This window comes from Dermacentor albipictus, chromosome 9 (assembly GCF_038994185.2).
Source record: "Dermacentor albipictus isolate Rhodes 1998 colony chromosome 9, USDA_Dalb.pri_finalv2, whole genome shotgun sequence".
Taxonomy (NCBI): Eukaryota; Metazoa; Arthropoda; class Arachnida; order Ixodida; family Ixodidae; genus Dermacentor; species Dermacentor albipictus.
This window is the reverse complement of record NC_091829.1, coordinates 32,506,842-32,578,930: the sequence shown is the minus strand read 5'-3', so window position 1 is coordinate 32,578,930 and position 72,089 is coordinate 32,506,842. Positions and strand designations below refer to the sequence as shown.

At 44.8% G+C, this 72,089-nt stretch overlaps 2 long non-coding RNA genes across 2 annotated transcripts; one reads left to right on the top strand and one right to left on the bottom strand.

Moving 5' to 3' along the window:
- Positions 1 to 31,319: 31,319 nt before the first annotated feature.
- On the top strand, positions 31,320 to 70,075 carry LOC135912694 (uncharacterized). The gene is made up of 5 exons (XR_010567753.2): positions 31,320 to 31,674; positions 31,807 to 31,969; positions 33,838 to 34,089; positions 40,592 to 40,761; positions 69,775 to 70,075. It is a non-coding gene; the product is annotated as an uncharacterized lncRNA (long non-coding RNA).
- On the bottom strand, positions 62,051 to 65,765 carry LOC139049946 (uncharacterized). Its single transcript, XR_011508670.1, has 3 exons — positions 65,550 to 65,765; positions 62,670 to 62,744; positions 62,051 to 62,199 (listed from the first exon to the last, which is right to left on the bottom strand). It is a non-coding gene; the product is annotated as an uncharacterized lncRNA (long non-coding RNA).
- Positions 70,076 to 72,089: the final 2,014 nt, after the last annotated feature.

Genomic DNA, 72,089 nt, shown 5'->3' with positions numbered 1-72,089 from the left:
GGGCGGCAGCACGGCGGCCGAGTGTGCGATTCAGGAGAGCTAGGCGAGTAAATCGAAGACTTGACACCTTGCAGCATAATCTTTCCATTGCTTTTCGCTTTAGCAAGGAAATTGCCCACAAAACAAATTTTACACACACTAAACATGGGTACATGAATGGTTCCTGTAATTCAGATGAATGAAGTGTGAACAAGACGCTATGAAATCCTAATTCCACATTTTATATAAGATTAAAGCGAAGCCGCAATTCTACCTGACTAATTTTGTCACTACCGAAAGTATCAGAGAAGGGTGACCCACAGCGTATCCAACGAGGCAGCGCATGAAGAAAAGCCTACAAAGATAATAGCCTGACAAGTGAAAGTTCATCGAGAAATAGCATGAAAGCAGGTGCGTCGTCCACAGCATGTATGTGACTCTGCTCTCCACAGACTTACAGTTATCCGCAATCGAACGTTTTGTATTGCTCTTTAGTATGCGCTGCTTCAGTGGGAATATTTATGAATCTAAAATTCCAACAGGGAAATATGCCAAGCCTGCTCGTATCACTTTGTTATGTAATCTCTGGCAAAAAAAAAAAATGGGTCGCATCTACCCACTGCGGCGTGCCTCATAATCGTCCAGTTACTTTGGCATATTATACACTGATTTAACGCTGCGGCTAAATGAACCACGATACGGTTTTCCAGGCTACTTACTCATTGGAATTAACTGTGTCTGCCTGCGATGTAGTGCCCAGAGAGAAGTGATGTGCAGAGTGCTGGTCGAATTGAGTAATCGTCAATTCAATATTCAATAGAACAACTGAACTAAACGCTTCAGGTCAGCCCTCTCAAAGAACATTCGTGCTGAAGGCCTTACTAGCGTTACTATGGTTCTTTCAATCTACGGGGTTTCACGATAGACTCTAAGAACGCCGCCCTTTGTAGCTCCTAGCGTACGCAGTTGGCTCGTGCTCGCCTCTTTCTCTCTATCCCGCTTTCCACTTTGTCTCTTTTTATCCCGCTTAGCCCTTCCCCCCGTGCAGGGTAGCCAACCGGAACTACCTCTGGTTAACCTCCCTTTCTATGAATAATTTATCTTTCTCTCTAAAGCAAGCTAAATCGGCATAAGCTGTCACACGTGCTTGCCATTCGGCATTATATGAATTGAAACGATGGATTTTCAAACGAGAACGAATTGGATGTACATGAGTGTGATGAAGTGGGGCCCAGAGTCGTTTGCAGTTAGACACTCGGAATATATTGAGCCCGCCGACTGAATAATGATAGTATTCTAAAAGATAATGGCACAACTCAACGCCATAACTCGGCAATATTGTAGTTATGTGCACTACTGCGTGTTCAAATCGTACTTTTTAACTACTTCGGTTAACATTCCTCAGGAACTTCGGGCAGCTTGCGTTATGCTTGCATGTTTGTTGGTCTGTATATGCGTATCTAACCTGCTCCGCTGCAGCTGTAGTAACGGAGTATTCCGTGGTGTAATGGTTATAACATAGGGCTAGTGTGCTGAGGTAGAAGGGTTCGAAGCCAACCTTCAGAACAATTTGAGTCACTAGTTATGTGATGGTATGTGGCGCTCCTCAATGAACATTTTACGCTATTCTGGGTCACTTTGTCTGTTATGCTCATTTGTGAATCTATTTTATAGCATCTTTGGTCATGGTGGCCAAGGCGGTCAATGTAACCTGGCGGTGAAGTGCAAAAACGATTGCCTACGGAGCATTGGGTGCATGTTAAGCAACCACAGGTGGTCGAAATTATCCCGAGTGCCTCATAATCACAATGTGGATTTGATGCATAAGTGCACAGAATTAAATTTTTTTTTTACGTGCCATTGGGTGCGCTCACTTCCTTCCAGTCAATATCCTTCACGCCAACTTGGGTCCCTGGGCTGTTTTGTGGACCCGGTTCTTGCTGCCTGCCCTGTCGAGCTGGTGACCAGGCCTTCTAGAATGACGGTGTCATGCAGCCCACCCTGCGGACTTGGTCAGCTGTTCTAGCAGTCTGGAGTCTTGATGCCAACCATGTGAGTCTGGTGGCCAGCTGATGTAGCGACTTGATAACTTCGTGCCCACAAATTGGGCAGGTGGCCAGATGTTCTTGTGCTTTCCTTGGTTGCTGTTCAGAAGACAGCTCGTGCCTTATGTAATCGCAGGTGTCACTGTTTTTTTTCTACCACAATTTCTTTATGAAAAAGAGAAGTTGGGCGAGTTTTTGGTTATTATATGCATAATCAGTGCCTATGTTAACTTCGTTCATTTCACGTTGTTTGATCTTTGCCATGTCTTCGTATTTAAAAATTTTTCAATAGGACAGACTGGTGGGCTAGTTGGGATGACAATTTTTACACAGTAGAAGTAGTGCGCAGAAGCGCTGTTTCCCGCCATTTTTTTTTCGTGCATGTGCTCCTTCGCTACTATGTAAGTTAAAAATTGTCTTCCCTGCTAACGGGCGATATAGCCTGAATCGCTTTCGCTGTTTGCTTTTGCGTTGGCTCTCATTTTGCCATTGACGATGCAGCCGGTTCTCACCTGCTTTCGTGAATGCCTCTAGCTATAACGTCTCAACCCAACTCGAACCAATTTGTTCAAGACGCCACCAAGTAACTTGATTAATGCTGGCTGCCCGTTTATGTAGGATAACGGGATGGCTTCTGGTTCAGCCAACTCGGGGCGGACAGCTGGGCCAAGTTCTGCGTTCTTGCAGACGAGGTGAGCGCAATTATTTCGACAATTTTAAAGTAGTGACGCTCGACCAGCTTTCGGTGTAGCAGCCACGCGAAGTGCCGAAAGGTGAAGCACTGATTGCGATAGCAAATTAGTTGATAGCAATACGAACTAAGGCTAGTAGTTTTATTGACCATATAAACTTGTAGTAAACATTAGCGTACTACACAAATTAACAAGCATGATGTCGTGCGCACACAAGTGAACATGAGCGCATAGCGCTCGATGTCCGCGGAAAGTCGGTCAAGAAGCCGGAATGAGGAATCGCGGCAGCAGCAGCGAGCGAATTGACCTTCATGCATCTATCAATTCAACGCGATACAAACGTCCAAATCACAGCGCATACCAAGTTACCGGCACTACGCGCAATCTGCAAACATCGCCGATGAAGATGATGCCTGCGCAGGAGTGCACTTTGGCCACGTCACAGATTGCTCTCAAGATATGGAGCCCGCGCAGGCAAAACTGTACGCACAAGGCGCCGGAGAAATCCGCCCCCCCCCCCCCTTCCTCGCGTCGCTCCTCTGCCTCGCGCGGACAAGAGAGAGCAGTGTCAGACGTCTTTGTAGAGATGTCACGAGGGCGAAGGCGGTATGTGACGCCTGTCGAGGGAAGAAGGCTGATAGCAGACGTGGGCGCAGAAAGGTAAGGCACACTTGTTATGACATGTCTTTGGGAAATATTCAGGGTAATTGTTATCATTATAAAGCAATTTGGGGCAGCTCATCGTGTGTGGTTACAGGCGGCCATGTACCCTCGGCTGGGCCGACTACGTGCTTACCCGCCTGAGTTCCTCATGAGCGGTCGCATTAATGTGAGAAGGAACAATTTCTTCGGTGCTGGGTAGCCCACCAGGTTAAAATAAAAAAAACAAACGTGTTTCCTCTGCCCGTGCCGCATCATCAGTCAATTCAGTATATTGCAAAACGTTCTGTTTTACTCGTGGCCTGTTTGTATGCGCACTATCCTTCACAGTTTTCCTTGCGTGTAATATATGCCTTCTGTTTTTTGTTCGCTTCTCTTTGCTGCTTTCAGCAACTACAGTTTCACTTCTATTGTCCCGTCAAACGTTTAGACCTAATCTAAAAATATTACGAGACAATGATGTTAACATACCGACGTGATGATGATTGTGTTATCGGTGGCGTGACTACTTAACTGCTGTGGCATGATAAAGTTGAGCCTAATCACGGACAGCGCTTGCTTCGACAGTGACGATGATGCTTCAGAATAAGAGGCAGCGAAAGGAGCAGCGCGTGTGGTAGAATGCTCGATTGCAAACATCCAAGCATACAGAATTCTGCCTCTTACGCTGGTTTTCATGGTTGATCGGCGGTCGGACTCGCCAAGGAAACATTCGTGCGTTCATTCGATATTTCGTTCGTTGGTTCGTTCGTTGGTTCGTTCCTTGGTTCGTTCCTTGGTTCGTTCCTTGGTTCATTCATTGGTTCGTTCGTTGGTTCGTTCGTTGGTTCGCTCGCTCGCTGGTTAGTTGGTTGGTTGGTTCGTTCGTTCATTTGGTCCATCGTTCGCTTCTTTGTTAGTAAATTCTTCGTTAATTTGTGCTTTTCTTCGTTCGTTCGCTAGTTCAGTCGTTCGTTCAGGCAATGGTTGCTGCGTTTGTTCATTCGCTCTTTATTTTGTTCATTCAGTCGTTCATGTGTTCGCGCTTTTTTGGCAGTCATTGTCGATTGTTCCTGCCCAATGTTTTCCTGCGAAAGCACATAAGTAGTCATGCCAGAGACGTCACAGTCATCACCACATAGTAATCATATCGCGGTCATTTTGTAATGTTGTGGCTGTCGTTCTCCATATGTTGGTATCATAAGAAGCCAACAAACACTGACACCAAGGACAACATAGGGGAAATTACTTGTGCTTAATAAATGAAATAAAGAAACGATAAATTCATGGAAATTAAAGTGGATGAAAAAACAACTTGCCGCAGGTGGGAACCGAACCCACAACCTTCGCATTTCGCATGCGATGCACTACCAATTGAGCTACAGCGGCGCCGTTTCCCCATCCACTTTCTTGGGTATTAATGTGTGCTAGTAAAACCCTGGAAGTGTTGGCACTCTACCGTGGGTTCGGTTCCCACCTGCGGCAAGTTGATTTTTCATCCACTTTCATTTCCGTTATTCTATCGTTTCTTTATTTCATTTATTAGGCACAAGTAATTTCCCCTATGTCCTTGGCGTCAGTATTTGTTGGCTTCTTATGACATGACTAATAAAAATCGGGCCCCTCGGTTAACCCCCTATTTTCTCGTTTATTTCATGTGTTGGTGTCATCTTCATATACGCGTCCCTGTCGCCATGCGGCTGTCGTCGTCATTTCTGTACCTCATTGACCTCGCCATTGCACTGTCCTTGCCACACCAGTGTAGTGGTTATCTCATAGACCTTATATTGCCATCATATTAAAACTTTCTTGGTGTCATCACTGTTGCGGCCGTGTCCTCGTCTTGCCACTGTCGTCTTGTAACATCATCGCCGTGTGCATGCTTTCACTATATCAACGGCGTACTCACCATTTTTTGTCGTGCTTCAATGATATTGTCTTCCATTACAACCTGTGGTCGTGATTGAGCCTTTGTCTTCACAATTTGTGTTTCTCTCTCCTATGCAAGCCCACATATGCAAACATTATTCGCCTCACACTTACAGGGTAAATCCTGTGGGAACAAGGTCCGAAGCTTCCCCTTAGGGTGCGAGATAGGTGGGCCTGCATATCCACAGTGGAGGCTAGCGTAAACATCACGTTAACCACCTGTACAGTGTAGTAGGGGGCACTTTGATATGCGCAATCCACCGGTTGCGTAATTAAGACATATGTAATGAGACTTCCTTTGCCTGCCCTTCCGGATTCGGCATGGCTGCTGGTACAAGTGGTACTTCAATTATATATATGTGTGTGTGCGAAGGTTAAATGTGAGCCGACTGCAAGTACTACAAAAGGAGCTTATATAAACCCTGTACGCTTAACCTCAAGTTAGTGCAAGTGCGTGTCTGTGCTCGGCGCAATAGAAAAATAAGTTCCCACAAAATCCTAACACATAATATCTGCGCATACCTATCTCTAAAGCACACTGACCTCCCAATGTATCAGTGCAATATTATCAGTTATTTGTATAGAATTTTTTTTTTGGTCTAGCCATTAAGTGTCTGCCCGTCGGCGGGTTTCATTTCTTTGTCTATGCTTCAGAATAGATATGGGCCACTGGGGAACATGTACTTGTTTCTTTTTCCGGTCACTATTTCTCACTGGCTAACGTATGTTAAACGTTATCGCTCGACGCAGGACAGGCCTGCATGTACCAGGACATTCTCTATTCTTGTAGCCGATTCTTTCGGTGTTATGCGTTGTAGCCGAGCCTGTGTGATTAGATTGCAAGCGTGAGGCGAAGTGTGCATTCTAGAGCTTTTGCAGGCACCAGTGATTACGCTGGAACCGTATATGAGACAAGTATAAGTGGACCACGCGTGTTATTCTCAAGACCAATTTCGACGATCGCCGACTGTGCTTGCTGCTGTCATTGTGCTCCTAGTGCCACTTGCTTTTTTTGGGCATTTGTTTGCCGACTAAGGAGTATTTCGTGAAGGACAGTTTTGCAACTATATTCACAGTTCCTACAACCTGACGTTATGGTAATTGATTGTCTTTGAGTTAGTCACTAGGTTTGTCTCAGTGGGTGTGCGCAATTTCTCGGCTAATCGTCCAGAATGAGTATGTGCCAATCAGGTACAAGCGGCAGAGAACCCTTAATATATCTAGACGTATGACGTACTTCTCTATGCATACACCTGCCATCACCATTCTTCCCGCGAGAAGCATCATAAGTCTCCTTTGTCCTGATGTAGTCACTCAGTAGACGTTTGACACTGCGTAGCCGCATGACTTGGTGCACGAATTTCGGCTTAGCTTGTGGTCGGTGTATTCTTTAAACATGAAAAACTATGGCAGAACTCATCTTATGATCAGCAATGTGGAAAGTTGGGCTAGTTGGTGATTGATCATCATACCTTGCTGGTGAAGCAGCGCACTGACACGCACACAGAGAAGACACACAAGACGACACTCGCTGCACTCGCAACTATTTTATTTCAGAACACACACTTCATATTTATATGCCTGCGCACCCTCAGGCGTCTCAGGTATATAAATATGAAGTGTGTGTTCTGAAATAAAATAGCTGCGAGCGCAGCGAGTGTCGTCTTGTGTGTCTTCTCTGTGTCCGTGTCAGTGCGCTGCTTCACCAGCAAGGTATGATCATCTTATGATGAATGTCGATGGTAATGTGATTAGCATCAGAGCAGTGCGACCACCCACCGTATTTCTTAAGCCATCTCTAACATCTGTAGTTGTGAGCATCAGACTTCCGTTGATTTGGTTACATGTGGTATGACCCGGTATCCTTCTATGTAGCTACGGGACTCACTTGCCATAGTAACGCTTAACCATTGCGGCATGACGGCTACCGTATGACGTCGATGCAATAACGACTATTCAGTGTCACAGAAGGAATGGCGTCAATGAAACGACACAAAGAGGTACGACAAAAGAGGTATGACCACAACGGGATGATGACAATGAGATGACAATTCATAAATCATGACGTTGGTAGAGCGCTGACAGCGTGATGACGCCGACATGAGGACAATTGGAGGACACGAATGTAGGAGCACGATTGCATGAAGACGACGGTATGGCCACAACCATATGACGAAGTTGGAAAAACGATGATGCCATGAAGAGGATGGAGTGACAACGGCATCCTAATCAGTATTGATTGATGGCAGGATAATGACGATATAATGATGGATTGACTTCGACGGAACGACGGAGGCAGTATGACCACGACAGCATGACCTCAGTGAGATGACGTTGCTTACGTGATGGCAGTGGTAAACACAGTGGGACGACAATGGCATGCGACAATGAGGTGAAGACGACTATGCGAGGACGACGGAATAACGAGATTGGGGTGACGAAATCGGATCGGCGATGCAGTGACCGCAACTAAATCCCGACCACGGTATGGCGACTAATCTGTGACGACGGCGCAATGACGACGATGATATGGCAAAATTATGAGGACAATCAGACGACGACGAGTGTACAATGGCGTAACGACTTGATCACGAAGCCTCTATGTCAACGCTAGCCAGAAGATAGTGAGGATGATGGCATGACTGGAAGCGACTGACGATGCTCGAATGACGATTCAACCACAAGGACATCACCACGACCAGGACCTACCTAAGGCCCAAGCTAATAGGCAAGTTGGCCGACTGGGTCGACCCTACAAGGCTTGACGACGACGGCAGGATGAGAGGGATGTGAAGAACTGGAACTACGATGGAATGACCATTATGGCATGATGACCATGAGCACAGATCTATTGGCCCATGCTGGTAGATAACTTGGGCCACTGGGTCGGCTTCGGAGGCTACTAACCACATTAAAGAAAGGTTGCACCTCGCAATAGTATACACATAATTCCAGCACCAAAAATTTGCCGTGTTTATAACGAAGACTTGGTCCTTCAAACAAAACTCCTGTCAAGCACCACAGTCCTTCCGTGGCATAGGCGGAAGAAGCAATCGATGACATATGACATCAGACATCACGTGGGCAAAACTGCATGCTGGGTTCAGCAGAGGTAGAATGATGATGGGCCAAATATAAGAATATGCTGTAGACGTCCAGTTTGCAGACTTGCAGCTATCACTAAGCGATAAAAGAAGCTCAAGTTGTGCATAATCAGAATAATAAACTAATGCCAGAACCGTGAGGTAAAAAACATAAGGCGGTTGGGTCTGTTGTGCGTTATTCGCGAATGGACCGCTTGTGCTGTAACGTAGGGAATTACGGCATCATGGAGTGGGGGGATGGCCTAGGCCTTCCTGCACAAACTCATGTCATCATCCTAATTCTGTAAAGCCAGAAAGCACTCCGGCCCTTGCCTTTGCGTTTCAACTGGCGTTGATGTATATGGGACTAGGTAGGTGAACAACGGCCATCGCGGCGTCGATGGCCTATGGTTAGGGAGCAACATTTTCGGAGATCACATCTCGGGCAATTAATTGGGAGGCGATCACACTTGCCCTTTACTGGAATACGACCGAAATAGTTGCTGGCTCTGTGCCAAGCTTGCTACCTGACGGTTTACAGAATAGATCAATGTTCCGTCTCCTTATATTTTTCATGATTACAACGAAGCCTCCAAATAAAACAACGGATGAAGGAAGGAGACATGAGAGAACCACGTAAGCGCACTAACAACTGAGCGTTTTATGTCTTGACACAGCAATAAATAGCTGCTGTCAAAGATCAAAACAACAATAGACCAGAGCTGATGATCAACTGACGAGTGAGATATTGGAAGCGCTTGGAGATCAAGACGCGTGGTGATGATCATATCAGTGAAGCCTCAGTTGCTCTTTCGACAAAAGAACTGGCGTACCTTGGGAGAGGCACATAGAAGTTGTTCTGTATCGTGGTTTCCTTGTGCGATTCAGATGACGGCCCTATTTCTTGTTGTTTTGATCCTTGACAGCAGCTATTTATTCCTGTGTCAAGAAATAAAACGCTCAGTTGTTAGTACGCCTACGTGGTTGTCTCGTGTCTCCTTCCTTCGTCAGTTGTTTTATTTGGCGGCTTCGTTGTAATCCCGTATAACCACCTCGGCCCCCCCCCCCCCCCCCCCAGCTCGTGCTCAGTGACTTCATATTTTTCACCGTGTTTCTTATATACACGTGTAATGCCTTTCTTTTTTCATGGGTGCCGAGAACGAACTGCATAAGATCGACATGGCTGCTTCGTGTCGAACACCTGTCTGTCGGGCAAAGACCAATCCGGTCTTTAGTGCGTGATTTCCAGGAAGCATGGGAGGTAGCACAGCGTCCGAATGTACGATTAAGGAGTTCAAGGTGAGTGAACCGAATACGTGACTTCCTGTGTCCTAATCTTTCCATTGCCTATCGCTCTGTCAATATGTCTATAAAACACTTTTATGCACCCTAAGCACAAATACGCCAATTGTTCTTGTAATTTTTGGCACGAAGCCACGAATATTTAATTTATCATTTTAAAATAATGTTTAATCAAATATTTATAAATAGTGCAGCAACGGTTATTCTACCTGACACATGTTATCATTAGCGAGAAACTTAAACTGGGAAAACTGTAACGTATCCCATGAAGCAGCGAATCAACAGGGTATGAAGATAATGGCAGTCGTGCGCTGCTTGTCAAGCGAAAGTTCCGTGGTAAACAGCATGAAACCATCTGCGTTCTTCACAGCATGTTGCGCTGCTGTACACTAATTCAGTTGTCAGCAAAAGTTCGCCTTGCCTTGCTGTTTTGCGTGCGTTACCCCAATGGCTACCTTTATCACTCCACAATCCCAACAGTGAATTGCCCTTAATCCCATAAAAAAAATATGTCCCTACAGACTGCGGCGTCCTTCATAATCCCCAGTTACTTCGGTAAATTATACACCAATTTAAAGCTGCAGCAAAAAGTAACATAACACGGTTTTCAGGTTTCCTTCGGAACTAATGCGACACTAAAGGCATTCATGGCAGCCGCAGAGTCACCGTCGCTCGAACGCCATCATTGGTTTCTCGGTGTGTACACTAAGTTAGAAATGGCAGACGCGTACAAAGTTTGCGCAAACGCCGGTTCCTTGAATTGATCCTCCTTCGGTTATCTGAAACAAGCACGGTGGTTTATTTAATATAATCAATAAGAAGAGGCGAGTGCATACTGCAACATAGAAAAGGGGCCAGTCGTTCGTTCTGCTGATGATCACAAGGTCACGCGCACTCTTAAGCATCGCAGGTGGCAACCAACTGCTTCTATTTCATTATCACAATAGCTTTATCGAAACCGTAAACTGGGCGAATTGTGAGGCTAACACACTCCAGATCAGTCTCTTAGTTCCTTTCACTCTGTTTGATTTTGGCAACTACTTTGTACTTTTAGTAAAGCAATGAACGGAGCTAGTTGGCGGACGTTTATGATTATATTGCGCTTAGTGTTAAACTGACGAACGTGAAGGACAGGGCGCGGACGTACGTAGCGCGACTTACGTCCGCGTCCTGTCCTTCACGTTCGTCAGTTTGACACTAAGCGCAATATAATCATAAAATCACTTGTTTTTCGGCTTGGCTACCATTTTGCCCTATGTTGGTGCATGTGATCGCGTGCAAGTGTGCCCAACTACTTGCGCGAATACCTTTAACTCCTGCCGTCAGGCCACAGCTTTTTCGAAGATGCCACAGGGTGGATGAAAGAATGTTTGCTTGCTCTTTCATGTAGGACTTTCCCGTGGCTCATGATTCGAACAACGCGGGGCTGGACAGCTGGGCCTAGTTCCGCTTCACCGCAGAGGAGGAGAGCAGCATCCTAGCTGCAGCATTCGAAGTAGTTACGCTCAACGAACTCTTCGTGTAGTCTCCTTGTGACGTCTGCCTTCGGCTGATTGTTGCTCTAAAGCGCATTCCTTTGCAGCTCGCCATGTGTGTCAGTGGTTCGACAAATACGTTAAAGCTGCTAGTTCAATTAAGCGCACCACTAAATATGATGTCAGCGTGTTGAAAATATAACTTTCTTTCCTTATTCCGAAACGTAATTCAAAACTTGTTGAAAGGCTGTACACGGACTACTGCAGTCAGCTATACGTATTCCGAAGTTTTGACCTAGTTTTGACCTTTTTTGGCCTGGCACCATAGGTGGATAAAATGATAAATCAGGGATACGTCAATAACAAATCGTGCAGAACGAAAAATCCTGTGGAAATGCAACACACATGTGGGAAGTAATTTGAAGTGATATTTTATAATTAAATGTACACATGACGCTTAGCTGTATCGCTTCTAATTTAAAGTTTCGCTCAAGCTACCAAATGGGTCCAATGCAACGAGTAAATTCTCGAATTCATTGCATGACAAAAGTAATGCTTTCACCTCATAAGTGTTTGTACTTGTTGACTGCATCATTCAGAAGCCGTTCCGAAACACTCACGAAATGAGTCGGATGCACAGCGTGAGACGTCTTAGTGGCGATATCACGAGAGTGAAGGCGATGTTTCTCGAGGGGAAAGAGAGAGAGAAAGAGAGAGAGGAGACATAAAAAGGGCAGGGAAGTTAACCAGAGGTAGTTATGGTTTTGTAACCATCATGGGGAGAAGGAGCAGGGAGATAAAAAAGAAAGTGGGAGAGAGAGATAGAGAGATAGAGAGAGAGAGAGAGAGAGACGAGCGCAAGCGAACCGCGTACACTGTACATCGGTAGGGAGGCGGCGTTCTTACGGTCTATCGCGAAGGATGCTGATGACAGCTGTGCGCACAGAAAAGTAGGACCCATTTGTAGTAGCAGGTCTTCGGGGCGTATTCGAGGCAACTAGTTGTCCTCTCGAGAAAGCGTGGTTCGGCAGCTTTGCATAGGCGGTCACACGCGGCCATTAGCACCTTCTGGTGTTGCAGCATCGAGCTCGTGCCCATAGGCGTATTTGAAGAGTGGTCTTATCTTTTAGAGAAATAAGCATGTTTCCCCTAGCCATGCTACGATATTAGTGAGGCCAGTGTATACGCGACATATTCGGATCAATTGAAAGAAAGCGCCATTCGACGGTCACAGAGGGCCGTGAACCTTTTGCTGCTGTTGCAGCGACACGCTTTTGTTTTAGTATTATTTCAGAGTGATCTTATCGTTATACTAGAGAATTTCTTCGATCTTCATCTGCGCATTAGGTTCAAATTAAGAACAATCGAGTTTACGTTATCCATGTTGCATTATAAGCGAGACCGGTGTATGACATACAACCTTTCTTTCTGCCCGTGCCTGTTTTCATTGTGGATGATCCTTGGAAATGTTTTCTGTATGCATCACGGACGTTCTGCCTTGTGTTCACTTATGTTTGTAACTTTCGGAAGCTGTTTGCACTTCTCCTGTGACGTCATACTTTAGGAGTTGATTGTGGACCTCAGGAATTTTGTTCGATTCAATTAACATATACTACGTCTACTACTACTACTACTACTACTACTACTACTACGTCTACTACTACTACTATTACTATTACTACTACTACTACTAATAATAATAATAATAATAAACATTCAGTGATATGCTGAGCTCGACAGCAAGTTTACCACACAATTGCCTTGACAAATTCGTTGACTATGTCGTCGGAGGTTGCAGAAAAGATTGTAGCAGGCGTTGTCGAATGTTTGTGGTTGCTATGCTTAAGCCAATAGCATTTTTGCCTCTTTCGTCCGTTTCCATGGATGTTCGGTGGTTGAACTGGGCACGGAATAAATAGGCTTGGTTAGTTGCTGGCTTGGTTTGTTGGTGTGTAGGTTCTTTGGTTCCTTCGTTCGTTCGTTAGATAGATAGTCCGCTTGTTCAGTCGTCCATGAAGTTGGCACATCCAGTTACTTGTTCGTTGGTTCGTTCAGGCTACTCGCTTACACCGGCCATCGTCATCGGTGTTGTCAAAACAGTTTCTTCCATTCATAGCACTGTAAGTACTTCTGCCACCGACGACATGGTCAGCATCACTTAGTCGTGAAATCACCGCCGTTTTGTAATCTCGAGGTCGTCGTGCTGAGCATGTCATTGTCATCTGTTGCCGCAATGACACTGTCGTATACGTGTTTTATTGTCGGTGCTATTGTGCTGTCGTCGCCACACCACTGTTGTCTTTGTCATCGCCGTCATAATCATGTTGGTATCCTAGGCAACCTTCGTCGCAGTCGTCACCACCACTGCGGCCGCATCGTCATCTGATTACAATCGTCTTCGTCACATCGTCGCAGTGCTCGGACTACCACGCTCATCACAGCGCCCTTGGAATTCTTGTCGTACTTCAACGCCGTTGTGTGGTCGAGGTTCTGCCTCTGTCTCCTCGTTTTGTGTTTCTCTCCCTTTTTCCATCTCACGCGCATGCACACTCACACACAGAGAGAAATGATTCGCCATAGGCGATGGGGTTGAATCGTCGGGTACCAGGGCGCGGAGGTTCGCTTTCGGGTGCGAGATGCATATGGGCATTCAGACACGCACAGTGTAGGATAGCTCAAGCGTCACATACAGCCGAGCACTGTAATATGATTAGCTTTGATAGGCGCAATGCAAAGGTTGAGTAACGGTTTAGATACGTGTACATTTTAAAGCGAATCTTTCTTAAGCATAACTGCGAGTCGGCCTAGTTGGAACATATTCATATTGATACTTTTTGTGCGCAAACAAACAGGGACGAAGAATAGGGGCAACACAAGGACGAGCGCTTTCTAACAACTGGTTTATTTTTGAAGAACTACTTACTTAAATACCCACAGAACTGCGCGATCTAGTCAACAGAGCACCCTACAGCGCATATGATACCCGCTGATCTGCGCCATCAAGTCAAAAGAGCAACGTCAATATTACATATAACACTTGTGATAAAAACGACGTGGACAAAAGCCACCTGGTCATACTAAAAACAGCAAAGTGCATAAAAACAACCACTTACAATAAAATGCGTTAAAGATGTGATGATAGAAGCGAATTTTCTTTATCTAACAATGAAACAGAAGGATGGCTGATGCATTTATCTTTTTGTTTTTCTATCCAGTATGCTTCCACGATTTCCCTAGCGGTTTGATTCCTATGCCTGTATAAAATGTCTGTGCTAGTAAGACAAGGCGAGCAACCATGTTCTTGGCAATGCATTGCCAAATGCGTACTAGGGCGACCTTTAAGGCTAGACAAGTGCTCCCTTAACCTAGTGTTAATGCATCTCCCAGTCTGCCCTACGTACACATGACCACACGTCATAGGAATCCGGTAAACAACGTTCTTCGCGCAATCAACAAATTGGGTCTTGCGCGGATGTTTAACAGTGCATTCTTTCTGTACATCACCCTTACTTTCAAACTTCTTTTTAACCTTGGAACACACACTACCTATTTTGTTTCTTGCCGAAAATACTACTTTTACTTCATAACAACCAGCCACTTTTTTAAGTCTGTGTGAAAGGCCGTGCACATACGGAATCACTGAAACATTGGAACCTCCATCCTTCTGCCTTTGATTCTTTGTGCATTGTGCTTTATCCTTGTTTAGTTCTTTCATTAGTCTAGCACACGTCGCCAGCAACACAGCGAGCGGGTACCCAGCCTTTCTCAACCTGTCAACTTGCTCAAAGAATGCAATCTTTACAGTGTGGTGGCATGACTTCAACAACGCTGACCGGAAACACGAAATGACTATTCCATTCTTCACAAGCCTGGAATGGTTTGAGGCATAGTTCATTAGCGGTTTTCCAGCTCGGGGTGAGAAAGACCAACACACATGTTCCGGTAGGAATGTTAACTTGACATCAAGAAACTGTAGCCTCTTATCTACCGGTACTTCCGAAGTAAATGTTAAGCCCTTTCCCAGAGAATTGAAGGCTTCTACAACCCTATTTCTGAAAGCACCCTTGTCTACAGGACAACCTAAAATCAAGTAGGCAATCAAGTGCGGCATGGCCGTTGAATCCTTTCTTGAACTTCTGCATTTTTATTTAGCGAATACACATGTAGGGTTCTGTGGTGAAACTTATATACAGGCAAGGGGTGTGTGCATCGGGTCAAAGGTAGCTCCCATCCTAAGTAGCATTTTTTTGGGAAGCATAGACAGAGAGCTGGCAAAAGATTTAGTAAGTAAGATATACAGGTATGTCGATGACTACTTGATTTTAGGTTGTCCTGTAGACAAGGGTGCTTTCAGAAATAGGGTTGTAGAAGCCTGCAATTCTCTGGGAAAGGGCTTAACATTTACTTCGGAAGTACCGGTAGATAAGAGGCTACAGTTTCTTGATGTCAAGTTAACATTCCTACCGGAACATGTGTGTTGGTCTTTCTCACCCCGAGCTGGAAAACCGCTAATGAACTATGCCTCAAACCATTCCAGGCTTGTGAAGAATGGAATAGTCATTTCGTGTTTCCGGTCAGCGTTGTTGAAGTCATGCCACCACACTGTAAAGATTGCATTCTTTGAGCAAGTTGACAGGTTGAGAAAGGCTGGGTACCCGCTCGCTGTGTTGCTGGCGACGTGTGCTAGACTAATGAAAGAACTAAACAAGGATAAAGCACAATGCACAAAGAATCAAAGGCAGAAGGATGGAGGTTCCAATGTTTCAGTGATTCCGTATGTGCACGGCCTTTCACACAGACTTAAAAAAGTGGCTGGTTGTTATGAAGTAAAAGTAGTATTTTCGGCAAGAAACAAAATAGGTAGTGTGTGTTCCAAGGTTAAAAAGAAGTTTGAAAGTAAGGGTGATGTACAGAAAGAATGCACTGTTAAACATCCGCGCAAGACCCAATTTGTTGATTGCGCGAAGAACGTTGTTTACCGGATTCCTATGACGTGTGGTCATGTGTACGTAGGGCAGACTGGGAGATGCATTAACACTAGGTTAAGGGAGCACTTGTCTAGCCTTAAAGGTCGCCCTAGTACGCATTTGGCAATGCATTGCCAAGAACATGGTTGCTCGCCTTGTCTTACTAGCACAGACATTTTATACAGGCATAGGAATCAAACCGCTAGGGAAATCGTGGAAGCATACTGGATAGAAAAACAAAAAGATAAATGCATCAGCCATCCTTCTGTTTCATTGTTAGATAAAGAAAATTCGCTTCTATCATCACATATTTAACGCATTTTATTGTAAGTGGTTGTTTTTATGCACTTTGCTGTTTTTAGTATGACCAGGTGGCTTTTGTCCACGTCGTTTTTATCACAAGTGTTATATGTAATATTGACGTTGCTCTTTTGACTTGATGGCGCAGATCAGCGGGTATCATATGCGCTGTAGGGTGCTCTGTTGACTAGATCGCGCAGTTCTGTGGGTATTTAAGTAAGTAGTTCTTCAAAAATAAACCAGTTGTTATAAAGCGCTCGTCCTTGTGTTGCCCCTATTCTTCGTCCCTGTTTGTTTGCGCACAAAAAGTATCAATATGAATCTTTCTTTTCCTACATTTGCGTTTGTAGCGTAGCTGAAGCTGCTGGGGTGGCAGGCATCTGGGAAGGTATATATATATGTATATATATATATATATACATATATAGACAGGGTCTCCCAGCTAGCTTTAGCCATAGTTTAAAACTACGCAAATGCCATATAGCTGGACAGAACCAAGGTAACATGCCGGTCAAACTGTTTTTCTAATAAAGAGCCTCTCTCTCTCTCTCTCTCTCTCTCTCTCTCTCTCCACGAAGGTGTGTCATAGGGAATTTTAGTGAAGCGTTCACCTAAATGCAGAGCAGTCAATATCACTGAAGAATTCAGCGAAAAGCATGCGCAGCACTAAGGCGGCTGCAACTGTCGAAATGAAATATTTGTGAGGCGTGTATCAACAGTGATGGAGTATGTGGCAGGAAGGCAAAGTGGATTAGCCTATTCTTTATCCAGGGAGTTTTAATGCATTGGCAATTAAAATGAAATAGTTTGCAGGACTGTTGCGGAGCAGGCAGGAACCTTTCTGTCATGCTGAAATGAACCAGTTGACGTATTTGTTGCGCACTGAGATCTCCGTGACAGACACAAAGGTAAGATACACGCAAACCATTGCCTGTCGACTTTTAACGTAGCACCCTGATTGGTATAATGTAGTATATGGACCCTGCTATTATGGGTGTGCGAATATCCGAAAAGTTCGAGTAAAAATTGAAGATTTTCCTATGCATTTGAGTATGCTAAAAAAATTTTCCCTCTTTCTAAGTTTCAATATTTTTCGAATATTTCTTGAGCATTTTAAATTGGCAACTGTGTGATAAACTATAATAGTGAAGCAACAGTACAGTAGGGTTTGTTCCCACAGCTATATTAGGCATACAAGTGAAGTTATGCAAAGGAGCAAGCTGCGTAGCTTGAGCCAGTTTATAAAACCTTTGACAAATTAATAATGTCAAATCTGATAAACTGATATTTTGCTTTGCATATCATGTATGCAGTGCTAGCGTACAACCTGTCGTTGATATCGCGTGAGACGTACCATTTTATCGCAGTTGTAGGTGATGGACATGCCAGTCAGTTTTTTAAGCTTGTATAAGAATTGTGCGACAGTATTGTAAATGGAGTTGTTACAACATATAATTTGTTATATTTCCCATCACGATGCTTCTCTCTAGGAGCCATATATAGCACCGTAGTAATCGTGCTAATATGTTTTAATGTAACTAGGTTCATTAATGATCGCCCTTGGTGGATATTGCAAATCTGTCACATCGGCTGTTACTTTAAGAGGTACGCACTACTTGCAAAACAAATTGCAAAGTGGTATTAGCTGACGAACTGACATAACCAAAGTTAAATATTTATGTTAGAGTACATGTCCTAATTGTGGAATTGAATCAGTGGAAGTTAGGAAGTAACCTTAATTTAGCGAGAACTCCCGTGGTTTGCACTAGTTTAGGAAATATCTGCGATGAATTGCATTGATTATCTGGTTAAAATTCGTAAGCATTCCGTTTTGTTCAGTGTTTACATTGTGAACTGGAGCGCCAATGCATTTCATCAGATTGCTAAGCAAATAACTTTTTGCTCAAATATTGCTTTGTTCCTGTTCAGCTTCAATTTTAGTTTCAAACTTGTGCACTAAAGTTCACTAACCTCACTAATTACAAGACTAACATTACCAACCTAACTTGACTAATTGTGAAATTAACAAGTGGTGTTTTGTTAATGAATTAACATCACTCTGTAAATTGTATTGCAAGTATTGTCCACCGGTACAACAATATGGCTGATGTGCTAGAATTAAGATATTTACCACAGGGGACCTTTAAGTCTGCTTCTATCAAAATAGGTAATCCTGCATGACCAAACATGTTTCTAGGATACGTTTAATCCTACAAAATTAAGTCCAAGGTATCAGTACGGGTATACACCTGCTGCCGTGTTCAACATCTAAATGAATTTTCTACTAAATGGAGGCTCAGTAGGAGTTATAAACTGATGAAGAAATGCTTCATGATAATACCCCACTTGTTACATTGCATGGCGATAGGTGACTTGAGCACTGTCTTCGTAGCGTCTGCGATATAGCCATGGAGATGTGGCCAGAGACCGTGGAGTGCATAGTGAAAGCCGAGCCGACCCAAGACGTGCGCCTGGTTGAGCTCTTCCCTTACATTCGAGAAGATGGCTCCCAGAAGCATGGAGATGAAGACGACAAGCAACAGACGACAAAATAAGGGTACCACGTTGTATGGGAAAGTTTAGATCAGTGTCCGTCTGTGCAAAGACGAAGAATCAACGGAGAACACCGGAGGCTATAACATGTAATGATTGTTTGCCTTCAATTCTATTTACAATTTATCAGCATCACCCGCTGTAGTAAGTAGATTGTGATTATGGCTACTGACTACGGTAATGCGGATAGACAGGTAATGCTGTAATGTATTTCGAGGTTACGGGCAGATACCAGCGGCAGTGACCACATTTCGATAGAGGTTAAATGCAAAAACGCTCATTTACTTAGTTTAATGTGTACGATAGAAAACCCCAGGTGGACAAAATGAATCCGAAGTCTCCCCACAACGGTGTGCCTCATAATCAGATTGTAGTCTTAACACAAAATACCACAATTTAATTTTTTCTCAGAAATTAGCCGATACTACTAATAACAGAGGCTTTGTGCCATGCCACCCAATGATGGACCGAAAGAACGAAAAGTGAGGATTGTTACATATGACCAAATAATGCAAATGTCAGTGTTATATTTGCGACTGCACAGTGTATCAATCCTAGAAAGTGTCAGAGCAAAGGTTACACCATGCAAATTACTAGGAAAAACATATACGAAGAAAGTATTGAACAAAATGAAGTGTCCTTTCCTTGAATATCCTGTTTTTCTTGGTGACAGATATAGCAAAACCTTCAAGCTTATAAAGATAACCAGCACGTTTACAAGCTATGTTAACCTAGTTGGTACATAAAGGGATATGACCCCATACAGGTGATTTCAATATGAAAGGGAACACCTACTTAGGTTTAAAGAACCCGTTGTTCCAGAAGTGTTGAGCTTGAACAGAACTTTCTGACGAGCACTAAGCTATCACAGGGAAGAAGGATAGGTGAGGTGAAATTTAATTTCAACGTGATAACAAAATGCCCACCAATTCCATTTGAAAATAAATCTGTTCTAATAGGCAGATCATGTGTGAGCAAAAGTGAGCGCTCCACTATATATGGTTGGCTTCCAAATGGCTATACGAGACTCCGGTGGGCCGCAGGCTTCGGTAGCTTCTGCAGTCCATTTCGTAAATCTTGCAGGTCTAAAAACTCCCTTGATCTATCCGCGACAGATGGGTTCTGTTAATCGGGGTAGGTAACACAGTGTCGAGTTATTTCTAAACCGTTCTGACGACGCAGTTCCGGAATCTCACGTACGCAGGCGGCCGTGAACTCGGCTAGGTATACGAGGCGTTGACGACCTCGTACAAAACTTAGAGAGCTGAGGGCCAAATAATGGTGTAACTTGTCGTTTCTCTCACTCGAAAGTCGACGAGAGATGGGGTGCATCTATCTTCGTCCTACAGTGGAATCAAAACAGGCTAATGATGATGATAATAACAGCGTGGCATTTCTGTACTGCACGCGAAACCTTTCGTTAGGATAGCTTGATCTGTGCCTTGCATTCAGAGCATATAAGCACTCGTTTCTGTATCAGAATTCATGTACTGTGCCGATTCGTAACCTGGACTCGTGCTTTTGGCAAACTTTCGCAGTCTTCTCAAAGGAGCAGTATGTAATTCACAGGTGAATATTGGAAATATTCAGGGTTGTTTGCTAACTATAAGAGGAGCCATGAAATGGCTTACTTTTCCCGCCTAGAGTTGTCCCGCATGGAGCATGTGGGTTGAGCTGCGTTTTGTCGCCGAGCGCCAGCTAGACGCACATGCTGCAGTGCGAGGACGTTGTGGCGTTCGATAATTTCGACACTATCTTGTTGTTTAGTTTATATGAACTATAGGACTTGTATACTTGCTTGACGATGCGCATTCTGATTGTAATAATTTTTCGTAGAAAGCTTAAGGCGTGTTATTTACTTCTCGAGTGTTACGAAGTGTTTTATTTTGACTGCCACTTTGCATGACCCGGGTCCGTTAATTTCGTCTTCGCGTTTCCCGTAGCACCGCCTTTCTATCGAACAGTATGCCAATTCCTGAAAACTGAGTAAAACACGCGACGCGCATATCTTTCTGCTTGAAGGAGTTGCCCTGCTACTCAAATGTCTTTTTTTTTTAACACTTCCTGAGCGGCGTGCTCACCGGAAGTGGCGATGATGCAGAGGATGTCACCACCACGGACGTCGAATGGCAGTCCCTCGTCAAGGAGCCACTTAGCGCGCGGACCACCGAACAGCCGCTGACGACCCAGGCTGGAGAGATTCAGCTCGAACGTCAGGTCTCGAACCTGCCTCAGAGTGGCCATACTTATCGTCGCGAAGACGTGGTCATTGGCTCCATTGCCGAGTATTCCGACAAACGCGTGGTTACGCACAAACAAAAATAAAGACTCACAACACCGCTGGCCAAAAGGCTAGAAGACAACGACGATGGCTACATGTGACGCCCATGACGTGCAAGACGACTCATACTTAGTGTACCACGAGTCGAACTGACAAGTGTTTGCGAGGTAGGTCCTTAGTAGCCGAAATGGAGTACCGATAACATGGGGGCCTACCGAGTGATCGAGTTCGTAAAAGCAGAGGAAAGAAGAGTGAAATTTATAAGCACGGTTCCTTGGACTAGTTGGTTATATACATGGATTGGGGTCATAGCGATCGTCCTGTTTCGCTCTTATCAGTGTTTTCCAGCTCGAACTTGTAACTGAGCGTTCATTTCCAGAAAACCACCGCGTATGTAGGCCCGCGCACCGAAATAGTCCCAATCACCACGTATGGAAGGATGAAAGGTGCGGGAGCAGCATTAATTTCATTCTAAGCTAGTGAAGAGAGCAATGGCTAACCTGTCTTCAAAACGCGCTCCGCAAATCACATTCCCATAAAATTTCTGGAAGCTTTGACAGAAAGAGCGTCTATGGAACTGGTTGCCCTGACCATGTACTTGTATCAGTAGCAGGAAGCGCGTTAAACAGCATGCACATGAGCAGTATAGTGACAATACGAAAAAGGTCGTTGTGCCGTATTTGCATAACTTATCACGCGCACTAAAGGAACTTGTACGAAAGGTTAATGTAGATGCAGTAATTTCTCTTCCAGAGAAATTGCTCAGCTTATACAGTGCCACTGATCTGTCTGTAAAACAAAAAAACAAAAAAAAACGCAGATTGCAAAAATGATCTTCTACCCCCTCTGGTACCATGCGTAAAGAATGTCTATCGCCTTCCATTATGTAGGAAGTTTTACATTGGACAGCCTGAATGATAGGTTAAGAGAACGTAACCGGACATTGAATCGATGCTACGATGGTTATGTGTCTGTGCAGTCCGGTCATTTCGGGTCTAAACTCGCGCTTACGAAGTGCTCCGTTTTATTTGGACGCCAAGTTAAGCGAGAAGTTGACGATGCTTTGATAGCGAGGGCCTCTGATAGCTGCATTCGTTCCCCTTCACTTGCCCTGACTGCAAGTGAATTTGCGTTCCTGCAAGCGGTCGGTTTTTCGTGGGTGGTGGTTGGGACCTTTTCGGTGTGCGGACCTACGACTACGTTGCTTTTCTGGAAATAAACTCTATTGAAAGTTGGCACTCGTAGGGTCTTGCTCTTGTCCGTGTGTTCCAGTGCCGTGACCCCCCCCCCCCCCCCCCCCCCATTGCTGAAGGAGTGGAATGTGTGTGCGGATGGAATGAATAGCTAGAAGAACGGAAAAGTATGCGTCGCGCATGACTGCAAAATTTGGCTGGGATGTTTACAGCTAGCCGCCAATGTAGTTCTGGACCATTTTAACAATGTTATGCGTAACGCATCTTCTGTATACTGCGCCGTTTGGACGTCGAAATAGAAAATTGTGCACGTAAAACAAAGTAGCCACATTCCATATTGCTAAAGAAAAAAAAACGCTAAATATAGACGTCGGACAAAAAGGGACACACGCGGCGCTGTGCGTTTCAAACGGCACCGTTTTTTGAGCATGGGAAACTACCAACTCACCCAATCTGCCGCTCTTTAGCCATATTCGCCCGAGCCGAGTGTCAGTGTTGAATAGCTTAGGAAGCCAACTACTAGCGACAGCAATGATTCCCGCTGGTCATAGACCATTCTTTAGCACAAATATGCCATGGATGGCGAGAAATAATGCTGAGGAAATTCGGCGAGTTTTTTGATGTAGAACAGTATGCATTGCAACGTTAAATACTCCCCAGTTCTGTCGGTGCCAATGTTTTTGGATGCCTTCGACGGCAAGGTAAGTGTTCACTTCAATAACCAGTGGCTTTGTAAGTGGGCAACGAAGCCCGAGACTACTACTACTGCAATATCCACAGTGCGCCTTTGAGACGCACAACAGGTTGAGTAGATATCAAAATATCGGATTAACTTATGACGCGCGCTTCAATTCGCGCCTGTGTATAGATTGTGTAGCCAGAAAGCCTACACGTGTCATTTCCATTTTACGTAGGCTAAGCAGTCTCCTTATAAGAGCCACTTCAATATCGCATGTACTTTCGTGCAGTTTCGTAGTTTGCCATGAGAAGGAAAGCGCAGTCGAGGACGGCAGAAGACTAGGTGGGGCAATGAAATGAGGAAATTCGTAGGCGCTAGTTGGAATCTGCTGGCGCAGGACAGGGGCGATTGGAAAGCGCAGGAAGAGGCTTTCGTCCTGCAGTGGACATAAAAGGGTGGTGATTATGTGTTGTAGCGTACTTCTTACGTGTGCTCCACCTTATTTTTCGAATGAATGGTTGCGTACTTGTGTTTAGCCCAATGCTTTCTTAAAGCTGTTCCAAACATTGTCTCTGTAGAATCGATTTCCTTCAGAAGCTACTGACTTCGGGCTCTTGCAAACGTGCTTGAATATTTGCGAGTAACTGCTATGGCGTTATGAAACGTTCCTCTGTCACGTTAATTTTGACTTGCGTACTTGTAATGTACTTCCGTTCCCCGGTAGCTCATGTTCTTTCTTTTTTTGATACTGCAAAATTACTTCAACGTATTTTCATCGTCCCTGAGACGTATGTGCACATTCGTACTACATGAACTAAAAGCTGAGGATGAGCAAATGGGCAGAGCCGCCTCTTCATTTTACTTGTACGCGTGTTCCTTGACACGCCCAGAGTAATGCTTTGTTTCATGTATGTTTAAGTGCTTCGAAATAAAGTTGCATTGAATTAATGCCGTGCGAGTCCAGTCTCGCGCAACTACCTACGCGGCAGAATAGGGCACGGAGCGCTCCGCATACTGCGACCACATAACACAACGACAAACAAAAGAAGAACCAATTAGGCATGCGATAGTATGGACACCGGAACACACGGGAGTGGCAGGGGACCAAGAGGCGGACAGGATAGCTCGAGGGTACACTTATTACCGAGCATCCAACGTAGGCGACCTCGAGGAGACCGAACCTGTACCTTAAGACCACCGCACAACTCCCTTAGCAGAGAGGACTCTGTCGCATGGAGGCAGCTACAAACGGGCTCGTACCCGAACCTAAACGTACTCAGCAAAATTTATCCCATACAATACAATGACTAATGCCCCTGGTGCCACGAAACACCCACGCTGTATCACTTAACGTGGGCATGCTAGAAGATAGACGTGGTACCCGTTATACCAACCCCGAGTGCGGAGCAATGGGAGGGAGGGCTCTCCAGTGATCGCCAGGTCGACCAAGAAGGTCTGATTCGGCGAGCACAACTGGCAGCACCATCCAGCGGAGCCCTGGACTAAGGGCAACCGACCGTTGTGCTAGAAGATGGACCATTCCATCTGAAGACCGCAGAAGACCAGCGAATCTAGAGCTGATAAAGTTTTTCACTCACTCACACTCACTTCGTTTTCCTCATGAATTTTCCTACGAATAATAAAATCGTACATACGTTACCGTGTAGATGACTTTGAGCGTGGAGGAGCACCACAATGTCAACAATGTCAACCGGAAACGAACGAAAAAAATTAAATGATGGGGTTTTACGCGCCAAAACCACTTTCTGATTATGAGGCACGCCGTAGTTGAGGGCTCCAGAAATTTTGACCATCTGGGGTTCCTAAACGTGCTGCTAAATCGAAGTACACGGTGTTTTGGCATTTCGCCCCCATCGAAATGCGGCAGTCGTGGCCGGTATTCGATCCCGCGACCGCGTGCTCAGCAGCCCAACACCATAGCCACTGAGCAACCAGGGAGGGTAACCGCAAACTGAATGAATTTTCCTGTTAAAGGGAAACGTGGGGCTCCTCATAAAAGCAAATGAAGACTGCCTTATAACCGCACGTCACAGCGCTACCACACCGGGTCAAGGACTGAAACGTAATTGAAACGTCTTAAAAATTAAATTATGGGAGTTTACGTGCCAAAACCGCTCTCTGATTACGAGGCACGCCGCAATCGGGGACTCCGAAAATTTGGACCACCTGGGGTTTTTTAATGTGCACCGGAATCTCGGTACACGGGTGTTTTCACCCCCATCAAAATGCGGCCACCGTGGCCGGGATGCAGACGTGGCCGGCCACCGTGGCCGGCCACCGTGCTTAGCATCCCAACACCATAGCCACGAAGCTACCACTAGGGTCTGGGGCGTGTTCAATGACTCCGTGGCATTACAGTCCCGACGCAGTTACGCTACGCCGCGGCAAAGTGGACGCAGAGTCTGGCGTCGCAGCGCAGCCAGCGTGACTGGCGGCGTGTGAGCGCATGAGCGCGTGAATGGACCACGTCTTATCTCGCCGGCAAAACGAACTGTCAGAGGCGCTAACGGCGTAGATGGCCAAGCTAGTGGTCGACAAATAGACTTTGGTCGATGTGCCGTTCCGGTAGCCGAGTGGCTTGAGTGTTCAACTCGTATCCTCGAGTACGGTGGTTCGATTCCCGCTGCCTGCATCGCTGTGGAAAAAAAAAAACACAGCGATACGGGTGTCGAGGCTCGAACTGTCGTGAGGACGGTGGTTCGAATCCCGGTCGCTGCATCGCTGGAAAAAAAAAGACAACGATGTGGATACCGGCGCTGGAAGCGTCGTCCCTCAAGGGTCGGGGTGGACGCGACGCTGGGTCCCGGACCACAGACGGCCATCCGCATCCTAGTACCGGCGTAGCATGATCAATGCGCGTATTGTAGGCGGTGCGCATGTCGGCACAAGGACGCAGATGGCCTCTGGCCGTTCCGGCACCCAGCTGTACGCCCTGCACACCCAGCTGTACCGGAATGTGGCGGATAAGAGGGAGTTTTGTGTCATGGTGCACATCATTTCCTCTCGCTATCCCCCGGGTATCCTAAGAGGGTGGATACCTGTTGCTTTTGTGGGAAGTGCGGAGGGCACCCCACGGAGAAGCGTGACCCCAGGCGAGAGACGTCACGCCACACGAACCCGCAAAAAACTTCAGACCCCCCCCTACAGAACGCCGCGCCCCCGGTGGACCCCCCCCCCCCCCGCTCTTTTGCCGCGCGACCTCTTGGAGGGCCGACCTCTATAGAGGTCGCGCGGCGAAAAAGCTGGACGGGGGGGGGGGGGGTCCGCCGGGAGTGCGGCGAGGATTTGTGTGTGGGGGGGCTCACGTCTTTGGCGGGTCGGTTTTGTGTGGGGTCACGCTTCTCCGTGGGGTGCCCTCCGCACTTCCCACAAAAGCAACAGGTATCCACCCTCTTAGGATACCCGGGGGATAGCGAGAGGAAATGATGTGCACCATGACACAAAACTCCCTCTTATCCGCCACATTCCGGTACAGCTGGGTGTGCAGGGCGTACAGCTGGGTGCCGGAACGGCCAGAGGCCATCTGCGTCCTTGTGCCGACATGCGCACCGCCTGCAATCCGCGCATTGACCATGCTACGCCGGTACTAGGATGCGGGTGGCCGTCTGTGGTCCGGGACCCAGCGTCGCGTCCACCCCGACCCTTGAGGGACGACGCTTGAAGCGCCGGTATCCACATCGCTGTCTTTTTTTTTTCCAGCGATGCAGCGACCGGGATTCGAACCACCGTCCTCACGACAGTTCGAGCCTCGAAACCCGTACCACTGTGTTTTTTTTTTCCACAGCGATGCAGGCAGCGGGAATCGAACCACCGTACTCGAGGATACGAGTTGAACACTCAAGCCACTCGGCTACCGGAACGGCACATCGACCAAAGTCTATTTGTCGACCACTAGCTTGGCCATCTACGCCGTTAGCGCCTCTGACAGTTCGTTTTGCCGGCGAGATAAGACGTCGTCCATTCGCGGGCTCATGCGCCCAGCACGCCGCCAGTCACGCTGGCTGCGCTGCGACGCCAGACTCTGCTCCCACTTTGCCGCGGCGTAGCGTAACTGCGTCGGGACTGTAATGCCGCGGAGTCATCGAACACGCTCGAATTACATTCCAATCCTCGACAACGTTTCGTAGCGCTGTCACGTGCAGTTATAGGGCGCCGTACAGTTGCTTTTATGAGCAGACATACGTCTCCCTTTGACAGAACAATCGATGTAGTTGTCGGTTGACATTCCGACGCTTGTCCACGCTCAAAGAACTCGCATCTAGACGGCAACGTAAGTACGGATGTTTTGTTTTGTAGGTAGTGAACGCACCGTTTGCGACACTCTTCATGAGGAAAAGGAAGTGAGACTACACACGCACGGCGTTAATTCGAGGCAAGTTTATTTCGAAGCTCGTAAACGTTCTTACACGAAGCAAAGCATCTCTCTGGGCTTGTAAAACACACACGCACACATATACGAATTGAAGAGACTCAACTAATCCTCTCACCTTTTAGTTTGTGCAGTCTACATGGGCGCACATGTCGTAATGACGACGTCAGTACGACGCAGTAATTTTTCACGAGAAGAAAAAAATGACATCGAACGCATCAGTAGAATAACTACTGTCGGGAATCTAAAGTATACTATGAGCGCGCACGTCATAACGCTTGCAGGGAAATGAAAACGGTTTCGGACCGTCTTAGCGGCGACTCCTGAATGCTCAACATCACCTATAAGAGCGGAAACTCTGTAGCTGCATGAGAGAGAAGGAAATCTCGATTCCAGAGGCAGAATATTTAAAACCGCTTTACGGAAGCTTTGTGTTAAGCACTGCGCACAGCTGTTCCTTCAAAGAGAGAGGTTGGAGCGTCTGAGAAAAGTACGCGGGAAAGCTACAGAACAGCGCGAAAGTGCTTGCGACATTCAAGAGTCTCGTCATTTATACGGCTATTGCTTAGCATACGAAGAATGCTAATGGCATGCGCACCTCTTCCTGCTACACAGGCGCCAATTCAGAGCGGCGCGTGATGAATCGGATTTTTTTTTTTCAACGTGCTCAACCTATCGTATGTCTTCGATATGCACTGCGAATAGTGCAGTAGTAGTAACGTGGTCACTTTAGGTTCCGTTGTTCATTGCGGCAGTACTAAAATACTTACTGTGACGAGTTCGCTGTGGAAAGCATGCAAGGCTAACACAAGCAGTATTGGGGAGTACTTAAACCCGTAATGCCTAAACCCGGTTCCACATAATTCTACGAATTTTCTTCCTTTCTAACCGTGGTGCTAACTTGCTTTGAAAATAGAATTTGCGTAAACGTAATTACCACAATTAGTTACTCGTTTCCTATATTCTAGCACTTCCCTCCAGCCAATCAGTACCGCTACTTCAGTTTCCCGTGCACAAATTTCACTTGTGTCCAGTGTGCGTTATGCTTTAGAAGGTTTAAAGGATCGTGGACCACCTTGGTGGCTTGGTGAAAAACACAATAGACGAATAGCTTGCGCTGCTGCGAACATTTCACCAAACTTTGCCGTCGTACGTGGTTCCCCTGGTGGAAAATGGAACTGCTCTACGTATCTACCAGGTTCCACTGCACAAACCGAAGAACGGCGTTGACGTTAGGGTCACCTGTGCAGGTGGAAGTCCGAGTGGAGGGGGGGGGGGGGGGGTCAACGAGGTGGTGCACGGTCTTGCCACCTCACAATCTGGAGTTCCACCTTATCGTCTCCAAGCTTTCTTACGCGGGTCTCGCAGTCTTGGAGACCACACCTACGCGGTTTTACCGCCTAACTCACACTTCGAAATGGCGCGATTACGCTTCTTCAGTTACACGAACAGGGAGAGAAACATCTCGCTCCTCACATGTTTAAAGAGCTCGCCCTCAGCCGATCCCAGGAAATATCGGTAATGTACTTACCAAGACAGCCGCTGCCCTTGATGTGATTCACAAATGGCAGACGTTGGGTGATCTAAAGAAGGGCATTGACGCCTCTAACCCTGATTGTGCGCTTTCTGCAACTCGGTATGCGACGCCAACTTGCAGCGGCTCATTTTACACCGTCCCGCGTTCAATAATTATCCAGACGACGGCAATATTTTTCTACATTCCCACATTGGAAGCTCTACAGAACGACAGTCTCGAAACCCCCTCCCCCCCCCCCCCCCCCATCACCTAGTAAGGTTACCCACTTCGGCGTTGCCAGTGGTGCCCGGCTCGCACGATTTAGTGGGTGTCTACCTCTCCTTCGTATGCCCATCCACTCCAACAAGCAACCTTCGGTCCTGACTTTCCTTATTAGAAAATAGATTATTCACTCCGTCCTTTAAGCTATTGATGCCATCCACCAACATTTCACGTCCTTGCTCGGCCTTTGCCAACTGGATAACTAGGAAATGAACCGTGCTATCGGTGCTCTATTTCGATGACCTGCCCTACAATCTCCTTAGGCTACCCAGGATCTACCCCGCAAACACTTATACTTAGTTCGACTCGCGGTAAATGACGTGCGAATTGTCTTCCACGTCCTGGGCGTTGCACGTCGTCGTCTTCTGGCCTTATGGCCCGCGCTGTTATCGGTCTTTTTATTTTTGTGTGTGCGCGTAACCACGCGTTTGTCGTAATTTTCAGCAACGGTGCGAATGGCCAGGTCGTCGTTGCGTGACGCAGGTTCGAGACCCGATGTTCGAGGTGAACCTCTCCAGCCTGGGTCCGCGGCTGTTCGGTAGTCTCCCACCAAGTTGCTCCCGATCTTGTACTGTCGTTCCAAGTCCGGTGAGGGGGGGAGATCCTCGCCATCATCGTCACTTCTGGTGAGCACGTTGCTCTGGAAGCATATATACAAAAAGAAAAATTGAGAATGCTGGCAACTCCTTTTGGCAGAAACAATAGCTTGTCGCGTGTTTTGCTCAGGTTTCGGGAATTTGAATACTGTTAGATAGACAGTCGATGCTACGGACTGCTGCAAGGCGAAATTTCCGGAACCTGGTTCCTAGCGTCGCTTACGTGCTAGGAAGCCCACGCGCTAAGAGCCGCGCAGTGCAGCATCGAAACTAACTATAGTACAATTTATTTATTTATTTACAGTACGTTACAGGTTCCTCGTCGAAACAATGTATAAGGGGGCTTTACGTTGTTAATTACAACATATAGTGATGATACACAATGTGCGGTAAAAAGCGAAGTTACACTCAAAATACAACGCATCGGAACGTGGGAAACATTACAACATGCCCTAAGCTGTCTACGAAAAAATACCTGTAATCACAATGCGCATCGTCACGCGAGGATACAAGTACTACAGTTCATATAAGCTAAACTACAAGATATTATCTTAATGTTCAAACGCCGCAATGTTCTCACGCGGGAGCGCGTACGTCTAGCTGGCGTTCGGTGACAAAAGCGCAGCGCAACCAACGTGCTCCATGCGGGAGGATTCTAGCCAGAAAGAGCAACCTATATTATGGCCTGTGTTCTTAATTGCACAGAACCCTGAAGGTTTCAAATATTGACCTTTGAGTTGCATACTACTACTTCGTTAAGGCAATGAATGTTTGCAAATAGCATTAGTACAAGGAAGGAATCGACACAGTATGCGAATTTTGATACAGACACGATTGCGCATCTGCTCCGATTACAAGGTACACATCAAGCTAGCCTAACGAAACGGTTCGTATGGACTACCGAAATTTAAATAATGTGAGAATGAATGCCTATTTATTGAAAATCGGCTATATTTCACATTGGAATCCCTGCACCATAAGCATAGCTAGAAGCGTGACCAGAGAATAACCGATTAGGGTGGCTGGTAACGTAATTGCATGGAATCTATTTGCTATGTAGGCAGCGTTTAAGCGTGGAGTAGTAGTCACCAGTGTTCGTATTGAAGTCTTCATTAGAAGCACATCTGCAAATGCAGGTGAACTTGGAAAGTGAACAATCTGTTCGAATAGTTTCAGAGCTGTTCACGTTTGCATTTAAGCTGATGTTGCCACCGATTGTGCTTTGTGAAGTTCGGTACTAGCAAATCATTGCGAAACTCAGAATTAGGCCGGAAATGTCCAGCTCACAAAAGAAAAATAGTTTACAGTTTACAGCATGCTACCGTTACTAGTCTGCCCTTTTCATTTTGCTGTGGTACCCTGCGTCGCAGGCCACTGGCAACGCTTTGAAAGTGAGCCGGGGCTTTCGCGCGTTCTGTAACATCGTCCATGTTGAGTGTGCGTCGGTAATGCGCTTCGTGCCTCGTGGTTGGCTTCTCCGGGGACACATGTCGTACCTGGAAGCCATGTCGCACTAACCGACCTCTGGATGAGCAAGCCAAAACGCGCTGTTGCGTCCCAGTGCGGCCGTGAGAGGCGCGCCGAGTTCCGCCTGCAGACCGCGGCTGCCTTGGAGTTTGTTTGTTGGAGATTTCAGCACTTGGAACTCACCTTTTCTATTCTTTTACAAATTCTTTAGAGATTCAATGCGCCTTAGAGCGCAGCCTTGCGCGTCCGAGTAACCAAAGCGGTTCACTTCTTTACGTCGACATCTACAGTGAGAGATCGCCAATTGTGAGTTTCAAATATTGTGGAAACGTCGCGTCACTGACGTAAGATAATGTCAAAACGTAGCAAAACAAACATATCTTCCCCTATGAGTGGCCGAGCCACTTAAACAATATGTTTTTGCACTTCAAAATGCAGAGCAAGAAGGTGACACCCTGCTGGCCAGGAGATATCCGAAGTGGAGCAGCCGGCTGCGTGGAGACATCACAGACTGTTGTCCATGTTGCTCGCATTTGGCACCTGTGGCCTGACAAGAGCGTGCGGCAGTGGATTCTGTTCACCTCTCTGCTCCAGTAGCCAGGTAAACCTTGGAGTGATACCATGGCCAGAGGGAGAATCGCAGCCTTCGCGCCTTGAAGAACTTATAAATTCTAAGCGGTAAACAGTTACATCCACCTTGCAGTGCAGTCAGCAATAATTCCGTGCCCTTCATTCCTCCATTTATTTATTCAGTTCATCACCATTATTACCCCCATCACCACCACCACCACCACCACCACAATCATGTGGTAAGGGAATACATCTACTTGTGACGGCGGATCCGGATCATGAGACGGAAATAATCAGAAGAATAAGAATGGGCTGGGGTGCGTTTGGCAGGCATTCTCAGATCATGAACAGCAGGTTGCCATTATCCCTCAAGAGAAAAGTGTATAATAGCTGTGTCTTACCAGTAATCACCTACGGGGCAGAAACCTGAAGGCTTACGAAAAGAGTTCTACTTAAATTGAGGACGACGCAGCGAGCTATGGAAAGAAGAATGATGGGTGTAACGTTAAGGGAAAGGAAAAGAGCAGATTGGGTGAGGGAACAAACGCGAGGAAATGACATCTTAGTTGAAATCAAGAAAAAGAAATGGGCATGGGCAGGACATGTAATGAGGAGGGAGATAACCGATGGTCATTAAGGGTTACGGACTGGATTTCAAGGATAAGGGAAGCGTAGCAGGGGGTGGCAGAAAGATAGGTGGGCGGATGAGATAAAGAATGTTTAAGGCTAATAGCGCAGCTCAGGATGAGCAAAAAAGGAAGGAGGTAGGGGTTATCAATTAAACAGTTATGCCATACCAACTCGCCCAAACTGCCACGCTTTTGAGATAAAGAAGTTTGCAGGGACGACATGGCCACAACTAGTACATGACCGGCGTTGTTGGAGAAGTATGGGAGAGGACTTTGCACTGCAGTGGGCGTAACCAGGCTGATGATGATAATGATGATGATGCGTTTTCTGGAACCCTTGATATCGCGAGACTTCTCGAGTAAAGGGCCAGCAGCTTCTCAAGCATGATGTCACCTTTATCTTTCATTAAACCAACTGTTATTGCAGCTTCTCCTGCCGCTTTTCCCCGTTTCATGTTTTGCAAGCCCCTTCTAACTTCATCGCTAGTTATAAAAGGATCCTCTGCAACCTGTTAATTACTGATTAGAATGGATGTATCGTGGCTCCTCTGGGTATTGTACAGGTCAGTATAGTGTTCTTCCGCTGCGTGTACTATAGCTTCGGAATTGCTGATGATAATTGCCTGCTTATCTTGCAGTGCATACATCTTAGCTTTTCCTATGCCAAATTTTTTTCTCACTGATTTTATGCTGCGTCCATATTTTACTGGTTACTCAGTCTTTCTTACGTTTATTGTCTCCTTATTGTCTCTTTGTTGATCAGTTTTGAAAGGTCCGCTAATTCCATCTCATCTCTTTAGTTGGACACTTTCATTCTTTGTCTTTTCCTTATTAGGTCCTTCCTTACTTGGGAGTGCTTACCTACTGGTTGCCTTGGTGACTTACCTCCTACTTCATTTGCTGCTTCTGAAGCTAGCCTAGTTACAATTTCATTCATTTGCTATAGGCCATAATCTGTCTTTTCTAAGGATACATATTTGTTTGAAAATACCAGCCTGAATTGGTCTGCTTTTACCTTTACCCATACTATTTTCTTCGTACCGTGTTCTAGCAGTGATAGGATTTGTCATGCAAGATAATAATGTGATCGCTAGTTATAATTACTTTTCGGTTAGTTTTTATTAAACAATTATTAAACAATAGCGTGTTAAACAATAGCGTGTTAAACAACAGCGTGTTAGTCACAATTTATTGCTAAGAATAACGAAAAGCATTTGCGTACTCGGGTTAAGTGGTCATGAAATCGTTTTATATGTGATTACTTTGGCAGAGCGGAAGGCAATGGAAAGATTACAATGGTGCACGTCACATCTTCGATGCGCTCACCTTGCTGGTTTGAATCGTGTAGTGGACTCCCTGCTGCCTCCCCCGCTTGACCTGGTGGCGACGCACGGAAGGTCAGCATCATCTTTGCCCGAAAGATCGGCGCACGACAGGAACACGTCGATCTCGTGCCGTTTGTTCCCAGTGCCATTGAAAGAGAAAGACAACGCACACATATGTGCGAAGCACGGTGAAAGAGGTGAGGACACCAATCCTTGACCTGTTCTGTACACCATCAGGGAGCCAGCTTAGCACAGAGCCAGAAGGGCTTTTAGCAGTACACTCGCACAGATCCGGTGTGATCACTTCTGAAAGTAATCGCACGAGAAGTGATTGCCCCAGATGTTGCTCCGACACTCTCCCCCACCGTCCACGCCTGGATGATGGTTATTCACCTACGTAGTCCAATATACAACAACGCCAGATGAAGCGCAAAGGTACGGGGCGTGGTGTTTTGTGGCAGGACATTAATCGGCTAATGGGCAATAAATGAAGGACAGTAAAAGAAAAAAAAACTGGGCAAATTGAACGAAGCATGGGGACATAGCGTCAATTCCCAATTACTTAATAATTCTGGAATAGACGAGGATAAATACTATGTCTCACCAAATGTGAAAATCAAAACGAAAGAACCACAATGGTAGGTTGTGCAGAAGTGCCTATGTCATGCAATCCCCGAACCCGTAATTCCCCAAGTGACAGCGCCGGCGGTGCCATGCGCTACGCATGCAAAGCAACCCCCATATGTTTTTTAGCTCATTTCTGCAGTGTGATTTTTTTACGGTGAATACGGAATCTTTTATTACTTCAGCCTTTCGGTCAATGCTGTGAGCCTGAAAAGAACACCTTGCCCATGGTCATTCTACCTTTCCGTTACGCAGCATGCAGTTTTTCCTACGCTATCTACGATGACTGATTGGGGAATGTCGTAGATTACCCCTAAGCCCGTGCCATGCAAGCTGTGCGGTGTTTCAGATTAGTTTTTGCTGGAAGTATCAATTCCTCGTTATCGCCCTACCACAATTTTGGTACCGGAATTACCCCATGTATATCAGTGCACTGTGCTACCTTTCTTTATTTTGAGATTTACTGTTAAACGTAAGGGGGGGGGGGATCTCCCTTGTAAGACCAAGTCGACAGAATAAGAGAGAAAGGTGGACTAATAACAAGCAGAAGACTAAGGTAACGTTCAATTACCTAGCAACATAGTGAAAATTCGCTATTGTTAGTCAGCCTCAAAAATCAGTATAAGAATACCCATATCGAGATCAATAAGTCAATGGATACAGTGATCGTGCCAAACAAATTTACAGAAAAAATTAATATAGGCTGGAACGCATACGCCACGAATTACGAAATCATGAGACGCAGATTACCGGAATCTTTGAAGTATATGCAATCATTGCTTCCTGCGGGTGCTGAAATACTGAGCAGAAACTGGCATCAACAAAGAACATTCAGAAGAAAACCATCGCACCTCTCGTTCAGGGAAAGCAAGACAGCAAAGTGCATTGTTAGACTAAACTCTAATTCTAGTTGACATTAAGAGCGATAGATGGAGCTGGGCGGGCCATGTAATGGGTAGTCTAGTTAACCGCTGGTTTGGAAGTGCTTCCGAAGACGGCCGGCAATTAGGTATGGTATGGAATGAAAATTAAGAAGTTCGCAGGTGTAAGATAGAATCCGCTCATGCAAGACAAAAGTTTATTGGAAATTGCTTGGAGATGAGATTAACAGGCTGCTGGTGATGATGATGATGGCTTTATTTTCCTCTTGAGGTTAGCTTTGTTTTTCATTGCTTAACTTTGTACGATCACGCTCGCTGATAGACGCAATGAAATGCAATAGGCAAGCAGATGAACAAGGGGGTAAGTTTGTGCATTAACCAACAAAATTAAGCTCCTAATACTCGAGACGATAGGGAATTGGAGACGGCGGAGTGGTTTGTTAGAGGTAGCCATTATTCTGATTGATATTAAGAGGAAAAGATGAGCTGGGTAGGCTGTGTGACACCAAGGGCAGTTAACCGCTGGTTTAGAAGTGCTTCCGAGGACGGAAGGCAATTAGGTATAGTATGGTATGGTATGGAACTTAGGAAATTGGCAGGCGTAAGATAGAATCAGCTGGTGCAAGACAAAAGGTCATTGCAAATTGCTGGGAGATGACATATAGAGGCTGCTGGTGATAATAGCAATAGTTTCTTTTTTCTTTTGAGGTCAGCTTTCTTTCTATTACTTAAATTTTTAAGGTCAGGCTTGCTTATAGACGCAATGAAATGCAACAGGGAAACAGACAAACACATGCGGTAAGATGGGGCAATAACCTAGAAATTTAAGCTACAAATACTCGAGACGATAGGAAATAGGACACAGCGAAGTGGTTTGTTAGAGGTAGCCATTATACTGTTTGATATTAAGAGGGAAAGATGCGCTGGGCAGGCTATGTAACGCGAAGGGCAGTTAACCGATGGTTTGGAAGTGCTTCCGAGGATGGCAGGCAATTAGGTATGCTATGGTATGGAAATTAGGAAATTGGCAGGTGTAAGATGGAATCCGCTGGTGCAAGACAAAAGGTTATTGGAAATTGCTGGGAGAAGACATAAACAGGTTGCTGGTGATAATGATGACGGCTTTAGTTTTCCCTTGAGGTCAGCTTTGTTTTCCATTACTTAATATTTCACGATCACGCTTGTTGAAAGACGCAGTGAAGTGCAACAGGCAAGCAGACAAACAAAGGCGGTAAGTTGGGGCAATAACCTATATACTTAAGCTATATATATTCGAGACGATAGGAAATTGGAGACAGTGGAGTGGTTTGTTAGAGGTAGCCATAATTCTGTTTGATATTAAGAGGGAAAGATGAAGTGCGCAGGCTATGTAACGCGAAGGGCAGTTAACCGATGGTTTGGAAGTGCTTGCGAGGATTGCAGGCAATTAGGTATGGTATGACATGGAAATTAGGAAATTGGCAGGCGTAAGATAGAATGAGCTGGTGCAGGACAAAAGGTTACTGGAAATTGCTGGGAGATGACATAAACAGGATTCTGGTGATGATGATGACTGCTTTAGTTTTCCCTTGAGGTCAACTTTGTTTTCCATTACTTAAATTTTCACGGTCATGCTTTTGATAGACGCAGTGAAATGCAACATGCAAGCAGACAAACAAAGGTGGTAAGTTGGGGCAATAACCTAGAAATTTAGGCTACAAATACTCGAGAGGATAGGAAATAGGAGACAGCGGAGTGGTTTGTTATAGGTAGCTATTATTCTGTTTGATATTAAGAGGGAAAGATGCGCTGGGCAGGCTATGTAACGCGAAGGGCAGTTAACCGATGGTTTGGAAGTGCTTCCGACGACGGCAGGTAAAATTAGGTATGGTATGGTATGGAAATTAGGCAATTGGCAGGTGTAAGATAGAATCAGCTGGTGCCAGACAAAAGGTTATTGGAAATTGCTGGGAGATGACATAAACAGGCTGCTGGTGATGATGATGACGGCTTTAGTTTTCCCTTGAGGTCAGCTTTGTTTTCCATTACTTAAATTTTCACGGTCACGCTTGTTGATAGGCGCAGTGAAATGCAACAGGCAAGCAAACAAACAAAGGCGGTAAGTTGTGGCAATAACCTAGAAATTTAAGCTATAAATACTCTACAAGATAGGAAATATGAGACAGCGGAGTGGTTTGTTTGAGGTAGCCATTGTTCTGTTTGATATTAAGAGGGAAAGATGAACAGCGCAGGCTATGTAACGCGAAAGGCAGTTAACCGATGGTTTGGAAGTGCTTCCGAAGACGGCAGGCAATTAGATATGGTATGGTAGGGAAATTAGGAAATTGGCAGGTGTAAGATAGAATCAGCTGGTGCAAGACAAAAGATTATCGGAAATTGCTGGGAGATGACATTAACAGGCTGCTGGTGATGATGTGCACGGCTTTAGTTTTCCCTTGAGGTCAGCTTTGTTTTCCATTACTTAAATTTTCACGGTCACGCTTGTTGATAGGCGCAGTGAAATGCAACAGGCAAGCAGACAAACAAAGGCGGTAAGTCGTGGCAATAACCTAGAAATTTAAGCTATAAATACTCGACAAGATAGGAAATAGGAGACTGCGGCGAAGTTTATTAGAGGTAGCCATTATTCTGTATAATAATAAGAGGGAAAGATGAACAGCGCAGGCTATGTAACGCGAAAGGCAGTTAACCGATGGTTTGGAAGTGCTTCCGAAGACGGCAGGCAATTAGATATGGTATGGTAGGGAAATTAGGAAATTGGCAGGAGTAAGATAGAATCAGCTGGTGCAAGACAAAAGATTATCAGAAATTGCTGGGAGATGACATTAACAGGCTGCTGGTGATGATGATGACGGCTTTAGTTTTCCCTTGAGGTCAGCTTTGTTGTCCATTACTTAAATTTTCACGGTCACGCTTGTTGATAGGCGCAGTGAAATGCAACAGGCAAGCAGACAAACAAAGGCGGTAAGTTGTGGCAATAACCTAGAAATTTAAGCTATAAATACTCGACAAGATAGGAAATAGGAGACAGCGGAGTGGTTTGTTAGAAGTAGCCATTATTATGTTTGATATTAGGAGGGAAAGACGAACTGCGGCGGCTAAGTAACGCGAAGGGCAGTTAATCGATGGTTTGGAAGTGCTTCCGACGACGGCAGGCAATTAGGCGTGGTATCGTATGGAAATTAGGAAATTAACAGGTGTAAGATAGAATCAGCTGGTGCAAAACAAAAGGTTATTGCAAATTGCTGGGAGATGACATAAACAGGCTGCTGCTGATGATGATGACGGCTTTAGTTTTCCTTTGAGGTCAGCTTTGTTTTCCATTACTTAAATTTTCACGGTCACGCTTGTTGATAGGCGCAGTGAAATGCAACAGGCAAGCAGACAAACAAAGGCGGTAAGCTGTGGCAATAACCTAGAAATTTAAGCTATAAATACTCGACAAGATAGGAAATAGGAGACAGCGGAGTGGTTTGTTAGAAGTAGCCATTATTATGTTTGATATAAGGAGGGAAAGACGAACTGCGCAGGCTAAGTAACGCGAAGGGCAGTTAATCGATGGTTTGGAAGTGCTTCCGACGACGGCAGGCAATTAGGTATGGTATGATATGGAAATTAGGAAATTAACAGGTGTAAGATAGAATCAGCTGGTGCAAAACAAAAGGTTATTGCAAATTGCTGGGAGATGACATAAACAGGCTGCTGCTGATGATGATGACGGCTTTAGTTTTCCCTTGAGGTCAGCTTTGTTGTCCATTACTTAAATTTTCACGGTCACGCTTGTTGATAGGCGCAGTGAAATGCAACAGGCAAGCAGACAAACAAAGGCGGTAAGTTGTGGCAATAACCTAGAAATTTAAGCTATAAATACTCGACAAGATAGGAAATATAGGAGACTGCGGCGCAGTTTGTTAGTGGTAGCCATTATTCTATATGATATTAAGAGGTAAAGATGAACAGCGCAGGCTATGTAACACGAAAGGCAGTTAACCGATGGTTTGGAAGTGCTTCCGAAGACGGCAGGCAATTAGATATGGTATGGTAGGGAAATTAGGAAATTGGCAGGTGTAAGATAGAATCAGCTGGTGCAAGACAAAAGATTATCGGAAATTGCTGGGAGATGACATTAACAGGCTGCTGGTGATGATGTGCACGGCTTTAGTTTTCCCTTGAGGTCAGCTTTGTTTTCCATTACTTAAATTTTCACGCTCACGCTTGTTGATAGGCGCAGTGAAATGCAACAGGCAAGCAGACAAACAAAGACGGTAAGTTGTGGCAATAACCTAGAAATTTAAGCTATAAATACTCGACAAGATAGGAAATAGGAGACTGCGGCGCAGTTTGTTAGAGGTAGCCATTATTCTATATGATATTAAGAGGGAAAGATGAACAGCGCAGGCTATGTAACGCGAAAGGCAGTTAACCGATGGTTTGGAAGTGCTTCCGAAGACGGCAGGCAATTAGATATGGTATGGTAGGGAAATTAGGAAATTGGCAGGTGTAAGATAGAATCAGCTGGTGCAAGACAAATGGATATTGGAAATTGCTGGGAGATGACATAAAAAGGCTGCTGGTTATGATGATGACAGCTTTAGTTTTTCTTTGAGGTCAGCTTTGTTTTCCATTACTTAAATTTTCATGGTCACGCTTGTTGATTGACGCAGTGAAATGCAACAAATGGAAAATCAGACATCCACCCGTTCGTAGCAATTGCTACGAAAGGGTGGATGTCTGATTTTCCCTTTATTCATTACTTCTCTCCACCTTGCGGGTTTCCGGAGAACTACTACGACGAAGCAGATGCTTTCAAGCTATTTTTCGATTTCGCCTGTCAGGAAGCGCACAACTGCGATTTTCTTCCTTCCCTGTTCTTATGGAGTGCTCCACCGGAAAAGTTCCAGTTGGCCTTGTTTGAAATTTCTGGTAGCCACAATATTATTCAGTTGGAATTGCGGGTGGAAGTAGCAAATTTTTTTCTGATTATTCCTTAATATAAGAAAACACTGAAATAATGTTTTGTAGCGTGTTGTTCCCACACCATTGCTAAGAATTACAAGCGTTGGCGTACTCGAGTTTGAAGTGCGTGAAATCGTTTCATAGGCGAATAATTTGTCAGCGCGAAAGGCAGGGGAAATGTTACGACGTAACAATTCACTTCTTCGATGCGCTCACCTTGCTTGATTAACTCGTGCAGCCGGACCCCGTGCTGCCTCCTCCGCTTTGACCTTTGATGACGCACGAAAGGCCAACATCGTCTTTGCCCGCCAGATGTGTGCACGGCACGACCAGGTCGATTTCGGGCCGTTCGTCCGGAACCAGTGAAAGAAGACAACAAGCGCGCATGTGAGACGCACGATGAATTGGGTGAGTACGAGAAACCTTACCTACTCTGTACACCATCAGGTAGCCAGCTTGGCACATTGGCAGAAAGGTTTTCAGCCGTACACTCGTACAGGTCCCGTGTAATCTCTTCCGAAAGTGATCGCCCGAGAAGCAATTGCGCAAGACGTTGCTTCCGAACCACTGGCCGTCCGCGCCTTGATGGTAGTTATTCACCTACGTATTCCCATATACAGCAACGCCAATTGAAAAGCAGAGGTACGGGCGTGGTGTTTTTTGGCAAGACAATAATAACCTCATGGGGCGTAAATGATTGACAGTAAAAGAAAAAGAGGCAAATGCAAGCGAAGCACACGAACATAGCGCCCATTTCCAACATATCCATCATTCTGGAAAAGGCGAGGGTAAATACTGTGTCTTATCAGAGGAAAGAAGCCAAACGAAGGAACCGCAATTGTAGGTTGCACAGAAGGGCCTAGACCATCCACTCCACGATACCGTAATTCTTCAAATGACAGCACATGAGTGCCGTGCGCTACTAACGCATCACAAACGTATCCGTCCTATTTTTTAAACTCATCTCTTTCGTATGAATTCATGCGCATGTATATGCAAGATTTCATTTTTTATCTTTCAGCGATTCCGGTAAGCCCGAAAACTCTACGCCAACACTATGTTCTAACATTTGGCGCTGGTTAATTGCACCTTTGCATAACGGAGCATGCAGTTTTGCCTGCGTTATGTCTGATGACTGATTGTCGAATGCCATAGAGTGCATCTAAGCCCATACCTCGTGAAGACTGCGGTGCTTGAGATTAGTTCAGCTAGAAAGATCAATGGTTCGTTATAAGCTTACCTGTATATTGGTTCCGAAATTACGGCATGTATAACCATTCCGCAGGATTGGCCAAGAATTGGCAGACACCGAGTGGAACATGCCAGCTTGTACAATATGTAAAACTTCTTGCGGTTATAAGACGTCGTTTTACTCGTAATCTATGACCTCTATGGTAAGACAGAGCCGACAACATGCAAGAGTAAGGTTGAACGTTAATATAAAGAAGGATAGAGTAACGTCAAGTTGCCTAGCAACAGAATGTCCATTCGCGATTGGTAGTCAGTCTCAGGAATCGGTGACAGAAAATGTTTATCAAAGCCAATCAGTGAAAGGCAGCCGTGATTAGGGAAGACCATTTACAATAAAATAAACGCATACGGCACGCAATGTGAAATTATGACTGGCAGCTTACCAGTATCTTTGAATTGTGTGCCATCATTGTTTTATGCAGGTGCTAAGATAGCGAGCAGAAACCTTAGGATCAACAAAGAACCTTGAGATGAAAAATGTACGACTTCTCGTTTAGGGACATCAAGACCACGGAGTGAAATTGAGGGCTAGCCGTTATTCGAGTTAACATTAAGCTGATAAGATGGAGCTGGGCGGGCCATGTAAGGTGTAGGGCAGATAACCGGTTGTTTATTAGAGTTACACAATTTATGTCACAGGAAGGGAAGTGCTAATCGAGGACGGCAGGCAATTAGGTGTGTGATAAAAACAGGAATTTGGAAGGCATAAAATAAAATGAGCTGTCGGAAGACAAGGGTTATTGAAAATTGCTGGTAGGTGACGTGCTGGAAAACTGCTGGTGATGATAATGTCTGTTTTATTTCTTTTCTTGATGAAAGTTCTTTTTTTAATTACTTATATTTTTACTGTCATGCATTTTTTGCATGAAAATTTTTGCAAGACGCAATGAAGTACAAATAGGGAAGCAGACGAACCAACGCTGTGACCTTGGACAATAACAAACAAAATTTACCGACAAATGCTCAAGAAGGCAGGTATAATTTCTTTTTCTTTGAAAGCGCGGATCAGGCGTTACATTACAGCTTTGTCGGTTGGTTTTTTGTCATGCGTGATCGCGGCATTAGTTGTGCTATCTCGTAAATATTTATTGTATCTCGGAATGAATGACATATGTTTGTTCTATTTTTTATTTATTTTGTCAGAAGATCGTGCTGGGCTTGCGTGCTTCGCTTTAATAGACCGTTTATGCACTGTCAGTATACACGTACTACATTACCAGCGAGGTCAAGTAAATATTTTTATCAGCAGTTCTATATTTGCGAAAAGGTGTGTGCGAGTACATAGTAAACAGATGCAGTCGAGAATCGGGAAAGATAACGTCGTAAGTGGGACAGCAAGGTGAATAGCAGAAACTAAATGCTTACGCTTCCCGCCCGCTGATTAGTTTGTCCAAAACGGTGCTACATGTATACAGTAAGAAGGGTTTGATATCCCTCCCTGTGAAATTCTTAGAAATTATGGGGTTTTACGTGCCAAAACCACTTTCTGGTTATGAGGCACGCCGTAGTGGAGGACTCCGGAAATTTCGACCACCTGGGGTTCTTTAACGTGCACCTAAATCTAAGCACACGGGTGTTTTCGCATTTCGCCCCCATTGAAATGCGGCCGCCGTGGCCGGGATTCGATCCCGCGGCCTCGTGCTCAGCAGCCTAACACCATAGCCACTGTGCAACCACGGCGGGTTCCCTGTGAAATTCTCTTGTCGGATATTTCTGTGCGTCCAAGGCTGTCAGAATGAATTGATAGTTTTCAACTACGTCTTTTGTCATCGCACGTCTAGTTAGAGCTCCGTTGAGGGCCTCTGTAAATTTTTGTAAGGCCCTAACGGTGAGGGTGTTACCCGCGCGACCAGAAAACAAGCTTAACACTGTAAACATTTTTACAGCGCAACGAAAGGCCGTGGAAAGAGTACGAAGCAGGTGATTATGTTTTCGATTCGCTCAACTTTCTGGCCAGGTTGTATAGTCTGGCCACATTTGTACTGCAGCCGCCCACGGCGCACGAAACGCCAGCATCGTTCTGTCCCGACGAGTACCACGACACGGCCACGCCGATCACGTGATCGTTGATTCTCGGCACCAATGAAAAAGGAGAAAAAGAGAAGACATCGCACGCTTATGTGAGAAGTAGGCTGGAAGAGATGAGAACACGAAACCTTGACCTCCTATTCTGCACACCATGAGATAGCGAAACCAGCAACGCTTTCGCTTTCGGCTGTATACGTGCACAGATCCGGTGTGATCTCTTCCCAAAGTGATTGTCCGAGAAGTGATCGCCCGAGATGTTGCTTCCGAACCACTGGCGGTCAGCGCCTCGGTGATAGTTATTAATCTATGTAGTCCCGGATACAATAACGCCAGTTTAAACCGTCCGTGGGGTTTTATGACAAGACATTAATAGGCTGAGTGGCAGTAAATGACGGACAGGGAAGGAAAAACAGGCAAAGGAAAGTTAAGCACATGGGCATAGAGCCAACTTCCAACAAATTAGTCATTCTGTAAAATTCGAGGATAAATGTCTCATCACAGCGACAAGACATGCACCGTTGTCATGCGATGATAATGTATAAAAAGCGAACCATCATATACATTTATCTAGGCTCGAGTTTCTCTCTCCGAATCGCTAATTTTTGTTAATATACAAGATTTGAGCTTCCTTGAGCTTTCGTCAATAACCATGTGCCTGGAAGTTGGACACCACGAGAAAATTCTCCTGACACTTGGCTTATGTTCAGTCGACCTTTACTTAACAAAGCATGCAGTTTTCCCTATGTAATGTCTACCCTCTGATTGTCGAATGTCGTAGATTTCACCTTCCACCCTTTCCGCTTAAGGCCCGTTGTGCATGCGATGAGCTTGGCTAGAAGGATCAGTTTTTGGTGGTAACCTTCAAGAGCTTTGGTGCCGACATTCTGATATGTATAAATATTCTTTTCTCAAATCTGGGAATTAGCGTTAAAGGTAAAGTATGAGTGCTATGGTATGACTGAGCCCGAGGAATGAAAGACAATTGCAAAATATTAGTATACATAGTACTATAAGGTAATGTTGAATTACCTTGCACGAGAACAACATTACCGATTGGTAATCAATTTCTACAATAACATATATCAAGGCAAATCATTCATTGGTGATCCTCATCAAGGGAAGGAAACACAGAGGGAAATAATATCGGTTGCATCGCACACGGAACACTTTATGAAATCATGATCTGCAGCTTACAGCTGTTCTTGAAATGGATACAATCACTGCATTCTGCGGGTAGTAACGTGAGACCCAGAGTGTTCGAGACTGTCAAGTAATATTTAGAAGATAAATGTTAAATATAACGTTTAGAAGCAGGAAGACAGCGATGTGGATTTTAAAGTCAGCAGGGGTAGCCCATATTTCATTTGACATTAGAAGGAAAAGCTGGAGCAGGGTGGAACATTCAGTGCCTAGGGCAGATAACCGGTGCATTATTAGAGTTACACGATGGGTGTCAATGGAAGAGAAATGCAGTCGAGGACGGCAGGAGTATAAGCGGTGTTATAATGTTACGAAGTTGTCAGGCATAACAGGCAAGCAGGTGGAGCATGGCAAGGGTTATTAGAAATTTCTGGGAGAAGACAGAACAGGCTGAGGATGATTAGGATGACAGGTGTTTTTGTTCGGGGTTCGGTTCGTTTTCGTTGCTTAGGTTTTTTGCGGTGACCTTCTTTGATAGATGGGATGAGGAACAACGCTTAACCAGATGATCCAACACGGTCATTTTGTGCAATAAGAAACAAAATTAAATGACAACTACTCGAGAAGAAAGCAGATATCACTTATCTTCCCCCAAGTACTCCACTGGGGCAATGCATTGCTTATATAGCGGTTATTTTTTGTAGAGCGTGAGTGTGTCTTTCGTCGCTCTATCGCAAAAAATTGTGGTACCCTGTAATGAATGCCGTAGCATTTATACTTCTAGTATCATTTATCTTGTTAGGATATCGAGCTATACTTGCGGACTTGGCTTCGATTAGTTCATTAATTCCCAATGAGTTTAATTGTATTATATAACCAAAGAGGCAAAGTCGTGAATAGTGTGTTTTTTATTCGTCAGAACGCAAGTGCAAATACATTGTAAGGATAAGGAGTAAATAATTGAGTAGGTTTACGAGGCTTCCGGATTATCAAGATGAAGAGGAGAGACTAAATGCTTGCGTAGCCTATCAACTTCTTATTTTGTTCTAAGTTGTGCAGTATATATATAATTGACTCATACAGAAGCAGCACCGCATATGAGACGTAATGAAATACGCAATGTCAATAAATGGTCCAGAGTAGAATTTTGTTTCCCATGTCGTCACGCTGCGGTACATTCTGCTATGTCCAAGTTCACCCAAGTTCTGCCTTCGAAATGTCTGACGCATGCCACACAAAAACGAAACTATGCAGATCCTCGGCATATGTTGAAATTTGTGCGAAGTAAAGGGTACAATCAAAAGTTATCCAACTAACGACGATTCGTACAAATGGGTTTACTTTCGTCCTGTTGAGCGTGTAAACCCATACAACGTTTACATTTACTCAGCAGAAAGACAGAGACTTTAATCTCATGGAACCTTTATCTATATTTGTATACTGCACTGTTCACAACCTGTTGTGAAATTCAAACAATGGATAAGGTGGATACACAGCCTAAGACATCTACCCAGCGATGTGACGAGGGCAAAGGCAACTCATGGTTGTCGATGCAAAAATGGCGATGAGAGGTGTACGCACAGAGAAGCGGGACACATGTTTGTGTACATTTTGGAGCATTTTAGAGCATTTTGGAGTGTACATTTCTTGCGGAACATACCGAGAGGATAGTCAGACAAGTGCATTGCAGAGTCCGTCTATGAGACTGTGCTAATTTATTAGGATGTCGACTCTCTTCTTCAGGGATACTTAGGTGCAGATATTACATGTTGATGTTTCATGTAGGAGTATATGTAATGTTTATTACGCAGAGCACCGGTGCGCACCGGCACTACTTTGCCGGTATTGGCACAGAGGTTATAATGCCCCGTTTGCTTGCCCTCCAACGCGACGCCCATTTAACACACACACACACGCACACGCACGCACACGCACGCACGCACACGCACACACACACACACACACACACACACACACACACACACACACACACACACACACACACACACACACACACACACACACACACACACACACACACACACACACACACACACACACACACACACACACACACACACACACACACACGCGCGCGCGCGCACGCGCACGCACACGCACACACACGCACACGCACGGTGCCCGAACTAACCTTAACCAGAGTTAAAGATAATGCAAATGCAACGTAGCTGGACAGAACAGAGGCAATGTTTGCCGTTGCTATGAGATAGTCAAACTTTTTTCATTCGACCTAATTAGATAATTAGTTTTAATTAATCAACCTTTCAAATAACATAACTAGATGAAAAGTGCCAATGAGAAAATTGTAGAGCGACAGATAAAACTCCCGGTACAGCTTTCTGTTCCTCAATACATCCTACATGAAAGTGTTTAACCTAGCGTGAAAGAAGCCTGCGAATACACGCAATTCTGTCGCGCGACTGGCGATTCGAGGGCCCAGTCGAAGCATTACCTTTATTCTGACCAACGACGTGGCATTTGCATATCTTATAATCCGGCTAAAGTTAGCTGGGAAGTTAGCTTCATGTTAAATTACACACACATTCTAAAATTTGAGCAAGCAGAAGCTTGCGCTTTTGAAGCTGCTTCTATTACGCTGTGCATATAGTTACGCTAGTTGCCACTGTGTGTAGATATCTGCTTGCCTGATTATCTCGCACCCATGTGATAGCTCCTGCATGGTTTTATCAGATCTTATCTCCTTTGCCGCGCAAAACATTCTGTGAGCGTGTCCGGGCGAGTCAGTTCAGAGGCATGCGTAAGAGATTGCGAAAGAGAGACACTGAGAAGTCAATGTACGATGACTATTCAAGGTTGAAGCACGACAAAAATGACGAGGACGTGATGGTGTAAGAACACGAACACTATGATGGAAGGCGACCGCGGCAAAGCGACGACATGGCCGCAACTGTGACTAATGCGACGAAGGTTAACTGTGACACCGACAAGACGGCGATGACATAACTACAGGGGCGTGAAGACGACATCACAGTAAAGAAACCAGTGCGATATCAAAGCGACAACAATGACTTCAACGGGACAGCGACATGTAAACGATCGCACCGACATGCGGAGTGCGACAAACACAAGATTACAAAACGACAGTAATATGACGACTACACGATGGTGACTATGACGGTGGTGGAATGACTGCTTAAGTGCTGTTGCAGAGAAAAAAAATGTGCATATACTATCCATAATAATTGCCAAATGAACAAACGAACGAGAGAAGGAACGGACAAACTAAATAACGAACGAAGGAAAGGGCCAACCGTTGACTAAACGAAAGATTGAACGAGCCTACTAGCGAATGACTGAACGAGTGAACGAACGAAACAAAGAATGAATTAACGAAGAACTGAGTAAGGAAGGAACGAACGAACAAACGAACTAACGGTTTGTGTGCTGAGTCTGACCACTGACCCTTGCTCGTCGGCCAACCACAAAAACGGGCGAAAGAGGCCAAAAAATTATTTGTTTAGAAGTTTACAAGCATAAACCTTCTAGAGCATGCGCTGCTGTTTTCGCCGCCGCTGCTGCTGCATGAGCAGCGGTGGCGGCGAAAGCACTCAATGGAAACAGTAAATGGAAACAGCCAATGGAAGCAGTCAATGGAAATAGTCAACGGAAACAGTCAACAGAGACAGTCGACGGAGACAGTCGATGGAAACAGTCAATGGAAACAGTCAATGGAAACAGTCAATGGAAACAGTCAATGGAAACAGTCAATGGAAACAGTCAATGGAAACAGTCAATGGAAACAGTCAATGGAAACAGTCAATGGAAAGAGTCAATGGAAAAAGTCAATGGAAACAGTCAATGGAAAGAGTCAATGGAAACAGCGAATGGAAAGAGTCAATGGAAACAGTCAATTGAAACAGTCAATGGCGACGCGCCCGCAGGGCCTGTTTACACTTGTGACCGTTTCATGCCGCATCACTTAGGCAGTCACGCCACCGGCCACACATTCATCATCACGTCGTCACGTCAACGTCGTTTTCTCGCACTATCGTTGTCCGTAGAATGTAGCTGTTGTTGATTATTGTTAATATATTGGCAGGTTAACATGTAATAATATAGACATAGAAAATTTGACGCGACAACTAAAGCGAAAGTGGAGTTCCCGAAAGCTGGAAACAAAAACGAACAAAAAAAGCGAAAGCACATTTTGCAGACAAATGTGGTCAGTAGCTATGTGCCCTGTGCGTCAAAGCAGAGTGCACATGGCCCTGAATGACCCTTTGCGCAAAGCTGCCGAACAGCGCTTTCTAAAAATTGCCATTTCCCCGTATGTGTCCCGTATACGTGTGATTGCAAATATTTAGTTATTTATTAGTAGGCCTATACTTCGCCCATTCAGGCATTGCACTAGGGGGGGGGGGGAGGGTTACATAATGGAAACACGAAGTATGCAGCGCATACAAGAGTGGGCATTATAGAGAGAAAAAATAAAGGTGTACAATTAGCGCAGTCGGCAGAATTAGCATGTCAAAGGAAACGCAGAGACTATACATTTCAATGACGGGTAAACACAGGTAAAGAAAATGTGAAACCCACCTTCGAGGTACACAAACAAACAAAGTGGTAACAAAATAGCAGCACTGGTAAGCACAGGTTCTAGTTCTCTGTGCACACACCTGTCAATGGCATTATTTCCTGTACAAGCATCACACGTGTCCTTCACCCTGTTCACATCGCTACACAAACGCCTCACACTGTGCATCCACCTGATTTCGTGTTTGTATTTCGGAGCGATTCTGAACGCTGTAGTGCACAAGTCTAAACGTTGTACAAGTATAAGGCTGTCTATAAATATTGCGTGGATTTATCAATGCATAAGGTGAAATCTAACAATTGTGTTAGCTGTAAAGCATTTATTAAGAATAGACTCACTCCAAATAGAACATGTGCGTCGTATCACAATTTTTTTTTAGTAATGCTGCCACGAGAGCAATGATAAAAAGCGGGATTAAACATCAGCAAATGTCAACCTGCTTGCAGTATGTCCTGAATACTATCAGCATGTTTTGAATTACGTTTGGGAATAAGGCACATACATGTTGTTTCTTTCATCTACACGACAACAAATTCAGGTACGGGGTGCACTGAAGAGGCAGCTGTAGTACATTTGTCTAACCACAGATTCGCCTTTCTTTTCGAGCACAAAAAAAAGGAAGCACTTACAGAAAAACCAGCGGATGGCACTTCTTGTGGCCGAAACACCAAAATTTATCAGAGCATAATTCAAAACAGTCACAAGAATTTTGCTCACCTTGTGTTCTAGGAAGCTTGCTCCAGCTGTCCGTCCCCGCGTTGTATGAACCAATAGAGCCACGGGGATGCCATCCATAATAGAGCAGCGATCATTGATAGATCCAATTCATGGTATCTTCAAAAAAGCGGTTTAGTTGTGTTCGCGCGTTCAAGGCTAAAACTATTCAGCAAAGCATGTGAGCACTCCTTCGCGCAACCACATCCACAGCTCGTGGCAAAAAGGCAGCCAACGCAAATTCTGCCTGCAATGTCGATACAGCGTACATCGCCCGTTATTAAGGTGGATACAATCTTCAAATACAAAGTAATGGCACAAATCAATATCTCGAAAAGGACGAAGATAACAAACGCTTAAGCTGCGTATGTTAAACAACTCGACCAAGTTGTATTTTTTTCATTATGAAATTGTGATAGAAAAAATACTTTTGGCACCTCATATTCCTTAATGTACGCGTGATCTGCTGATCACCAGCCTAGGAGACAACAACAAAAGCTGGCCACCAGGTATGCAGGGCGCGCAGCAAGAAATCATACACCTACAATAGCTGGACAACTGGTAAGCACAGCGGGCACCGAGATATTATGCCTCTAGATCAGCTGACAATTATACATGCAGGCTGGGGATTAAGACAACACGCTTCTAGAACAGTTGACCACCATGTTCTAAGTGCGGAAATCGAGTTACCAGGTGGCTAAATCAGCTGGCCACCATATCCACATGGTGGACATCAAGACACGAGGTTCCTAGAGTTGACCACCACATCATGAGGCCGGGAAGGGAGTTACCAGGCCGCCGTATCAGCTGGCTACCAGATGGACTGGGTGGGGATCAAGACATCAACCTGCTAGAAGAGTTGGCCAACAGGTCCGCGGTGTGGGCTGCCAGACACTATCTTGCTAGAAGGCCTGGCCACCATGTCTGCAGGGCAGGTAGCAAGACACCGCGCCGTTGAAACAGCTCAGTGACCCAAGCAGGCGTTACATACGTCTACTGAAATGCAGTGACTTCCTCGACTTCCAAGTGGCAGATACCCCTGCACATAGAGTTTCATATTAGCATAACTAGAGGGAAATCTGGCGCTGCGATCGTTCAACCATCATGGGAATGATGGGAAGTACAGGCTACGGATTGGCATTCTATTGACTGGCGAACTAGTCTACAAGTATTTTTTTGCAGTTTTGCTTTCGCTCCAAGCGAAATTGCTATAACCTGCAGTGGGACGATTCGTGTCATGGTATGGTGTCGAAGTTCTGACGAGAAAGCGATGGCATGGTCAACGTTGAAAGAACATGTTTTGACCGTTTGGATCTTGGTTTGTTAAGTGTGTTAGCTTGGTGCTGTAGCGTTACGTGCTTTATGAAACTTCAGAAGAGCAAAGAACTGATACAAGTCATAGACAGCAACTTCTAGTGGCTTGACAATCATGTTTGCTTGAGGGCTTCATTAGAAATTGCTTGTTGATGTGCTCGTTGAAATGTGTGTTTTAGGACTTTGAGAACACAAACTTACTTGTGGTAGGAAAGGTTGCTGCTTCCTGGCTGTAATATAGTGTCGCAAAATAGGTTAGTGCCAATCTACGCCATAACGCTTCGGAAGCGGTACGTCAACATAAAACAAAATGAGGCATACTCGTAGGAGGCCACTAGCGTCCTAGCTAGCACTGCAGCAGATGTGCTTAATAGTACTTGAAGACGTTCAGCAATCGTTACAGCTGACGCAGCCTTTCGAAAGAGTGAGAGAGTTCGCAAGTGCCTGTCGTCTGCGATAAAAGTCTCGCGTTCGCAGCGAGCAGGCGTCGTAGCAGACGACAGTTGTAGCATTCCTATCAAGGGCGCAACACTTTCTCACAGTACAATATTTTTATTTCCATAAGTACTTGAGTATTTTTCTATAAGTACATGCACGGTGGTTGTTATTGTTGTTGTAAAAATAAATAAATAATTATTCTCTGGCGTTAAATTGGGAACAGAATTGCACAAGAATGCATACCCTGGTGTGTCCTGGTGAAAACCATAGTAAATCGTGCTTCGATCTCAGTCATACAAAGATTATGTAACGTATTGCGCATTATGAAAGACACTGCAGAAATAAAATTAGGTTTTACACCATAATATTTGAGTATAGCTTCGTTTACTGCGCCGCAAGCAAACGCCGCTAGTCTAAAGATCGAAGTCAATCCGAAGCCTGTACTTCCCATCATTCCCATGTAGGTTGAGGCAACGCTCAGGAGAAGCCCCGTAGACACTAGCGCCACATTTCCCTCTAGAGTATTTATTTAAAAAACTCTATGCCCCTGCAGTTGCCCAAGTTGACATCAAGGATATTGAATGCGGTCGCCGCTGTCAGGATTTAATCCCACGCCTTCGGACTTAGCAGTGCCACGCCAAATCCAGCGTATGCCACCCGGGCGATTAATCGCACATAACCAGTAACCAAGGTTAGTGTAAAGGAGGTTCACCGATGAGCGGCAGATACACGGTGACTCAGAATAACCTGAAAGATTTTCATTAAGGAGCGGCACATGAAATCAGATATCCATTGACACACGTTGGTGCGAAGGTTGCTTTTGAACCATATTCACTCAACACCGATTTGTCCTACCTACGGAATACCGTGACCCAAGGTGGTGTAAAACAGGTTAGATACGGATAAACAAACCAACAGAGAAACAAACATATCCAAAACTGGGTTAAGTTCCCAAGGAATGCTAACCACAATATTTAGGAGGTACAATTTTAGACAAGTAGACCGCAGCTATCTGTAAGATTCTTGTGTTAAGGCGTTTCGTTGTGCCGTCATCTTTTATATAGTATCAGGAGTGAGACGGTGGGCTCAAGTATTTTCGCGCCATACTGAATACTTCTCTGGGCCCCAGATCACCATAATCTTGTACTCTTAATTCTTCTCTTTTTTGAAATGGGCGTATTCATTGAGTATAATGCCCAATGGCAAGCACTGGTGGCAGCCTTACGCCGAATTAGCTTGGGTTACTGCCGATCAGGAAGGAGCCTGGAAACATGTGTTTCCTTTTGTTGCAGCTTTAAATTACAGTATAATATACGAAAGAAACTCAGAGATTATGAGGAAGGAAAAAATGGAGATACCACAGAGGGTAATACGGACAAATGTTCACCAAAGATTATACGACAGGAAAGCGGATTACCTGGACAAGACGAATTTCACTGCGGGGATTCTGGAGTGATAAAAGTAGCCGTTGAAGCGGCGCGCCCGAAACAGGAAGACAAGGTGATCGTTTGCCGATAAGTGAAAGTTAATCGGGAAGCAGCGCCATATACAAGCTCTGAAGCGTGCAGATGCTTTCACGCTATTTTCAGGTGAACTTTCGGTTATTAGGCTGCGCACGTCTGCTACGTTCTTCGTGCCGGGGTCTTGATGCACTGCTTCACTGTATGAGCTCCATGTCTGCATTTTTGATAGTAATAGCATCTGTCATGTAGAATAATTGTGGCATCGTTAGTTACCAATTTTTGCTTGCTTAAATTTTATATAAAATTACAAAATAAACATTGTTGGGATTTTGTCGTAGGCGCTATTTGGTATCTGTTCGCGCAGGACAGGGGTAATTGGAGATCGCAGGGAGAAGCCTTCGTCCCACAGTGGACATAACGTGAACTGATAATGATGTTCACACTTCATTGCTAAGATATACAAGAAGCATTGGCATACTCGATTATTTTGTGTGTGAAATTGTTTTAAATGCAATTGGCAGCAGCGAAAAGCAATGGAAAGATTACGACTCAATACGTCACATTTTAGAAGCGCTCACCTTGCCAGCCTGATTCGTACTCTTGGCCACCAGGTTGCACTGACGCATGACTCGGTGATGACACACGAAAGGCCAGCATCTTATTTGCATGACAGATGGGTGCAGGACACGACCGTGTCCATCTCGTGCGGTTCGTTTTCGGCACCAATGAAAGAAAAGAAGAAAGGACATGACATGCCTATCTTAGAAGCATGGTAAAAAAGATGAGGACACGAAAGCTTTACCGTCTATTATGTACAGCATCACACTTCAAAGTAAACCAAAAGAAGCTTGTATATCAAAGAAAACTCGTAAGCCATGGATAATGTCCCGAATCCTTAAGATTGTTTCCCAGGAGAAAAAGATATGCCAGAAGTTATTGCTGAATTGTGACTCCCTTTATTTCATAGTTTCCAAAAAATTCCTCAATAAACTAAACGTCACATTAAGGAAATTAAGAACCAACATCACTCAGCCTAATCCAAAGGGATTAGGGATCAGAAGATTCTCTGGAGTAGAATAAACATGCTCTTAAGCTCTGCACGATCTCATTCAACTTTTTGTCTTACAAGTGACTGTGTCAGCTATGCTGGTAGAGACTTAACTGACAAGTTTAACGACCATTCCACCTTTCTTGTTGAAAGTGGACATGACCCTACTGTTCAGCAAATGCGAACCTGTATGATGTTATTTGTCCAATTCTAACGTATATTTATAATTTGTCTCTCTGTACCGGTATTTTTCCATCAAAGATGAAACAAAGCGGATGTCGTCATTCTTCATAAAGGACGTGCTAACTAACTTCCCAGTAATTATAGGCCCATATACATTTCACCGATTGCTTTCCAAGGGATTAGGGCAAATTATCTATGCGCTTTCTAATTTTTTTTTTGAAAATTATGATTTAATAACAAGCAATCAGCTTGGTTTTAGAGAAATATATTCTACCGATGTTGCATTGCTCTAAGAAAAAGAACTTATTCTTATAATAGAAAACACATATTTTATTTTAAGAATATTTATACATTTCTCGAAACCGTTTGACATAGTAAGCATAAAATATTTCTTGTAAAAGTTCCAGCTTATTGCGTGAGAGGTATTGTGATCACTCGAGAAGTGATCACCCGAGACGTCGCTTCCGTACTCCTGACTGTCCGCGGCTCGATGATAGTTATTCAACTACGTAAAATCATATACAGCAAGGCCAGCTTAAATGCGAATGTGCGGGTCGTGATGCTTTCTGGCAAGACGTTAATATGCTGCTGGAGACTTAATGATGGACAGTAGAGGAAACACAGCTAAGCGATAGTGAAGGACACGAACGTAACGCCAACTCCGACCAAATGAATAATTCTGAAAAAGGCGAGGATAACGACTAAAGTCTCCATAAGAGGGGAGATTGTAGGTTGTAAAGAAGGGCTTAGGCTATCCATTCCGTGGTACCACAGTTCCTGAGGGGACAGCATAACCCAACCCACGCGATACTAACACATGATGAACTCAAGCGCCATATGTCTATTATGGCAGGGAATTAGTGGTGCAAGGAAGTTTGCAAATGTTACATGTGATCAGATGGCACAAGACAAGGATTGTTGGAATGCGCTAGCAGAACGACATACGCTGATGATGATATTGATAAGGATGATGACAGCTATAATTTTCTTCCTGCTGATTAGCTTCCTATATATATATATTACTTCCATTTTTAAGGTCGCCTTTGGCGACTTACGCTATGAGATGCAATGGGTAACCAGACGAAACAATGGGGTCAGTCTGAGCAAGAACTAGCACAAGCGAAAAGACTCGTGAATAAAGGAGATTTGATGATCGGTTTTGTCGTACGTGAGCGTGGAGGAGGTTGCTCTAGCGCACAACTAGTTAAAGTGTCCCAGAATGATGATAAAGGCTTATATTGCTTCTTTTTTTCATTTATTTGCCTGAAAATTGTGCTATGTTCGCGCGCGTCGCTTATACATATTTGCCCGTTTTGGCACTGTCAGAGTATTTCTATTACTTTACCAACTAGCAAAGTCGCAACGTTTTTATCCAGCAAGTTTAGAATGGTGACGTACTGATAAATATGACCAATAGATAGCCTAGTGTTGCATTACTTTCAGGAAAACTGTAACGCATCATCTATGTCGCATCACAGTCCTTGTGGAACCATTCTTCTGTGTTAGATTATATCTCCTCGGCGCCTTACCACATCATCCTCTGGCAACAAATGGGTAGCCGTTGCAACTGATTACGCCACCCGATACGACATCACACGCGCTCTCCCCGACCAATTGTGCCACTGACCTCGCACACTTTCTCTTGCACGACATCATCTGACTTTATGGCGCCCCGCGATAGCTGCTTACTGACCGTGGTCACAATATGGCAAAAGATATCTTTATTATGGTGCCAGGAGGCCGAGAGGCCTCAACTGGCAAAAAAAGTCTTCGAACAAGTAAGCTTGTATTGTTTATTGTCAATAGTGAATGAAGCATTACACGATCACAATTTTCGTAAAAGTCAGGTGGACTTCATGCTGTAAGTAACTTATTTTGCAACATACACAAATACAGACAGCCACCTATTTAATAGAATGGAAAGCTGAAATCGCGCGAATTTTTCTCATCGTGTTAGGCATTGCGCTTAAATCAGGTCGAACAAAGCTTCAGACAACGACATTTGTGCTAGGCTATCCTCGTACTGCTTGGCGTGTTTCAAACTTTACACATATTGTCTGCGTTCTACGATTTCAGCTAGAGTAAAAAAAATGGCTGTGGCTTAGGTAAGGTTAAGCCCAGGATGCGAAGCATACTAGCCTTTATTTTAGTTGTTGAACCACTGTTTAGCCTGGTGAACTGCTGTTGCTTGGCTATATTTGGTTCGGCTAGACGAAGAAACAACTCATGCATTACTGCTTCGCCTTCAAGAGTGGAACGCGACAGCGTTCCCGTCGACCCGCCAAGGGGTGTAAGACAATGGGCTACAGGGCAGCGACTACGCGCCCCGCATTGGACGCGGTGAGCGTCGAGCAAAGCAGCGTTCGGCGCGGCAACGAAATGTGCGCCTGAGCAAGAGACGCACGCCTTAGAAACAGCTCGTTTCTAAGGCAACACCGCATTCACTAGAGGCGCTTTTGTACCGCTTTGAAGCATCGTACTCGTGGCTCAGTGGTAGCGTCTCCGTCCCACACTCCGGAGACACTGGTTCGATTCCCACCCAGCCCGTCTTGCAAGAGTTGAGCCAAAGCCACTTCTCCTCTGTCGTGACGTCACGGTGTCACGTGGTTTCAAGGCGACACCGCCGCGCCTGAGGAGCTGGGTTGAGCTCTCGTAATATGCTTCGCATAAAAACAAAAACAAAAAGTGATCGGCAAAGATGAAGTGCCAGCAAGCTCGCATTGCAATGTCCCAGTCTTTCTATAACAGATCGGCAAAAAGCACATAGTGTAGTAAAAAAACAAAGCAAAAGAAAAGGTTTCATGGTAACATTTCCAGTGCATATTGTCTTATCTTGATATTTACGCTGAACATTTAGTGTTTCGGTGCGGCAGGAAGGATTTCGACACAAGTGGAGTACTCATAGAAAAATAAGGAACGTTGTGGAGACAACAGTGCTCACAAGGATGTCTGCAAAGATTGAGTGAATAAACAAGGAGACTATAAGCAAGCACAGCAAATGCTAACGTATCTTTGAAAAGGCAATTAACGGTTTCATGTTGACCAACAAAACTCTTTATTCATACAACGTAAAAAGCTTGCAAGGAGATGAAAGCTTCAACCGAGTAACAGAGCTGAGGTAGGGAAGCCTCAGCCTGGAGCTGACGTTTCAACAAGTAAACATATTTGTGGTGGTCGTGATGAAGGGAAGTACCAACCCTGAGGCTTCTCTTGGACGTCCACTGTCCACTGAATGTTATGCCACATTTACTATTCAGCGAGTATATTTCATGAACTTTTTGGGAGCACATAGTGCTCAGTATTTTCATCTTCTGTTTGAACAGAAAAATTGTATTAGTCCGTCGTTTTTTAAATGTGGAGTAGGCCAGTAGTTTGAGTTTGCCTTTTCTAACATGTCTTTTATTGCTGTGCAGGGCCAACCTAGTTATTGATTTCATGCTAACTGTTCCTGAGCAATGTAAGAGTGAGTGCCAGAGATTCAGTCACCATGAAGTGTCATTTTCTCAGAACTTTATTGAGCGCTTTTGATCGTTGTAAATTGCTTTGCATTTTCTTGCAGGAAATTATAATTATAAGGGAGCATGGGATGGTACAGGGTCGTCCTTTTTGAAAGGGAACACACGAGCGCGTGGCCTGTGCTCTGCGGCGGCTGCCTAGAGCGCCGGTCAGTGGCAGCGAGAGGAAGCACGTCCGCTTTTGGCGTCATCTATTGACGGTCAGAATGACTAGGCATGGCCGATTGGAAGTGCCTACTGGACTCCCTTCCCCGTATTACTGATGCGCAAGGAGTGGGGCCTGCAGCGCGAGCGCGATTTGCTAGCTGCAGGCCCCGCTCCTTGCGCATCAGTAATACGGGGAAGGGAGTCCAGTAGGCGCTTCCAATGGGCCATGCCTAGTCATTCTGACCGTCAATAGATGACGCCAAAAGCGGACGTGCTTCCTCTTGCTGCCACTGACTGGCGCTCTACGCAGCCGCCGCAGAGCACAGGCCACGCGCTCGCGTGTTCCCTTTCAAAAAGGACGACCCCGTACTATCGCCCGCGAAGCTGATTTGCAAAGAGCAGATGACAGAGTTTGTGCATTAGGAAGTACGAGCTTTTAATCTTGTTCTGTTCGTGTTATCGTTCTGGTGACCAGAAAAAAACAAGTTGGGACTCAACGTGTTACTCCTCCATTTGTCATAAAACGACCTTAAAATCAAGTAACTTGTATGTCAAAATTTAGCATTCCCGCTCGGTACGATACATCATTTTGGACTGTTGCTTTCCTGTTAGGGCTTACACCTCTGTATCTGGCAAATTTGCAAGCTTTTCATGGTGAGGCACCTAGTTCAAGAGGACCTCTTGTCACTATGGTGACCGTTGAGCTTCTTATGGCTTGGCGTCGGCAGCTTGCGCACCAGTAATCTCTCTTTAGTCCGTCTTCCTGAAAAGAGAAATGACGAAGCCATGACAAACAGGCAAGCAAGAAATGGTGAAACAAAAGTTTGTCCAATAAATGAACAAATCACGGTTCTAGTTGAAGTGTTCAGAAACGTACCTTGTGAGGATTCTGGCCCTTGATATTATATCCGGTGTTGACACATTCTCCGTTGAACTGTGCGTCCAGAGACAATATAATACAAACGGGTGAAAAAATATGAGCAGCGTCTTGGAGGCTAGAGCTAAAAGAAAACAAAACCCTCAATTATTATATTGGAAATGTGGGTGAGCTTGTGATTCATATCTGACTAAGAACAGTGCACAAAAACGCTCCACGACAGAAAAGATTAGACAGACACGACACTGCATTGCGGGTGCATTTCTCTCAATTGTGTCCTTGTGTCGGTTGTGCTTATATGTAGTCACACATCGATTAGATGACAGTTGTTTATACCAGATACTAGCAATATTTTTTCTCTCTCAAATGCAATAAATTTAACTCCCTCGCCGGAAGTAAATTGGCCCTTAACTAGCAGTGAATTTATTGCGGTGCATCATTTATGAAAAAAACTATTAATTATTAATGCTGTACTCCGTATTAGGAATTTTAGCTATGTGGCAAAGCAAATTGAGCCTCGTTTGAATTGACTTTGAAGAGCAACCACCATAATAAGAAATTACTGAGAGAATCTATGTCATCCGCCTTGCACACAAAGAAAATTCAAAGTTGAAAACGTGAAGCACTGATTTTTTACTCACCGGTGCATGGGGCTAAAGGCTGCAGGGTAATCCGCTATCATCGGTAGACTCCAAGCAGACTGTGCTCGGTTGCAGCGATGAATTTTCCTTTTACGTAGTGCATCTTTTTTTTCATTTTTTTCTTTTTTTTCAAGAAACACGTCATTATGCGGCCATACTCGCCAGATCAATAACGACGGAAGTCATTCAGCCGTTATACCTGTGAAATATCGCAGCTGATAATATTCATCATCTTTAAACAATTTCGCTTAGTGGCGGCTCTCGAATATCGGACGCATAAATTGACTGAGATACTATCTTATCTTATGGATTGTTGCTCATTTCACGTCAGTGAGACCTGAAACATTTATGCAAGTAATAAAGCACATATTTTAATAGCAGAACTCTATTAAAATCACTGGCCTACTTTTGTAAAAAATTAACATGTTAGCTGTGCTTGTTGGATTGTATATGTACACTTATAAATGAAATATTGAGCCGCGTTGGGCGTGCTTAACAGAAGAAGTACGAATAGAAGTATACGACAAAATTACAGTAGCTCCATTTGGGCACTTCATGCTGGAACACTCCGCGGTTGATTTTTTCCCTCTGGGGCGATCACTGTAACTTCAGAGTGTGCTGGGCCTGATGGGACGACGGTGTGATGGTGACTATGACCTCCGTTCATGACTACGTACTTTTGCAGAAACTAACACATAATAGTTCCAATATAAGCGAAAAGCCTGAATGAGCGAAATATCCAATGGACCAACTAATGAACTGCTGAAAAAGGGAACTAACCAATGAACTAAAGACCGAACGAACTATTGAACGAACTAACGAACGATTGAATGAACGAACTACTGAACGAACAAATGAACGACTGAATGACTATGGTAACGACCGAATCAACGAGCGTTTTCAGGGCCGAGTCCTAACCCCGACCAACGACCTTCCATGAAAATGGATGAAAGAGGCAAAAAAAAAAATTATTCGCTAGAAGACGCAACAACAAACATTCCACAGCGCACACTCCTGCGCTGCTGTTTAAGTATCATGGTCAATGACGATGCATGCTCTGTACAAAGTTAGCAACTTTTCCCTTCCACAGCAGTTAAGTAGTCATGCCACCAATGACATAGCCATCGTCTTGTCATGTCAACGTCGCTGTGTCTTAATCTTTTTGTCATGTACAGCACAGCGCTACAGCTGATTATTATTATTATTATTATTATTATTATTATTATTATTATTATTATTATTATTATTATAGGTTTGTCAATAATAACAAACAGCTGCCACCCTGAATTAACTTCTAAAAGGTGACTTCATGAGGCCGAAAGTCGCCAACAGAAGTTAACAAAAGAGCGAATGTACATATCGCACACGAAGAAAATCTTCACGGCTCGTCTACAAAGGTAGCAGGCACGGGGAGAAGCAATATTTAATACGATACACCGGTCTAACTAACATTGCAGCATAGACAACACAATCTCGAGTGTTGAAAATTATAGCCTAGTGCATTGACGAACACCGAAGAAACTTTTTTTTCCGATAATGATAATATCGCTCTTCGGCTACTGTGAGACAAGCAGCGAGGCTGGCAGCCGCAACAATCAAGGGTACATGACCTTCCATGACTACACACGCAAAGCTACCGAACTGCATCTTGTTCAGATTAAGCGTGTCTCCCCGTGTCCAAATTTCTCGCGATTACAAATGTGTTCTAGTTCTCTGTGCACACACCTGTCGCCAGCATTCTTCCCCCGATAAGCATCGCACATCGCCTTCGCCCTCGTGACCTCACTACAGAGGCATCTCAGACTGTGCATCTGCCTTAGTGGGTGTTTGGATTTCGTAATAGTTTCTGAATAGTGTAGTTCACAATGATAAAAATTGTCCCAGGTGAACTTCTTGCATAAACATCGCATAAATTTACTGGTTGCATCGCATGAAATAAACAATTGTGAGCATCGCCGATAGTTGTCTGGCATTTATATATGAACCTTTGCTTCAAAGAAATTCCAGCATGTGCATTGAACCTGCATAACATTTTTCTTAAGGCTGAATTTTGTCGTTCTTTGCATGACCCCGATTCGGCATGTTTTCTGCCGATGGTGCCACGGCAGAAACCAGCAAAAAACTATGACAAAACGTAGGGAAACGTAAAGCTGTCTGCAATAGTCCTTGAATGCGCCTTGAATAAATTGTGAATTGCGCTTCGGAATATGAAACCAACAGGTCCTATTTTAAGCATGCCGGCATTAAATTCGGCGGCGTGCTGCACTGAAGAAGCAGCTATAACGCACTTGCTTTACTCTTGATACACCTACATCGCGAGCAGGGAAAAAGAGTGTCAGCAAAAATCAAGGAAAGGTACACATCGCAGAGCTGCTACACGAAATATATATGAGTGTAATTACTTCACTTGAAAGCAATGTAAAGGATTGTGTTCACCTTGTCACCTGGGAAGCGGAACTTGGAAAGGCTGTCCGTTTTCCCATTGTTCGAACCATGAGCCACGGGGAAGCCCTACAAGCGCAAGCAGCAAGGATTCATAAACCCAATTGGGGGCAACTTTGAAAATTTTGCGGCCTGGCAGCATAGGCTAATATTATTCACGAAAACAGGTAAGCACTCTTGTGCTGAACCACATGCACCGACGAATAGAAAACTGGCAGCTAACGCGAAAGGAAGCCGCGATATTAGTGCAGGCTACATCGCCTGATACTGTGATACTATTGAAGCACGTGGAAACGGCAGCAGTCAGAAAAAGTGATTGGAACTATTTTGAATTTTAACACGTTGACATCAAATTCAGTGGAATGCTGCACTGGACTGGAACCTGTATGGTTTTCGACCATTGGTTGATAAGCCTACTTCACAAGCAGGAAAAAGAAAGCGTCTTACAGTAAAAGGAGTGGAAGGTACTCTGCATAGCTGCTACGTGGAATTTCGATTGTGCGGAATTATGTCAAAGCAGGTGCAAGAATTGGTCTCACCTCATCGGCTAGGAAACGTAGCTTGATCCGGCCGGCCGCGCTCGCGTTGTTCGCACCACAAGCCAGGGTAATGTCCTACAAAAATGAGCAGCCAGTGTGGCCAGCATTGTTCCAGTTACTATGTAGTCTCTCATAAAAGCGGCGTGAATTCCGGCTTGACGCCAGAAGCTAAAGATGTACACGAAACCACGTGAGCACTCTTGCACGCACCAACGTGCACCGAGATATGGCAAAATATATTGGCGCAGGCTACCTCATCCGCTATTGCAGCAAAGGCAACGTCCCAGTGCCATAAACTTGTCGAAATCAAAGGGGGGGGGGGGGTGAAAAGATGAAAAAAAAAACACTGATTTGGACGATGGTAGCCTACCAATTCGCCCAACTTGCCGTTCTGAGAAAAAAAATTGCGATAGAAAGAGAAGGAGAGAGGTAAGCAATCTTTTGCCACCTGTGGCTATTTGGCGTGCGCTTTAACTTGTAGTCGCCACCAGAACTAAAAACAGAGGCCTTGTTTGTATGTTGCAGAACTTAGTTGCAGTACATCTTTAAAAAAATTAGATTATTGGGTTTAACGTGCCAAAACAACTGTCTTATTATAAGACAAGCCGTAGTGAAGGACTACGGAAATTTCGACTAGTGGGTGTTCTTGAACGTGCACCTAAATCTAAGCACACGGGTGTATTCCAGTACATATTCAGTTCATTATATAACAACGTCCCTATTTGAGATTCCCAAACCATAACTGATTCAAGAAACCGGCTCTTTGCGAAAACTTTGCACGTGTCTTGTCATATTTAAGTCAGTGTGTTTAGAAGGCCGGGAAGCCAATGAAGACGTTCCATTTGGACGACGGCGACAGCAGGTCTGGCGTGAAAGCTTTTATTGTCGCACATATGACGACATACTTTTGCCGCTGGAGTGATTTAAGTCATGTGCTATTGTTAGCGCCTTTTAGGTGGATACGGATGTTGCTATACCACGGAAAATGGAACACACTGACAGCGCTACCTGGCTACCTTGTTCTCTGTAAGATACTGCACTCGCAATACATGTGGCTGACTCGCCTCTACAACGACTGCGGGCATAATTACGTGAACGAAGAAGGCATGCGCTCTGGTACGCTAGCAAAATAAAGCTTTAACACTGGGCTCAGTATTTTTTAATCAATATATTACTTCACATTTTCATTCGAATGTGTTGTCAGTTATTTCTCGTTTTCTCTGACTAAAGGTCATGGGTCAGTTCAAGTACCTTACTTGACGCTACCTTAAATGATTATTCCTTAAGTAACTTCGCCTTAACAACAAAGGAAGTGGTTTCGTGTACCTGAATTAACTCTACCTCAGGGAGAGGTCTTCGTCCTGCAGTGGACATACAATAGGCTGATGATGAAATAATTTTGCCTTTTTGAGGGATGATGAGTGGCATCGGAGACCATCGGGTTTATGAGGCAGTTAAGTCTTTCGGCTTGAAAGAAAGGCACGCTCGCGGGCCTCACTTGTGTGTCGGTTGCAGTCAACTTTATGTGTCAAACGCAATTCGAGTGGTTAACTCTTCTTATCGATCGTGCGAATGTGCCGTACAGTTGTGTGCATGTGAGTGTCATAGCTCATAAGACTTGACTGTGCAGTTACTATCTCCTAAAGCTGAGCCTAAGCCACGTAATGTACAACGCATCCCTTATACTAGGCGCTGAGTTTCAAAGCTCAAAAATTAAACTTAAGCAAAAGAACCTAACTCATACCCTATGCTAGCATCTTTAATGCGCTGGAGCAAGGTTTCAGCCGTGGATAGTGTAAGACATTATTTACTAAATAAATGATTACTCTACTAAAGCCTTTACTAAAACAAATTATTCGGTCTTTATTGTAGTTATGTACCCTTGATGGCCAGAAAAAAAAAGGCAAAGGAGTTGCTTTCATTTTCCCTAATATGTACCTGTGTTTGGGCATTATCGGGTTAATTAAACGGCAATTTATTGCTTGTATATAATACATTTTTCTGGAGCAACAACTAATTAAAAAATTAATTTGTGCAATATATAATTGCTTTTTAAGTGAGTGTAAGGGGACGTTGTTTTTACAATAAAAGTAAGGCCATGCTTTAAGTGTAACAGTTTATTAGAATAAATTATTTCCGAGTGTGTATTTACGCTGGCTGCGGGAACGCATTCACTGCAACGGCAAAGCATTTCCCTGCACATTCCGATTCCGGAAGTTAGCTTGGCGACAGAATTTCTTGCAGAGGATTGTGCTTTCAGACTTAGCTGACATCAACTCTGCAATTAAACCAGGCATTTTCAAGGTGTTCTTTATTAGTGAAATTTAGTTTCTCTAGTTGGATTCCCTGAGCTAAACGAACAAATTATTCTACACATGAAATAGCCTTCCATTGCTTTGTATCAAACTGTAGTTTTTTTTATCAACAGTTAATGCGTAAATTAGGATTTCCACTACTTGTATGAAGTGTGCCGAGTAATAATTATTTTCTCAGGAACACCACCTTTCTTTGTTTTCATTATTGTTACAAATCTAAGGCAGATGCCACCGTATAACACGGAAATGAGGCAGCGAATAATATTTTATCGATGAATACACCAAGCAGTTTTATTTTTTACAAGCGCACTGTCTCTCTCGCATTCATTTCACTCCACACTCGTTTGAATGGTCCTCAAACTTTAACTGAGCAGACATACGCAATACATTCCGTCAAATTTACGAATGCTTGCAACCGCACAACACCCCAAATCTGAGAGGCGCCGAATGGATCTGACTCATATTCTTGCTTCGAGTAGATTAACAAGTGGCAAAGCTTAGCAACCGCATTATAAGAAGTGATACGCCACAAAAATAATGGAAGAAAGACTGGAATGGTACTCGCCGTCGACGTCTTTGTTCCGCCCATGGCCGGTAGTGCTCAGGCTCTTACACGAACGCCGGCTAGAATCCGCAGCTTCTCGAATGCTCGTTTCGTCTTGCGCTGATGGTGCCGATTTTGTCTTCTCGTAAAACAGCGTTAAAACACCCATACGCCCGCAGAAAAGAACAAAACAATATTACATCCCTGAAGGCAAGGTTGCGGACCGACGCCCTCCGCTGTTCGAACGCCATTTGCAATGTGAGCGGACGGAAGTTGTCAATCACGCAAACCCAACTTCCGGCAAGCTTGCTCAAAAAAAAAAAAAATCACAGTAATTCTGCGGGGCTGACGCGCCAAAACACCACGTTTTTATAACGCACGCTGTAGCGAACGTCCCAATGTTTTTTTTTTTTTAACAGCGTCGACGTGCACTCAACGTTTCATCAACGAGCATGCTATGCGTCGTACACACCAGCATTCCTGCATTCCTCCCACGTCGGAATCGAGCCCGGGACCTTGTGCGCAGCAGCGTAGCGCTTTAACCACTGCGCTAATGCCACTGGTGCACCTCCTGTTTTTATTTGTTGGCAATAGCTTTCCCGTACACTTTTCTGTTACGGTGATTAAAAATTAAATTATGGGGTTTTAGGTGCCAAAACCACTTTATGATTATGAGGCACGCCGTAGTGGAGGACTCCAGAAATTTTGACCACCTGGGGATCTTTAACGTGCACCTAAATCTAAGTACACGGGTGTTTTCGCATTTCACCCCCATCGAAATGCGGCCGCCGTGGTCGGGATTCGATCCCGCGACCTCGTGCTCAGCAGCCTAACACCATAGCCACTGAGCAACCACGGCGGGTGTTGTGGTGATTAAGTTAACCGTTATCAATTACTGTCATTATGGCTCAGAAGCCAACGAAGCACACCTAATGCGCGCAAACGTGCCTCCGAGGCCGTACTAATAACGCCATATCCCGTACAAACAACATGAACTATGTTAGTAAATTATCTTCCCGTAATAAAAAACAAAAAGAAACACCGCTTGTGTGAGGAGAGCAGCCTGCGGAGCCAGAAGGGACTCGAAGCCAAAAGACGATTGCGGGGCGGACGCCAGCTCGTCGTGACGTCATGACCTTTTGATGGCATGTGCTCGGGCTTAGTTAATGTTTTCATCGGTAATTACGGTCACAAAAACGGCACCGAATAAAACAACACACGAAGAAGGGGGACACGAGACAGCACGTAGGCGCATACGTGCTGTCTCGTGTCCCCCTTCTTCGTGTGTTGTTTTATTCGGCACCGTCTTTGTCATCGTGCTTAACCAACTAGCCCATCAACACATGCTCAGGTAATTACGGACTATATCGCATTCCAAAGGAGTCAAAGAGGGAACCCAGCAAGCTTTGAGACCATTTTAATGAGTCTGAACGATGCAAATAGCACAACGATATTTTGAAATTTATGTGTTCTTTTACGCCCATGTCTTTTCTTTTCTTCTCTTACTTCCGTGTCTTTTCTGTTGCGCAGTAATACTTCAGTAATGGATCGCCAACTTGCCAGGAGCGCTGCTCACAAGATGTCACGCTGATGAACGCTGATGGTGGTGGCACGAAATTTGTCAAAAAACAAAATGAATGAGTTAACTTCGAACTTCATTTTCTCTTCTAGTAATCCACCTAACACCGCAAAAGTAAATAAAAGATCGTTTTTATGAATGCTTTCTCCCTTTAAGATTATTTAGCACTGGCCTTTGGCATCCCATTAAACACATATCTTTACGGTACGTTCGACAGACCAGTGTGTACTCCGTGTATCGAAAAAAATAGAATAGAAGGCCGTAGGTTTTGCTACGGCCTGAACCGCGGTCCTGCGAAATACCACCGAGTAACGTTCACGCGGCCCCATGAAAGCGAACGCGGATAAGGACTTTAGCATTGCTCATATAAACGCGCAATTTTTCGTTGAGGTTTAAAAAAGTGATCTGCAGACACAGCCCTAATCTGGCTTTCAAAGGTCTAATACCGGATGGATTTTCGCAGCATGTTTACCATACTCGCACTGCCAGGTACACTTCTTGGATTCTGAACCCAGTGCCCCCCAATGCGGTCCAGATTCGAACTCAGTACCTTGTGGTCCGCAACGAAACGGCTTAGCCACAGACCTAGATTGATAAAAAAGCCGCACTCATTTAGGCTTTTTGGTGACAGTTACCAGTTGGCCTGGGCGCTGCTACACCGCGACGAGTAATAAGGAGGGAGGCTCGCAATTGTTGAAATTCTTTTCATTCACGTGGTCTAAGGAGATGTTAGCGCACGAGTACGGCGGAGGCGACTTCTTCGCTCTTGAATACAGCACACAGTTTCAACGTAGAACACATACAGATTAACGTGCAGTTGCTACAAGGCTGCGTTATCACATGAAAGTGAAGATAGCACAACAACATTACAAAGACACGCTTAAAAGTATAATGTGAACAACAGAATCAAACGAGTAACTCTAAAGCAACGATGTCAAGTAATTTAGACTACCTGAGGTAGACCCAAAACACGGATACGTGTGCTTTCATAAAGTCGTTGTTACGGAATTCGGCCCTCGCAGTTAGGAATCAAACCGGCGACGTCGCGCTCAGTAGCAGCCGCTTGAGTGAAGAAAATGTTTGCTTGTAAAGGCCATCCTGAGCTGGGGGAGTTACGTGTTAGCGTGGAACCTGCTGTTCTGGCCACCCGACGATGTGCCGTCTTCAACGATTTGTGCCCAAGATCGTAACCAACGGTTTCAACGCGCACTCACTTGCTTCCTCCTGCTTTCATGTGTAGCGAGTACGGCTTTGCTGCTATTCACTGACCAACAGCATTCGATAGCGCGTCTAGGATAATGGCGAAAGGAATTTTGTAAAAACTTCGAATGTTAAACTAAACGGAATATTGCGCAATTCATACACTGAGCACACATATGCACGCGAACGGTAGGCAGGCCTTTTTATTTTTATTTTTAGAAGTATGTGGTACGTATGCGCACTAGTCTGCGCAGCCTGTCGCGTGCGGCGGTACGCGTGTGTGTTTGAAAGCGATCCTCAAAAAAGAAAGAAACAAAGAAAAAAAAAACTGGCAGACAACACTCGGTTTATGATTACATTAACTCAATTACTGCGCACAACAGTTGTGCGAATGCAAATGCTTGGTGCTCCTCATTGGTGGCATACCGTAGTGATGGCACGTGCTGGTTCGAAGCTTCTGTCTACCGCGGTTGCCAACTCACACATGATAGTGCCGCTTGGAGCGCGTGGCTTCAGCGCCTGACATAACACGACGCTCAAAAAGACGCAATCAGTTCTGTATCGGCGTTGGGAGACTAATGAGAGAAAGTAGGCTTACACGAAATAAGGGTTCACTTCGTGGAATGAGGATCGTTTTTCTTACTATGTATTGTTTAAATCTTATGCTCGTCTTTACCCTCCCACTCACCATGACGAAGCCCTTTCGTAATGCGCATCGTTCTGCGCAGCTCAGTAAACCCACTCAGCCGAGAGTGACACATTGAGCTTATCTCGCGGCTAGCAACGGCTGATTAGGTGGGCGTGTAGCAGTGGTTGCAGTGCACGGCTTCGTTTCACGATAGCGCTGCTTTGATTCGTCACGTCAAAGCGCATTCTTCTAATTGTTTTTTATAATGAATATCGGTCAAAATGCGTGCGCGCCCTGACAGATCAAGCGCATTCAATAAGTGATAAAGTGGTTGCTCACAGTAACACTTGTAGGTTTATTACTTCGAACGACATTTACGAGCTAGGAAATGGGCCGATCATGTTTGCCCTATAGTCATGGTCTAAGTCTAGCCCGGCATGCCCATTACCTGCAGTAATAAATAAATAAATAAATATGGGTAATAGTATCGAACTTACAGCTACGACAAAATACGCGATGTGCTGGAATCGAACCAGTGACCTCGCCTGGAGCTTATCAGATAGTTTCATCAACGTTCGTCGAAACCACTCGGCTACAGCTGGAACAATTAGTCCGAATCACCAGCAGGCATGATGAGATCGATCTGGAGACCCCGTTGTGAAAACAGCAATCTTGAAACAACAGTGCGGCGAGTGCAAGAACGAGCAAGTGTTTGTTGGAACTATAGAATAGCACAGCGTATCTTTTGATTCTGTCAATTCTTGTGTAATTCTTTCTTACCTTGTACACCTGTGCTTATGTTCAAGGGTGATATGCTGCTATTTTATTATATTTTCCAGCTGACGAGCCTCATCGCGATATCTGTGCTGAACCGTGCTCCGTCAAAGGCTGCAGAAGACACTGCCAACCGTTCCTTTCTTCATAAAGAACCATTTCGCTCTTTTTCTGTCTCTCTGTAACGTAACTGTATTCTCCTTATTTTCTTTCTTTCTCTATTGTGCGACATGTTTTGGTATCTCCTTGTAATTAACTGCTATTTCTGTATTCGCTGTCTCATTGGATTGACAATTTTCCAAAATGTATTTTTGTACCCGTTCTAGCCTTTGGCTATGAGACCACACATGTGTTGTGTACCTTATCAAATAAAGTGACATGCAATAAAGAAATCAAAACTTTATTGTCGCTTCTTGGCTAGCTGCTGGAGTGAGGTGAAAGCGGATTCACTGAAGTTCGCAAACTCCCTGCAGCATTCCTATCCGGAGAGGAGTTCGTTCAAAGGTAGGGTTCCTTGTATTCGTTCATTGAAAACTGCAGGCATGAACCTTTGCGCGAAATGCATCTACATAGTGGCTCAATGACGGACGTTCACCTGGAGTTCAGACTAACCCAACAGGTGAACTGTAGCAATCCGACCTGTTGTTGCCGCGAATTCTTCCATGCGGTGATCGCGGGCAACTTCTCTTCGCGTTCGATAGGCTGGTCTGGGTGCTGTTGTTGTAGTTGACGTCAAATGGTGAGCAGAATCTCTGTTCCCCAAGAACATCGATGGAAGGCAGCTGGTGGGCGCTCACCTCTAGCTCGATGCTGTTTTCATTGCTGGGCTTGCTTAACACGCGCACGGGTAAGTATTTTGTTGCAAAGTTCAAACAACACATCACGCAGGAGAGCAATTATTGATGTTAGCGCCGCGCCCATAGTAAATGGGCAAAGTTCAAGAGGAGCTGTTGTGTTAGTGCTGTGCGGGGTCAGTTGACAAAATGGGCCGTGGAATTGTACGTATCGTACTTCAGGGTGAACTGCTCCGTGACAGCTGTCTTGGGCTCAACAGATGAAGTGAGCAATGATGTCATGGAGGTGGATTAGTGTGTGTGTGTGTTCATCTGAATCAGAAAAGCCAGTTGCGTAATGGATTGCGACAGCAAAGCAGTGCTTGTGCATTTCCGCCAAATATTAGCCACTTCTATTGCCTGCCTTGATATCGATGTCAGCGTGGCAACGAGGAGTGGCTGAGAGAAGAGGCAAACACGCAGCATACGTAGACGTGAATGCACGAGAATCGTGAAAGCGATCCGCAGAGTAGTGCTGCTCCCCGGGACTACGCATCGGCTGCACTGCAAGACAAGGCACTGCGAGAGGGAGGCTTTACCGCAGCACACATCATGGGAAGAATAGCTCAGTTTGGTGAAAAGATAAGCCTCGCCTTGAATGTCCTCTTTGCTATCCTCTTTATACCAGTCACTTCAAAGCTCTATCACTAACGCTGGTGACAATCATTCAGGTGTCAGCAGCCCTGCGGTAGAGGAATACAGCCTTGTCCGCTCTCCCTACCTTTTATGTTTATATTTTAATAAATATTACAAATAAATTATGTACTTCACATTGGCATTACTGCGATTCAAGACACTGCAAGTAGTTGGCTTCACTGCAGGAAGGACTGTGGGAAGAAAACTTTAGCCCTGCTTTGTCGAAAGGTAAGCCTCGCAATGAATATGTATATAATCTCTGCTATCCTCTGTACAGAGGTCATTTCAGTGCTCTGTCACCCACTCTGGGGGCAGTTCAGTAATCAGCAGCGCTACGATAGATTACAGCGTGGTCTGCAGTAATTTGCCGCTCCTCCCTGCCTTTCATATATATTTTTTAATAATTAATACAAATAGGTACTTATTATACTTCCATTGGCTTCAATGCAAAACAAGACACTGCAAGTGGTCATCTTCACTACAACAAAGAGCGTGATGAAAATATTTAGCCCGACTATATCGAAAGGTAAGCGCCACAATCAATATATCTATGATCTCTGCTATCCGCTATATCCCAGCCATTCCCCGGCTTTATCACCCACTCTGGTGACAGTCATTTAGCTGTCAGTAGGCCTGCAGTACATAATTACAGGGTGGGCGGCAATAATTTCTCGCTCTCCCTGTCTTTTATTTTTGTATTTTGTTAAACAATGCGAATGCGCACATTATATAATACCCATTGGCTGCACTGCAAAACAGGGCACTGCAAGTTGTTGGCTTCACTACAGGGAAAACCGTAAAAAAAATGGAGCCCGGTTTCGTCGAAAGGTGCGCCTCGCCATGAATAAGTATACGATATGTGCTATAACCTATACACCAGGCATTTCACCGCTCTTTCGCGCACTCTAGTG